The sequence below is a fragment of the Camellia sinensis genome, chromosome 13, assembly GCF_055761805.1.
Source record: "Camellia sinensis isolate YWXY chromosome 13, ASM5576180v1, whole genome shotgun sequence".
In the NCBI taxonomy this organism is placed as follows: Eukaryota; Viridiplantae; Streptophyta; class Magnoliopsida; order Ericales; family Theaceae; genus Camellia; species Camellia sinensis.
The window spans coordinates 111,911,475-111,983,563 of NC_138973.1; the positions used below are offsets into that span (position 1 = coordinate 111,911,475).

Below are 72,089 nucleotides of genomic sequence, written 5' to 3' on the forward strand. Positions count from 1 at the left end.
CGGCCAAACCGTATCTTGCCTAGGAAAGGCATGGTCACATACAGACCACGTTTAACATGGAAACGGTGCCGTCACCCTCAACACTAGGTGCGTACACATAATATCATAACCATGCTTCAACGCGAAGAGTATGGGCACATACCAGACCAAGCTCAACATGGAAAGGCGCAAGCCGTAGGTGGGTGTGATGCAATAGATGCACGCAAGCTACAATGCAATATATACAATATGCAATGGAATGTAATATTTACAATGAAATGCATGACAATGCATTATTTACAATGATGCATGACAATGCACGTTTGTTTTTTTGGTTTTTTGTTGATGTTTTTTTTTTTTTTTTGAAATGCAAATGATAATGCATTTTTTTGTTTTTGTCTTTTGAAATGCGAATGAAAAATGCATGATAATGACAATGCACATGAGACACGTATGACAATACAAATGAACTGCGCATGACAATGCGAGGTAAGGAAGATGCACGACAATGCATGTAAGGTGCGCATGACGACGCGTGATAAGGATCATGCATGACAATGCATGTAAGGTGCGCATGACGATGCGGCCTAAAGAAGATGCATAACAATGCAAGTATGGCGTGCGCTACAATGCACAAGGCGTGTGCATAACAATGCGAGTGCGGCGTGCATGACAATGCAACCTAAGATAAAACTCGCCAAGAGTCGTTCGGCCACGACAAACACCAAAGGACTTGCACCTTCAGAGGATTTAAGGTCTCCTAGACCGATATTAAAATGCATAACAATGCAAGTATGGCGTGCGCTACAATGCACAAGGTGTGTGCATAACAATGCGAGTGCGGCGTGCATGACAATGCAACCTAAGATAAAACTCGCCAAGAGTCGTTCGGGCACGACAAACACCAAAGAACTTGCACCTTCAGAGGATTTAAGGTCTCCTACACCGATATTAAAATGCATAACAATGCAAGTATGGCGTGCGCTACAGTGCACAATGTGTGTGCATAACAATGCGAGTGCGGCGTGCATGACAATGCAACCTAAGATAAAACCCGCCAAGAGTTGTTCGGGCACGACAAACACCAAAGGACTTGCACCTTCAGAGGATTTAAGGTCTCCTAGACCGATATTAAAATGCATAACAATGCAAGTATGGCGTGCGCTACAATGCACAAGGTGTGTGCATAACAATGCGAGTGCGGCGTGCATGACAATGCAACCTAAGATAAAACCTGCCAAGAGTCATTCAGGCATGACAAACACCAAAGGACTTGCACCTTCAAAGGATTTAAGGTCTCCTAGACCGATATTAAAATGCATAACAATGCAATTGAAAGTGCGTGACAACGCAAACCGAGTGGGAAGAATAACAATGCGCCTCGGGGCAAGCATAACAATGCTATGAAGGCACAAACACATGTAAGTAAAGAACACGTGACAACATGCGCAATGCGTGAAGATGTAGACACATGTAAGTAAAGCACACGCGACAACGTGCACAATGTGTGAAGAATGAGCTTTCCGCCTGGCTTGAATTGCCTTCGGTTGGAGTGGGGAAAGCATCATCCACAGTCTTAGCCGTGATTGCGAGTACTTGTTGCTTATTCATCCCCCCAGCTTTCAAAACCACGACTGCCCATAACAGTTGTTCAACGGGATCAGTATCTGTTCCCACGTTGTTCTTACCTCTAGCCTCAGCCTGATCGAGGGTTTGGGTTACTATATCAGAGTGAAACCCGGTTGTTGTTGGCACGTCACGGTCATAGCTTGGGGCAGCCTCTGGTTGGCAGAGCTCGATCACAATTCGCCCCAGTAACGAGGGCTCCTGCGGTACAAAATTCCCAGCATACGATGTGGTTGGTGGCGAAGCCGACATTTCGTAAGCGAGATCAGCCACAGACCTCTGAAGGTCACCAATCATTCCCATCAACTCAAACGTTGTGGGCTCACGAGCTTGAAACAACTGGGGGGTCCAGATCGGGCGCGCAACAGGCGACCTGGGCGGATGTGGTACATCGACATTAGTCTCATCCTGCAAGATGATTCCTTGGTCTAATGCGGCTGCCATAGCCACAATTTCCTCTGAACTTTGCGTCATCATAAGTCTGCTGAACTGAATGGGGACTGATGGATCAGACGTTTGTCTTGCCTCAGCAAAGAAGAACACCAAATCTCTGACTCCAAATCTCTGAACCCTGAAAGGAAAAAACAGGCAGCATTTCATCCCAAACGGAACAGACACAAGTGTAGCTGAATAACTGTACTCTACTACTGATCACTGTTCCCCAAAAATTACTGCAAAAAAAAAACTAAATCTAATACCCGCAGATATAACCGATTCCCCAAAACACTAATACTGATGCCGTCAGGCCCGGTACTAAACTTGCAAACTGATATGTGCGTTTCTGTAGAAATACACTCTAAAAGCACATAGCAAGTAAAGTAGAGCCAAAACACCCCTATATTGGGGTAGGGTTTCTCTGTCCTATTTTGTCAGGAGCTAGGGTTTCACTACGCACGTAGTAGTTTCAAACAACCTATAATCGGGTAGCCACTTGTCCTAGTTTGGAATGGTCACTATGGATTCCGAAAAGGCACTTGGTCAAATGGTCAAGAAGGGTGCCCCGGTAAAACCAGGGTTTGTGTTCCCATATTGGTAGAGCCCGTAACCGATCAACCTTATGGCACGCAGCCTCAGGCTAACCGCTCAGGAATAGCAGATGGCAAACACGGTATCCTAGGCGCACCAATGCACATGCAATGCAAAGAAACACATAAGTGTAATTAAAACAAGATATTACGAGTTCGAGTCAAGCTCTCTAACTCCCCAGCAGAGTCGCCAGAAACTGTAGACGTCCCCGAACGCCCTGGGAGGATGAGTCCCTTTCTGTTCATTTGTGGGTCACTACTGTTCGGACTCAAATTGTCACGGTTCTAAATCTGAACCAAAGAGTCCAAATCCGGCAAATCGTTTGTGAAAACAAATTTTTGTAAAGAAGTGCCAAACATGGACTGCTTTGCCAGATACAGAGTCGCCACCTAAATATTTTTTTAATGAGGGAAATTTAGGAAACCCTGACTCGTTTGCCTAAGGCCACGTGTCCATCATCACCAAAGCTGCCTCGGCTCGGGAACTTGGGTACGATTGGGGAAGGTCATCTATGAGCACCCCCGCTCGCCCGATCCGATGATCGGCCTCTACTAACCATGATATCTAGTTTTGAAAACATTATGCGTTCTTATTCCGGTTATTAACCTAGATTTACTATGTAATGCGCATAGCAAACAAGTATAGACTAAGTCACTGTAGATGTCCCCGAACGTCCCGGGGAGGAACGAGTCCCCCGTTCCGTTCGATATTGGGCTCACTACAGTTCAGGACTCAAATGTCACGGTTCTTAATCTAAACCAAAGAGTCCAAATCTGGCAAATCGTTTTGAGAAAACAGATTTTGAAAGAAGTGCCAAACATGGACAGCTTTGCCAGTTACAGAGTCGCCACCTAAATATTTTATTTTGGGAAATTTAGGAAACCTTGACTCGTTGCCTAAGGCCACGTGTCCGTCATCACCAAAGTTGCCTCGGCTCGGGAACTTGGGTACGATTGGGAAAGGTCACTTCGTGAGCACCCCCGCTCGCTCGATCAAAGATCGGCCTCTACTAACCATGATATCAATTTTTAAAAATATTGTGCGTTCTTATTCCGGTTATTAGCCTAGATTACTATGTGATGCGCGCAGCATACAAGTATAGACTGGGTCGCCTGAATTGGAACAAAACATTTCATGTTTGTTTATTTGAAAATGGTTTGATGGTGCTACTCGCAAGTAGGCTAAGACGTGGATTTGCCACCCTCGGGTGGGCTTAGAAAATATGATTTTGCCACTATCTAGTGGGCTTAAAACACACATTTGATGAATTGTTCCAATCCAAATAACCCAACCTTCACCCACAGGCATTCAGGCAGTTATATCATATAAGCACATAGCCTCATGGTAAGCATGCTATTCATGGCAGTCACTCACACGCATGCAAGGATGCTAAAGCATAAAACTTACCGAGTACTCCAAGCCAAAACAGAAGCTAATTAGAAATCCATGCATGATCCTAATTATACAGAAATGCCTAACGCAACACATGCAAAAATGCAACTATAGCAGGCTCGGCTATTCTAAACATGGCATATGAAATGCTACACCTAACATGTATTCAACTTGGAATTGAAAATACAATGCAGTTAGTATGATATGCCGAGCCCGGTGCACGTAAGACAAATGTATGGATGCACGCATGCATAGCATAAGGTATGCTAAATTAAACATGTCCTAATACTAACCATCAAAGCAGGTAAGTAAAAGGGAGAAAGAAGTGGGGATTGGAAGACATGCACACACGCACCCACACTTATTACAAATACGCCCTCACTCGGAGGGACCAGATAAATATTACAGTCCGAATAAATAACTTACTACTTAATTAATTATTACAGAATTCCTATTTAATTAACAAATTAAATGCAAAGGGAAGGTGGCCACGGCCCCCGTCTCGGGATGCGCGAATGATGCATGCTTGACCCATGTCGCCCGGAAACTCGCTGCCATAGCACTGTTGCCTCTGTTTTTCATTGCCCTGCTCCCCTGAGGACTTCCAAAGTCTAAGGGCATGCTCTCTGGATGTTGGGAAATACCACCGGCTGGGAGGGATGGCCACCGGCCATGGGAAATGGTCACCGGCCGCTGATGAAGTTATCGGTCATTGATGGATTGCCAGTCGGCACTGTATTTAACCGACCGGCCAAAGCTTCCTGCAGAACCTGCAATTGGCAGCAGCAGAGGGCAAGCAGTGTATGGCATGGAATTTTTAGGCAAATGTATGCATAGACACACTCCCTATCATGTAATGGACTCAAGGGAGCATGGCCCTCGACCCTCGGGCCACCAATCACGCATTTCGATGCATGATGGCCAAAGAGTCAAGTATGCATTTCAATGTCAAATGCAATGCACACAAAACATGCAAGGGACCCAACCTCAATCATGGTTGGTCAAGAGGCGAGGCAATGCACAACAATGCACATGCGACCTAAGCATGCAAGCAAACATACAAACACGCAATACAACTACATGGCACACACAATGCTAACAACATAACATGCACAACGCATTGAAACATGGCATACACAATGCAAGATGGACTTACACCAATGTGAATGGACCTCAGCCGCACACACATCAGTGGCCATTAGATGAAAATGAGACACTCGAAATGCGTGCACACGAGCACGCAAACCGAGGACCGACCCTAAGGCACCAAATGCCACTCTAACAAGACATGGAAAAACATGGAATATGGCATATGATCATGCAATTTTCAGAGGCAAAATGAGATGCAAAACAGCTCCGAATCATGGCAAAATGATACCCGATGCATGGAACGAGTCCCGAAACATGAATTTTGGTGCATGAAATGGCCTATAGCTATGCAATGCATGCATAATTTGAACATGAAGTATGAAGACAGAAGATAGGAAGCCCCAAAAAAAGCATGTTTACAGTTTAAAGCATGGCCAAAAAGGGAACACAAATGAGGCTAGATTAGCATACAAAAATGGGGCCAAGAGAGGGGTAATGAAGCAACTCACAAATTCTGGCCCCAAACAGAGAATGGGACTTCTACAATATTGAAGAGGGGCCAAAAATATGATGTATTACAGTTTATGACAAACCCCAAAAATAGATACAAGTATGCTCAAAATGCTATGCAAAATAATGGCACCAAGAGAGCTATAACATGAAGTATAAAAAGGATGTCCCAAACAGCCATAGACCCTTAATGAAACATGAAGAGAGGGTCAAAATAGGTCCATTTTCAGTTCGGACCAAGGTCCAAAAACAGAAGCTCAATAGGCTAATAAATCATGCAAAAATGGGGACCAAAGAGGGGGATAATGACAAGTGGCACATGGAGGTCCCAAACAGTGATGAGCCCTTCTTCAATGTTGAATAAGGGCTCAAAATAATCCTATCTACAGTTTACATCATGCTCCGAAACAGATTACACATAGGCCAAAAATACTATGCAAGATTATGGCATACAAAGGGGTAATGAAGCAAGTGCAAAATGGGGGTCCCAAACAGGGTAAGACCCTTAATGAAAGATGAAATAGAGCTCAAAAAAATGCCACTTTCAGTTTTGGTCGGAGCTCAAAGCAGCAAGTAAAAGGGGCTAAGAAAACTTGCAAAAATGAGCTAGAAAGAGGGAGAAATCAACTCACCCTTGAAGACCAATCCTTTGCTGCCTCTTGGACCAAGAAAAGCTGCCTCCTAGCCTCTGAGAAGACCTCCAAGTTGCTGGAATGGAAGTGGTAGTGTGGTGCTAGGTGGTGATGTAGAAAAGGGTGTAGGACTTGGTGTTTTGAGGCTTAGAGTAGAGAGAGAGGGAGAATTGATGCAAGGCTCTCAAAAAAAATTTTGTAACCCTAAAATCTGAAGGGGAGGGGCTGTATATATAAGTAAAAGGGGTGGAAAAGAGGGGGAAAAAATGGAGGGAAATGAAGCCAAGTTTCCCTCCAAAAGTTGGCCCCCCCCGGATACACAATCTGGGGGGAAATAAAATGCACAGCTGGCATCCATTCAATCTGTAGAATACTCCGGAAGGTCATCGACTAGCAAAAATGGTCGGTCGGCTAAAATAAATGGCCGGTCGGCACAATAAATTTCCGGTCGGATAAATAGAGTGTCGATGGGTGGCCGATGAGGTCAAAAAGTGCCGGTGGATGTCCATATTAAAGCCCCGGAAGTTAGCTTTCCAATGGTGCAAACCTTGCATTAAAATTCCTCCTGTGGAAAAAGTTATGCCCATTTTGGTGAAGCCGCGTAGATTCGATCCAACCGGGATGATGCCCAACTTCAGCTGATCATATCTCCCCCACCCGGACTTGGGTTTAAGAGATTCTTAAGTGAAAAATGAAGCCCCGGAAGTAAGCTTTCCGACGGTGGTGGCCCCATAGCTAAAGTCTAAGTCTACAGATAGATAAGCTCGATTCAGCGAGGGCTGCTCGACTCGCTTCTACCCGGATTCATGCCGAACTTCTCCCAAACTAGTTTTCTCCTCTCCTTTCCTCTCTTCTTCAACTTCAAACCCCTAAGTAAGGTGTTTTGAAAGATTTTTTAAAGATTCCATCTCTCTTTCATTAATTTCCACTTTGTCCTTGCTCGGTTTATCGAAAAGCGCATCTTTTGACAAAATGTGAGCCCCGGAACATTGTAGAAACTTTATTTCAAAAATGTTTTGAAAGAGAGGGTTTTAAGGTCTAAAAACCATCCAAAATAACTTTGGTCCAAAATGGGGTGTGAAGTTGAGATTTGGCTCTCTCCGTGCCGAAGAAACTGAACTTTTGCCTTGCACACCTTTCTCCACCAAGTAAACCATCAGTAACACCCAAGTCTTAAGAGCGATCAAAAATGGGGTGTCTAATGTCACCTAAATTGGAACAAAACATTTCATGTTTGTTTTGAAAACAGTTTGCTACTCGCAAGTAGGCTAAAAGACAGATTTTGTCACCCTCGAGTGGGTTTAGAAAACATGGTTTTGCCACTCTCGAGGGGGCTTAAGACTCGCATTCAATGCATTGTTTCAATTTAAGTAACCCAACCTTCACCCACAGGCATTCAGGCAGTTATAACACGTAAGCACAGAGCCTCATGGTAAGCATGCTATCATGGCAACACTCACACTCATGCAAGGTTGCTAAAACATAAATGCTTACCGAGTACTCCAAGCCAAAACAGAAACTAGTTAGTAATCATATGCATGATCCTAGTTCATGTTAAGATGGCTAATGCAACACATGCAAGATGCAATTACAATGGGCTCGGCTATTCTAAGATGGCATGTGATGATGCTACAGCTAACACGTATTCAACTTGGAATTGAAATACAATGCAGTTAGTATGATGCGCCGAGCCCGGTGCATGCAAGACAAATGTATGGATGCACGCATGCATAGCATAAGGTATGCTAATTTAAACATGTCCTAGTACTAACCATTGAAAGCAGGTAAGTAAAAGGGAGAAAGAAGTGGGGGTTGGAAGACATACGCACACTCACACACACTTATTACACAATTGCCCTCGCTCAGAGGATCCGAAAGAATAATACAGGCCGAATAACAAATCAACTATCCTAGCCAATTAATTATTACAAACCCTCTAATTAATTAACAAATTATCTACAAAAACAGCCTAATTATGAAACTAAAGAGACCGCCGCAGCTCTGCCTCGGAATGTGTGGACGATGCATGCTCGATTTGCCTTGCTCGAAAACCCGATACCATGCCACTGTTGCCTCTGTTTACGCTGCCTTGCTCCTCTGAAAATTATGAAAATCCCGAGGTTGCTTCTAAACTGCTCCTTGAGCATTGTGGAATGCCACCGCCAAGGAATAAGATCACCGGCCATGGGAATATGCTCATCGACTAAATATTGAGCCATCGGCTGGACATTGATGGTCGGTCGGCACTACAAATGGCCGGCCGGCTATTTCTTCCTGCAGAATCCTGCAGTTGACAGCAACAGAGGGTAAGCAGTGTATGGCATGGAATTTTCAAGCAAATGTGAGCATGGCCACACTCCCTATCATGCAATGGACTCAAGGGAGCGTGGCTCTCGACCCTCGGGCCATCAATTATGCATTTTTGATGCATGATGGCGTAAGAGGCCAAGTTTGCCATTCAATGTAAATGCATGCACAAAAGAAATGAATGCCTCATGCCCTATCATGTTGAGGTCAAGGGCATTGGCGACCGAGGAGTGAGACGTGTTTCGTCACTTTAAGTACGAACACGCCTCATTCCTCAAGTTTGGTTTGACACCCCAAACCAAACAAGATGCAATGCATATATGCCATATACAATGCAAAGTGATGCAACTCATACAAGGCAATATGAGCATGCTAAGCTAATGCAACATGACACTACTTACTCATGCAAGATAAAGTAATGCAATACGAACATGTCAAGCATACAACAAGACTATGTGATGCACTCAGCTAAACAATATGCAAACATGCAAACAAGATATAATGCAAGCATGCAACTAATGTAATGCAACATGCATCATGCTAAGCATGCAACTATATACAAAGGTGGTCTTAAACTGAAATGGGAGGCCTCAGCCATGCCCCAAAACAGTGGCCAAAAGTGGTGGGAATGGTGGACAAATGCTCATGCATACAAATAGGCCTAAGACTAAGGCATAAAAAGGAGCATTCTACTACAACTATAATGACCACTCATGGCATGGACTAAGAAACCAAAAACAGAGTTTCTATGCATCAAAATATGCCCCAAAACCCACTGATATGGCAGCCCCAAAGACTTAAACACATAAGCATGCACAGTGGCTTATATATGGAGCATAGGATCATATCTCTTCAAAGCATTGAAAGGATAACAAAATGCAAACATGTAAGCATAAAACATAGACTGAAATGACCTAATAAATGATTCCAAATCACTAAAATAGCCAAGATAATGCATGCTAATGACTCACACACCCGATGCCAACATGCTAGAATGCAAAGAGACTATACAAAGCATGAAAGGCATGACCAAATCAACACCCAACAGACCTCAAGCATGATGAAACATGACCAAAAGCTTCACAAAGCTAGGCAAAAACATGCAAGCATGATGGTCTAATGGCAAGATGCACTTCTTGGCAAATGGGAAAATACAAGGCAAGTGTATAATGCATGAAATGGACCATTAATTCGACCAAAAACAGAGGCATATTATGACCTAACAACACCCAAAAACCTCTGAAATGGAGCCAAAGACAACTACTCACGCATGCTACCATTATGAACCAAAACCATGGACAAAAGAGACACAAAGGCAGAGGGGTGTCCCTCCCCTATGCAAGACCTCAAAACCTCTTCTTGACCACTGAAAATCCTTTGGATTTCAGTGGTGAGAAGACCAACACACGAAGGTATTCAAAGCTCAACCAAAGAAGGTACAAAAGGGCCAAACAAGGCCTAAGAGGGGGAGGTCGACCCCCAACACCAAAATGACCTTAATGAAACGTCTTAAGCATGCAAATACAAGACGTTTTTCAGTTATACACAAAGTTCAAAATAGCATGCAAAGGGGGTTAAAAGCTAGTGCAAGATTGAGGAAAATAAAGCAATAGTGTTACCCTTGAAGAACACTTCAAGAACAGCAAGTCCAGCCGCCTTCTTCTGATCAAAACCAGCTCAAAACTTCAAGAACAAACCCTCAACACCTCCAAAGTCGAAGTATGGTGTAATGCTAGGTGACTTAGTGCAAAACTAAGAACAAAACACACTTTTTGGTTCTCTAACACACACAAATGAAGAGAGAGAGGGAGATATAGAGAGAGAAAGTGTATATATCAGATATCTATGTATTAGGTCTCGTTTTGTTGAACCCCCTCAAAGGAGGAGGGAGGCCTCCTTATATAGACAAGGCAAAAGGCCTAAGCTTCCAAGAGAAGCTATCAAAAGGGGTCAAGGCTTCCTAAAGAAGCTAAGGCAAAGGGGCCAAGGCTTCCTTAGGAAGCTGAGACAGGTGTCCAAGCTTCTTGAGGAAGCTAAGGCAAAGGTCCAAGCTTCCCCAAGAAGCTAGACCAAAAGGGTGCAAAGGGGGCAAATTCCTCCATACATGTGTATGGAGGACAAGTCCGTGCACTCTAGCTGGCATGCATAATGCCTGAAAAAGGCGAAAATGAGGTGCCGGCCAAAAAAAGAGACCACCGGCCAAATACATGGTCGGCCGACCACACAAAATACCGATACACCTCAGATAAGTGCTGACCGACCAAACATTTGGTCGGTAGGAAAAAGGAAAGGCCGGTGGCTTCATGCCACGGTTGGTGGGTTTCAGGGATGGCTAACAAGCCTCTTCCCACCCTCAGAAGCACAAAACACAAGTCCCTGGTGCAAAACCAAGCACAGAACAGGCAAGTTAAGAGATCCTGAGGCAAGGTGCGCGGCCGAGGCCTCCGGGAACTCAAAACGAACACGAACATGGATGATTACCGAGTGTTCGAACGGTGACGTCCAAGTCTCGAGGACGGTCAAAAATGGGGTGTCTACATATGTATAATGGAAGGTCTAGACATTTTCATCGAAGACATAATTTCATACGACAACTACTCTCTAGTGTTGTCACTATAGACTATGTAAAGTCTAAGGATAATATTACGAATCTGCTAACCAAAGTGTTAAATCGAGAGTCAGTAAGAATTCGTTAAGAGGAATGGGGTTAAGGCCTTTAGTAAATATTACCAGAATAGAAAACCCAGCCTAATTGACTGGAGATTCCAAGATCTAGGTTCCAAAGGACAACCTAATTGCGTGCAATGAGTGAGTCATTGAAGAGGTAAATCCTCTTGCCCATTCCTTTATACAGTGATACCTAGTGGGATGGAAGGTTAAACTGACGCTTTTAATGATCTAAGTGCTGTGAATAGTCAACTATGGTATAACAAGATACCTTATGTAGGTCACTTATGTGAGTGTGAAGTGGGGTCGCTTCTTTAAGAATGAGGCTGAATTCTTTAAAAACACTCACTGAACCAAGTTAGTGATCCAGGGCCAAATTGGACACACTAGTGAGAACAAGAACAATGGTTGGAGTAACTCCTGTGTGAGGTTTATTATCTCGGTTTACACAAATGGCAAAACAATTTAAGACATCACGTTCACTGGTCAGCTAGTAAATCCAATAGGCTTTCACTACGAAAGGTTTAAGGCCAACAGTTACCTTTTCTGATGCAGGGTTATTCTGTGTGCTCTCTTTCTCCTAGTCTTACGTGTTGTCTGTTTTTCTTTATTTGGCCAATTTTATTCATAGGGAAATTGTTAGAAAATAATGACTTTTCAATAACTTTAATTCAAAATTAAAGTGGGATCTAACCGTCGGTTGAGTTGGGTTCGAGTGGTTTTGTATTCTCTTAGGTGAGAAGATTACAATATAAAAATGATGGGCCGAAACCATTAAGTTGTGAATGCGAATTGTCTCATAAAGTGGGCCTCAATAGAAGATGGGCTTGGGTTGTAACGTCCCGAAATAATAGGCAATAGACCATCCATTATATACATTAAATAACTATACTAACATAAATAATTATCTTTCATTGATTCCAATTGAGCTTACAAAAGAGTGACATAGGCAGCTATACATTCATAAGTCTATATCTGAATCTATAGCATATGTCACGACAAGAGATAAGATATGAAAATAAAACAGGTAATAAATGTCCTAAAGACTTACAACTTTCCGAGACAGTGCTTGGTTACAACAAAATTGGAATTTAAGTACAATACACTTAAAGCCCTTGGCTTATAAAAATTGAATATAACAAAATGAAGCTCTTGTTCCAAGTCCTCCCAAGCTATTTCCTTGGCGGAGACATATTATTAGCACCTGAAATGTTCTTCCTATATAGGGCGAGTCATTAACAAAGCTATAAGGTGAATGCATATGCAATGCTTGTATCAAAACAATTTATCTGTTTCCAAAAACCATGTAATGCCAAATGAATATCATAGTTCATAAAACATTCTCCTTTCAAGGGAAAAACAAGGCAGTGAATCATATTTCTGGAAATCTCTAAAATAGTATCACATTTCACGAAAATTTCGTCCGTGGGAAATTGTAAATAGGCACCTATGTAAGCGTAGGCTATACAAGCACTACTACTGCCATTTTACGAATATTTCATCTGCGGGATTGGCACCCAAGTATACGTGTGGTTTTCGGGAGTTTCACACTGGACACACAGGCTAACTTATTTGATGTAACAACAACTCATTTCCAGATTCACCTCTTAAAACAATATACGTTTGCAATGTATAAATATGAAATAATAACCGATGTGAATGAATGAGAAAAATAGCTTCAATTTTCCCTAATTCTCATGTAATTTCTACAACAATCATAGTTATCCTCCACCGATAGCCCAAAATAGATATTTCTAAACAGATAAATAATATTCCATAAAGATAAACTTTTTAAATTCCAAAGTGTGAGCGGTAATACATACCCGACTCCACCATCCTCATCAAAACTAATCCAATTTCATAATTTCAATATCGATCTCATTAATTATATAAAATCAACATTTATCATAATTAGGACAAATCCTCCCTCCTTTTTTTTTTTTCAAAATCAATTCTACATATCGAAACCAACTATTTCACTACAACTCAACCTCATTTCCAACCCCACAACCATTTTCACGAAACCATTAGAAAGCCCCTCTTTTATTCTTTAAGCCAAAACCCTAGATTTGTTCCAAATCTTCCAAAATCTTAATATTGTTTAGAAATAACAAATAGCTAAGTTAAATTTCATAAAAAGTGTGGAGATATCCCAACCTCAAGTTTTAGAAGACGAAAGAGAGAGCGTAGAAAACCCAAAGATGCAAAAAATCAACTTTGCTCCGATTAGAATGAAGCCCTCGCCGAGCTTTATTTTTTTAACAAAGGGACACAAGTGAAAAACTCGACGGATCTATGTGTATTTGTAAAGAGAAGTTGAGTTTTAGAGAGAGGGAGAGAGAGTCTCAACTTAGGGTTTTGAAATGTTTAGAGAGAGAGATGAAAAAGTGATATAAAAATTGACTTTTACAGACTGATATACGCGCAGATCGATTGAGCGCAAGAAATGTCGCTTGAGCATCTAGACACAAAAGATGTGACCGCTTGAGCACAAGAAGCTTCGCTCGATTGCAGAATATGAACTCCTAGAAGTTTTACAGACAAAAGACTATTGCTCGAGCTCAACAATGGCCTCTTGAGCCGACACCGCTCGAGCGCAAGAAGCATCGCTCCAGCGTAGAATACCACTTCCTAGTAGTTTTGTAGACCTGCAAAAGTATCGAGAGTTCACAAAGACCGCTCGAGCACAAGAAGTGACGCTTGAGCGAAGGAACAAAATTCTGAGCAACAAAAGTTTGAAAAACAAGCTACTAACTTGTTCCAAACTCAAATAGAGATAAGGGAAAGCAAGACATGAATAACTAACTATATATGACAACGAAACCCGGATCCAAAACATCAAATAGGTTAGGTCCAAACCAGAATCGCTATAATCTTCCCCCTTTTAGGAATTTCGTCCCCAAAATTTTAAACTAAACATTAAGACCATGTTTTAACCAACTATAACAATGATACTTATTCCAATTCATCATCATGACCCATTCACCAGTCATCCATTCCCATCAACATGATAAACGAGTTTTCAACACTGAATATACAATTCACATTTTCAAAACATATACAATGTTTATATTACATTAACATAACAAAGTTTCCAATACGTGCTCAAACACCAACAAATAGGTCCAGACACTTCTTACCGACTTTTGCTTCACGCTCCCAAGTGGCATCCTCAACCTCGTGGTGTCGTCACAACACTTTTACTAAAGGAATCGTCATGCCACACAAGACTTGGTCTCAAGTATCTAAGATTCTAACTAGTTTCTCCTCATACGAGGCATCCTTATCAACCTTTAACTCAGTCTAATCCAACACGTGTGAAGGATCTGGCTCATACTTTCGAAGCATAAAGATATAAAACACGTCATAAACCTTGGAAAGCTGTGGTGCAAGGCCAAATGATGATTTACCTCTTCAATCCGCTCTAGGATCTCAAACGGTCCAATAAACCTTGGAGACAATTTTTCGCTCTTCCCAAACCTCATCAAATCCCGTATAGGTGATATCTTCAAGAAAACTTGGTCTCCCACCTTAAGGGATAACGGTATTTTCCTACGGTCGGCATAGCTCCTCTGACGACTCTGAGACGTAACCAACCTCTTACGGATAAGTGCAACTTTCTTCGTCATTTTCTAGAACAACTCTGGACACAACATAGGTGCATCACCCATCTCGGTCCAACACATAGGAGATCTACACGGTCGACTATACAAGGCCTCAAACGGTGCCATGCCAATACTCGACTGGAAGCTATTGTTGTAGACAAACTTAACTAAGGATAAGTACCTCTCCCACGACCCCTTAAAGTTGAGGACACAACCGCAAAGCATATCCTCAAGGATTTGAATAGTACGCTCTGACTGCCCGTTAGTCTAAGGATGATAGGCAGTACTAAAAGTCAACCTAGTACCCAAGGCATTCTGCAGGCTCTACCACAACCGAGCCATAAAACACAAATCTCTATCCGAAATGATAGTCACAAGGACCCCATGAAGTCAGACTATGTCCCTGATGTAAAGGTCAGTTAGATAATCTACCAACTCACTCGTGTGCATAGGTACAAAGGTTGCTGACTTGGTCAATTGGTCGACTACCACCCAAATAGTGTCATTACCCCGTTAAGTCCTCAAAAGACCCATAACAAAATCCATTGTAACAGGCTCCCACTTCCACTCGGCTATAGACAAGGGTTGCAGGAAACCCGCTGGCCTCGGATGTTTGGCCTTCACATGTTGACAAGTAAGGCAGCTCGACACAAACACGGCTACATCATTCTTCACCCCTTCCACCAAAATTGGCGACTAAGGTCGTGATATATCTTTGTGCCTCCTAGGTGCACTGCAAGGCATGAATGGTGAAACTCTCGGAGTACATCCTCTCGACAAGACTCCGACACAAAAAGATGGTCAAGATATCTAACACTCGAGTCAGGATACATGTTCAAGCCTTTCTCTACCTTCCCACTAGATATCTTCTCCCTGCGGGTTTTTACCTCAAGATCACCCTTTTGTGCTTCTATGACTCGGCTCATAAGTGTAGGTTATGCTACCATCGAAAACAAAGTTGTCGACTCAACGGACTCGCCAAGATACAAGTTAAACTCACCAACAGTACCCAACATCTCTCATTTTCGAATGACAATACTCGTTACATTGCTAAACGACTTTTTACTCAATGCATAAGCCACTACATTGGCTTTCCCTGGGTGATAGTGCAACTTAAAATTGTAATCTTCCATAAACTCCATCAATCTTATTTGCCTCAAATTTAGGTCTTTCTGCGAGAATAGATATTTCAAACTCTTATGATCAGAAAACACCTCAAACTTCTCACCATAAAAGTAATGCCTCCAAATTTTCAAAGTGAAGATCACGGCTGCTAATTCTAAATCATGGGTAAGATAGTTCCTCTCACGTGTTTTCAACTGACGTGAGCCATAAGCTATTACCTTCTTTTCCTACATCAAAACACAACCCAAACCTTCCCGTGAAGCATCACAACACACAAAATAATCCAAACCCCTCTCTGGAATAATCAATAGTACTGGAGCAGTGGTAAGTCTAACATTAAGTTCTTGGAAAGACTTCTCACAAGTGTCATTCCACGTAAACTTGATTCCCTTTCTCGTTAGTCTAGTTAAATGTGAGGCTAACTTAGAGAAATCCTTCACAAACCGACAGTAATACCCAACCAATCCCAAGAAACTATGAATCTCAAAGGCATTCTTAGGTTGTTCCCAATCTTGTATTACTTCTATCTTAGAAGAGTCTACCATCACTCCTTCTCCAGATACCACATAGCCTAGGAATTTAATTTCTTTCAGCCATAATTTACATTTCCCGAACTTAGCATACAATTTGTGGACTCTAAGCAACTCAAGCACAACTCGCAGGTGTTTCACGTGTTTCTCCTTGGAAGGTGAGTAAATCAGAATGTCATCAACAAAGATGACAATGAAACGATCTAAGAACTCATGAAATATTCAATTCATTAGATCCATAAACATGGCTGGTGCAGTGGTTAGCCCAAAAGGCATCATTAGGTACTCATAATAGTCATACCGTGTACGGAATGCCGTTTTCTGAATATTTTCGTCCCTTACCCTCAATTGGTGATAACCCGATCTCAAGTCTATCTTAGAGAAACAACAAGACCCCTTTAACTGATCAAACAAATCATCTATGCGTGGCATTGGGTATTTGTTCTTAACAATTACCCGGTTCAACTTTCGGTAATCAATAAAAAGTCATAATGCACCATCTTTCTTCTTGGCAAAGAGAGCTGGTGCTCCCCAAACTGAAGTACTAGGGCGAATAAAACCCTTATCTAGCAATTCTTGGAGTTGAATCTTCAACTCACTCAGCTCGGCGGGTGTAAATCTATACGGTGCAACAGAAATCGGTGTCGTGCCAGGCATTAAGTCAATAGAAAACTGAATCTTATGATGGTGTGGCAAACTAGTGAGATCCTTAGGAAAAACGTCTGGGTATTCATAAACTACCCTTGGTAAATCAACTCGAATTTCATCACTCTCATTACCTAAGAAGGTTGTAAGAAGACAACTAAGCTCACTCCGACCACGCGGATCATACACATGCGATAAAACTCCATCAGCTCTGTCCCCCATGAAATAAAAACAATCAACACTCAAGGTACATACAGTAACTCTCTGACGCTAACAATCTATGACAGCCCGATACGATGACAACCAATCCATACCTAATATAGCATCAAAACTCGACATGTTAATTAACACAAATGCAAAAGGAACTCACCGACCGATAACTTCTAAGAAAGTACCTCCCAAGCTATTGCCTAGGCATAGGTATATCATAAGCACCTGAAATGTTTTTCCCACATAGGGTGTGCCAAAACCCAGTAGAAATAATTCAATACAGTATATAAATCTTAACAAAGCTATAAGGTGAATATATATGCAATGCTTGTATCAAAACTTTTTATCTTTTTGCAAAAACCATGGAATGCCAAATGAATATCATAGTTCATAAAACATTCTCATTTCAAGGGAAAAGCAAGACAGTGAATCATATTTCTGGAAATCTCTAAAATAGTATCACATTTCACAGAAATTCGTCCACCGAAAACCGTAAACTGGCACCTATGTAAATGTAGGCTATATAAGCGCTACTATTGCCATTTATGGATATTTTGCCCGCGGGATCGGCACCCATGTATACGCATGATTTTTGGGACTTTCACCCTGGACATACAGGCCAACTTATTTGATGTAACAACAACTTCTTTCCAAATTCACCCATTTTCTCAAAACAACATACGTTTGCAATGTATAAATATGAAATAATAACCGATCCAAATCAATGAGAAAAATAGTTTCAATTTTTCCTAATTCTCATGTAATTTCTACAGCAATCATAACTATCATCCACCGATGGCCTAAAATAGATATTTCTAAACAGATAAATAATATTCCATAAAGATAAACTTTCCAAATTCCAAAGTATGAATGGTAATACATACCCAACTCCACCATCTTCATCAAAAGCAATCTAATTTCATAATTTCAACATCAATCTCATTATTTATATAAAATCAACATTTATCATAATTACGAAAAATCCCCTATCTTCTTCTTCTTCTTCTTTTTTTTTTTTCTTCTCAAAATCAATTCTATATATCGAAACCGATTATTTCACCACAACTCAACTTCATTTCCAACCCCACAACCATTTTCACGTAACCATTAGAAACCCTCCTTTGGTCTAACCCAAAACCCTTTATTTGTTCTAAATCTTCCAAAATCTCAATATTGTTTAGAAAAAACAAATAGCTAAGTTAAATCTCATAAAAAGTGTGGAGATATCCCTACCTCAAGTTTTAGAAGATGAGAGAGAGAGTGTAGGAAATCCAAAGATGCCAAAAATCAACTTTGCTCATATTAGAATGAAGCCCTCGTTGAGCTCTACATTTTTAACAAAGGAACATAGGCAAAGAGCTCAATGGATCTAGGTGTATTTGTAGAGAGAATGTGAGTTTTAGAGAGAGAGAGAGAGAGATGAAAAAGTGATATAAAAAGTGACTTTTACGGACTGATATACGCGTAGACAGCTCGAGCCAAGAAGTGTCGTTCGAGCGTCCAGACACAAAAGATGTGACCGCTCGAGCGCAAGAAGCTTTGCTCAAGTGCAGAATACAAACTCTCAAAAGTTTTACAGATAAAATACTATCGCTCGAGCTCAACAATGGTTTCTTGAGCTGACACCGCTCAAGAGCAAGACGCATTGCTCAAGCGTAGAATACCGCTTTCCAGTAGTTTTGCAGGCCTGCAAAAGTACTAAGAGTTCACAAAGACCGCTCAAGCGCAAAATGTGATGCTCGAGTGAATGAACAAAATTCTGGGCAACAAAAGTTTAAAAAATAAGCTACCAACCTGTTCCAAACGCAATAAACACATCCCAAAAGCCAAACTCAAAGAGAGATAAGAAAAGCAAGACATGAATAACTATATATGACAACGAAATCCGGATCCAAAACATCAAATGAGTCGGGTCCAAATCATAATCGCTATATGGGTCTAGGCTTGGACTTGGACTTAGTTTTAGTCTTGGTCTAGACTGGCCTAGGCTTGTGCATGTGCATGTGTTGGACTTAGTTTTGGGCGTGAGCCAGATTATGCTATGTTGGATTGGACTTATCTTGTGCATATGTTTTAGATTGGGTTTGGATTGGGTTGTGGCCTAACACCCGTATCTATTTTTGCGATCCATTTAGTTAGATTATTTAAATAGTATTATATATATATATATATAATGCAAGGGAGGTTTTCAAATTTTGTAACTCTCATCTTTTGATGATGTAGTTGATGATCATATTATGCACATTGGAGTTTTGCACCTTTCTAATTTTAGTCCTAATGGGTAGAGTTGATGGCCATTGATGTTAGGTTTTATGGTTGCCTTCATGGCCAAGACCCTTTCTCTGCTAGTATAAAAAGGGTTTCCCCTCCAACTTAGTGGAATAATTTTATAGGGATTTTTTTTTTTAATGGAAAATGGAGATGATATTTTGAGATAAAAAGTTAGAGAATTTCTTTTACACCAAAGAAAATTTTCCCTAGGCCCCTTCTTTGGTTCTTGTTAGAGAGAGTGCATCCATTGTCAAGTTCGCCGAAACTATTCAGAATGTGCTTTTGCATTAGCTGGTTTCAACCGTTGTATCCTGGGAGATAGACGGCAGTGTAGTTCCAGCATCCATCGGGAGGCGGTGAATCTGTTTTAAGGAAACTGTTTAGTGTAGGTTTCGGTCTACTTCTTCTTATTATTTGTTCTTATTTTTTACAAAAATTTAGTTTACAAGATGAGTTTGAATTTTTTGTTATCTATGTTAACAATTTGTTCTATTAGTAATGTAATATAATTCATTTTTGTATTTTTAGTTGTGTAGTTTATTCTGTATTTCATTATTTAAATAAAAAAAATTGTTTTCTTATTTCTATTTAATTTATTTTATATATATTTCTTGTATTATTATGAAAAAATATTAACAATAACCGCTAGAGATTATCTACTAATAATCACGTTACTAGTTTCTAAAAGATGAACTAATTTTCACACGGGCTAGAAGAAGGCCTCCGCAAACGAGAGGGAGCGATAAAGTGAAATGTCCACCTCACTCTTGGAAAATGGTCATACATTGCACATATGACCGTTTTTCAGCAAAATTCATAGCAATTGTTATTAATAATTAGATTAAATTAAAAAAATAATTAAAATTGAGAGAATTGAAGTTGTTGGAACCAAAATGACACATAATAAATTACAAAGGCTGCCAATATAATTTTTTTCAAAAACAGAATAAACCATCAATCTCTGATCGTTGATTGTTTATTTGTATTTTTTGGGTTAGCGGGTCGTGTTTCTAGGTCGAGACCATGGTTTGGACTCTACACAATTAGGGCTTGATGTATGCAAGGTAGGACTGGGCCTGGCTTGACAATGATGCATGAGCCATAGTTCCTCTAAGAGGCAAAGATGGTCATAGCATTGCTCTTTTTAAATTTCTTGAAGACAAGCCCAAAAATGTGAAGTCCGGTCAAAAGTTCAGGAAAAACTGCAAATAAATATAAATATTTGTTGCAGAGTGACACTGTCTACATCTATACTAGATGACACACTTCAGAGAGAACCACTCATTTAAGGGGGTGAGCAGTTGTAGTGGTATACTATGACAAACAAGCATCAGTGCAAGCATACAAACTTAGATACTCTGCCAACTCAAAATTGGCCTAACAAGAGGTTAAAACTATAATTCTGCAAGAGAACACTATACATGTAAATTATATTATTATATATATACACACAAATGACAAATGTGTGATACGTGTCACTTGCAAGTGAAGTGTTATTTGCATGCCATTGAACAAGAAATTTGTCACTGAAATGGTTGTGTTATGCCATGCTTCTAGTTGGAGAAGTTGTGAAGGTGCCAATTGTACTAGTATACTTTTTTAACTCATTAAAATAAAAGCAGAAGTGCTTATTTTTTTTAATGCATAGTATTTAGGAAAAGCTAATCGGATAGTGGTTGATGTTAGTATTAGTGTAAAAAATGTATTGAAATATAAAAAAATTAAATAAAAATATAATCATGTTACCAAATATGTTTTACGTGCATGCAGTTGTCACATTGTCAATGTTACTAAATATATTTTAGGAAATTACTTATCAATTGGACAAAAACAAAAAAGAAGAAAGAAATTACATAAATATGGAGAGGTGCAAGTGAGACTTGCATTGTCACAACTTTTCACTTGCACTCTTCAAGTTTTTGTAATTTCTTTTCTGCTTCACTATTAAGTAATTCCCCTTATATTTTAGGATAAATTATGTCAGTGATTCTGGATTTTGGCCATTATCTCATTTTGGTGTTTGTAATTCTAACTTGCTCGATTTGGATCATGAGTTTATAACTTTGTTTTAATTTAATCCAATAATTTATAACTGTAAACATTCCCTTCATAAAAAATATATACATAAATGGTACATTTCATGTAGGGGCAAAATTAAAAATTTGTTCTAATCAATAAATTAATCTCAACTAACTCAGTGTTATCAACTAATAAGTCAATTAAAAGTGAAAGGTCCAAAATGATACAATTGCCAAAATGTAGAGATTGCGAGTAATTTTACTCTATATTTTATAAGGAATAATATTAGAGATCTAAAAAAATTATCAAAATTTCAGAATTTTTGATAGCATTTGCGTTTCATTAGTGCACCAAAAAACCAATCACAAAAAAAAATAAAAAATAAAAAAATAAAAAAAAAATGTATACATATATATATATATATATATTTGGAGTTCTCATTCATTTTAGAGAGACTCTCAACACAGTAGAACAGATAAAAAAAAAATTACAAAAATATGTGAGGTGCAAGTGATTTGGTGATGGGGTTCAAGTGAAAAATTGTGGGGTGCAAGTGTGACTTACACCCCTTCATGTTTGTAGAATTTTTTTTTTTTACGCACTAAGATGTAATTTGCCCTTCATTTTATAAGAGCTACAATAGTCCATACATTTTTCTTTCTTCTTATTTTTTTGCGGTTGATTTCTTAGTAGGTAACATTACACATACATTATTAGGAAACACATAAATTAAATACAAAAATAATAAAATAAAATTTAGTAAATGAAAATGAATTGCACAGTACATCTTATTTTCTGTGGATTCACCTCCGGTCTACCACAATAATTTGAACATTTCATCTAATAGAATTTCTTGAATAGATTATTTATGTCAAAAGTATTAAATTGATAAAAAAAATTTGATAACTACATATTTTAAGATCACAAAGTCATTGAATAAAAAAAGTTTATTTTTAAAATCAAATTCATTGTTTAATTTTTCTTTCTCCTAATCTAATCATGTAAATACTAATATGTGATGAATTGATTTTTTTTTTATTTTTTATTTTTTGTATAAAAAAATTGATTCACAAGTCCTAACTTGTTTGGGAACAAATAAAAAAGTCACATATGTTTTTAAATTTGTTTGTCTGTAATATTTTTTTTAAAAATTATGTCAATTTCCCCCCCCCCCCCCCCCCTCTAATCATTTTTTTGAAACAATTAAAAAAATAAAGCAAAATTTGTTTAACTTATTTTTATCTTTTCTGGATTTAACTTTTTTTTTTTGGGCAAATTACAAACACCCTCTTCGAGGTTTGGTAAAAATACGGATTTTCCCATGAGGTTTAAGAAATTACAAATTGTCCCCTGAGGATCAAATTTTCATAACAAATTAGGAGAAATTAGGGGAGAATCTGTATGAAAATAAAAACCTCATGGGGTAATTTGTTATGAAAATATAAACCTCCGGGGGTGGGATGTAATTTCTCAAACCTCAGGAGAGAATCTATATTTTCACCAAATCTCGAGGGGTGCTTATAATTTGCCCTTTTTTTTTTGTTTGCAAAATCCAAAAACCTATTTCTTTTTAAATTAAAAAAAATAATCCACTAAATACGAAAATAAAGTTAAAAAAATAAGCAGCAAAACGCCACCAAATAAACCGCACTGACGGTGCGGCATCGTGCAATTCAAAAATCTGAACTGAGTATTTTTGCATTGTTGTCTGACGCTGTTAGCAAAAATGTTTGTCTTGTTTATCTGATACATCGCGACACGTTTTGGTTACGGTGGAGCCGCGCCATTTGGTGAGGCATTCAGGGTCAGGGGTACGTTTGGTAATTTGACACGTGGCGGTCATCGGGTGGGGTTCAAGGTTTTTTTTTTGTTTTAAAAAAATAGTGCAATGGTAGTACGGTGCTGCGTCGTCCTTCTCACATGTCAGCATGGTCCACTGACAATGAACGGTTGAAAAATGTCACATCTCCTAATATTATTAAATTAAAACATTATAACAAATTACACTTTCCACTACTAACATTTTGATCGTAAAAAATATAATATTTAGTTGCTAAAATCTTTTCGCGATCAAAATGCGTTGGTTCCGAGTTGGTCGCTAAAATCTTTTCGCAATCAAAATGTGTTGGTCCCACCTTAACTTTCCGCAACCAAAATTTGTCGGTCCCACCATAATTTTTCGCAACCAACTTATTTTTTGATCACCAAAAGGTGATCTTTCGCGAACAAATTTGTAGTTGGTCACCAATAGTTAAGTCATTCGCGACTAACTTATTTTTTGGTCGCCAAAATGTGATATTCCGCGATCACATTTGTAGTTGGTCGCTAATAGTTAAGTCATTTGCGACCAACTTCTTTTTTGGTCTCCAAAAGACGACCTTCTGTGACCAAATTTGTATTTGATCGCAAAAAATTAGCTATTAGCCACAAAAAAATTGTGGATTGCGAAAACATACTCATCAGCGACTAAAAAAATTTTAGTCGTAGAAAATGGACTATTTGCGACCAACTCAAAATAAGTGGTTGCCAAAGTGTTTTTTCTTATAGTGAATTAAGGATAAATTTTTGGATAAATTACACTGACACCCTTAAGATTTGATTCAATTACATTTCATTCTTAACGTTTTAAACATTAGATTTTCACCTCTGTAGTTAATACTCTCATTTCATAAAACTCTTATACTTATATAAAAAGCAACAATTCCTAATAGAAAAATAGAAAAAATTACATTAAAAAAAAAAGAAAGTAAAATAAAGGAAAAGAAAAAAAAAAAGGAAGTAAAGTAAAACAAGAAAAGAGAGAGTGCATGAGTTCAACGTTTTCATTCCGTCTAAATAATTACAATGACAAGGAAGTTAGTGTAATTTCTCAAATGTCAAGTGGTGATATGTATAAAATCCAAACTACAAGGGGTGTAAGTTTATTTATCCTAAATTTTAAAACTCAATAATTAATCCTCTCAAATTATTTTCTTGTTATAATTAATCATTTTTGTTAGAATTCTGTTGATAATTTAAAGAAAATCAGATCATGTATTGAATTGTTACGACAATAATATATTTATTTGGTGATTCTGTTTGCATTTTACCATCAAAATAAGAAAGACAAAATATAAATAAAATCACTATATAAGAGCATTATCTTAAAATAACCGTTTACACTTTGCCATTAAGATAAGGGAGATAAAGTGTAAATAAAATCCCGAGATAAAAGTATTGTTATTTTAAAGTGCAAATGAAAAAGTTAACTAATAAGATAATACTTTGAAAGAATTAATTGTTGAGTTTTGAAGCTCAAGAGAGCAAAATGTAAATGAGTTATAATTTAAAGAGATTTATAATAATTTACCCTTAAATTAATTTTCAATAATAATAGAGATGAAGAATTCACACTTAAAAATATATCATAAAAAATAGTATGTTGTCTAAGGCTTCATTTGGCAACTTTCAGTTTTAATCAAAAAGTTACTATAAGTTGTCATATTACTTTATCTACTTTTATGCACATCTTTTCGTAAAAAATTTAAAAGTTACTAAAATAAATTGTTCCAAAAATTTTAGGCTAAATTATATTTTTTATCCTTACAAATTTTACTTTCGTTCTTTTTGTTTAATAAATAATTTGATTTTCATATTTTAAATACAGTTTTAATTTGGTCATTTGATTTAAATTTTCATTAATTTTTTTGCATGTATATCTTAAGAGAGTAACAAGTGTCCTAAAATTATTAATTTTAACTTTTAATTTGTATGAAATAACCGAATTAAAAATAGACTTAAAATGTAACCAAATTATTTGATTTGAAACAATATGAATGAAATAAAATTTGAACCACACTATAAGAGAAAGATACAATTTACCTTTTTACTTTAATATCTAAGTCTTAGTCACTTTTTTTTTAACAGATAAGTCTTAGTCACTAATATTACAGTTATATATATATATATATATATATATTTAAAACTCTTAAAAAAAGTTTTATAATTTATTCACAATAAAATAAAAATTACATATTAATTTTTAATTTGTTGCAAATTCAATTACTATATAAAATTCAATTCTCTTATCATATGGATAAATTATGAGTTCTAAATCATGAGTTTCGTAGTATTCATTTTTCCTATTATAACGTGTGAACATTAGGTATCTCCAAAGTTTGGTAAAACATGTAACATTTTATGATCCAAGGTTGTCACATTATTTTGAAGAAAAATGATATATAAAAAAATTTAATTTGGAGAAATGTTATTTATTGCATTTACTTTATGTTCTACATATATTCATGCAATAAATATCATGTGAATGATAAAACTCATCGTGTTACTTGAAAAATCATATCTCAAAATTAAAAGATTTAAATAATATATAAATATTACTCATCATAAAAGGTTCTACATTCGCCGGTCTGAGCCTTTCACTTGTTAAGAATTGTTGAGTAGAATATTTATGCAAAAAAATAATATAATCAGATATCAATAGTTATATGTTTTAATTATATTTGTTTAAAAAAATGGACGAAATTACAATTTCAAGAGTAGCCATTCATTTTGGTAATACAAATGTGATTCAAACATATAGGTATCGATATCCGGTTATCTTAAATTTTTGCATGAATATTCTACTCAATGAGTACTAAAAAGTGAACGGTTCGGATCACTAAAGTTGGCCTCAAAATGGGCCCAGCAAACCAAGAACGGACCCTTGATTTTCAAATAGAGGGGCAAACATATATATACTAGCAAAACTTTTAAATAAAAAGTATGAACTATAATATTAATTTTCTACTGACATATAAAAAGTAAAAATAAGATAAAAACATATACAAATAAGCATAATTTTTTTATCCACATTTTTTTTTAATCTGCAAATAGGGCTTATGATCAAATGTAGTTATAAGAAATTAATTTCTTTTATTATATTCTGTCTATTTTTTTTTTTGTTTTTTTTTTGTTTTTAATTTTATACTTTGATCCATTGTTTTATAGATATAGAGGAGTAACCACATAAATTTTTTAAATCTTTTTAGAGAGGATGACGAAAAAAATTTATAAAAAAAATATCTAGAAGGGGGCGAGCCTCTGTAATTTGGAGATAATTATAATTAATACTACTATAATAAAGGGGTTTTTTGAAATCATAAGGGGTGATCGCCCTCACTTACCCTCTTCTAAGTTTATGCTTGTACCAAACTCAAACACTCTCTCAAATTGATATGGCTAACTTTTTTTTTTTGATCAGCCAAAGAAAATTCCATTGATAAATAAGAGTACAACCATGAGTATTACATCAACAGATAAGAGGGTATGCAAAAAGCATCACAATAGTCTTGCACCATCCTAACTAGGTTGGCACAGTGAGGACTATCCGATCATATGCTAGCACAGCCCAAAGTTGGTGAGGAACCAACAAACTAATAGAGGACCACACAACAAAACACCTAAAGCTACACAACCACAACATCATAAGGCTGCTGCTACACCAATGCTACATATTTCCTCCCAAGCACACCCTAATCTGACTCAAATTAAAAATAAAATTATTGATTGAGAAATGAAAGTCCTTCAGATGTGGACTTAGCCACAAAGCTACCTTAGTCTTAATCAGCTCACACAATTCAGCCCTGCTTGGAGTAGATGATTTGAAGATGCATTCATTTCTAAGCTTCTAGATTAACCATAATACAGCTAATGGGATAGCACTCTAGATTTTCCTTTCCATTTTCTTTATTTTCCCACCTGCCCACCACAACAATAATTAATCCACAGATCCTGGTAATGCCCCTTGGATCCCCCACCAATTCAACATATTAGACCAGACACTCCACACAAAAGGGCAGCAGACTAAGACATGATCCACAAATTCAACATCAATCATACAGAATACACATAGATTAGACCCATTTACATTTAAGACCCCCAGTCTTTGTAAAAACTCCTTTGTCTTGATTCTCTTTTTCCAAGCCATCCACCCAAATACTTGCACCTGAAGATGAATAAACTTTAACCACACCAACTTACTGATTCTGAGGGTTGGACCAAGGTTGTCAACCACAAACTTATACAATGATGTTACAGAAAACTCACCAGAATTAGCTGCTGACCAAACAAGCCTATCCACCTGATCAGGCCTTAGCATAGGACTTGCTGGTAATTGGTTAAGAAGATTCTGCAGATGAACCATCTCCCATTCATACAACTCTCTTCTGAATGCTGGGTTCCATTCACCTAAAGCATCTTTCTTGTCAAAGATATCCTTCAGTGTAGCACTTTTCTTTGAGGATAACCTATAAAGGCCAAGAAACTTATCTTTAAAGGAGAGTTGATTACACCATATATCAGTCCAAAAAATAATTCTTCTTCCATCTCCAACCTTTAACTGATAATTATTTAAATAGATCTTTTGTAAGCTGGTGTTTTGTTCTTGAATTGCTATGATCCCTTTCCATACAGTTGAATAATTATTACTAGCAGCAAATGATGGCAACCAGCTACCACCCTTCAATTTCTATTTGCTGCAGATAACCTTCTTCCACAGAGCACTAGTGTCACAACCAAACCTCTACAACCATTTTATCAGTAAGCATTTATTAACGTCTCTCACCTTTCTAATTCCTAGCCCTCCCTGCTCCACACTTTTACATAATTCCTCCCATCGAACAATGTGAATCTTTCTCTTTAATGTTGAGCCACCCCACAGAAATGAAGCTTGAAGCCTTTCAAATTCTTTTGCAACTCCTTCAGGCATCCTAAACAGAGACAGATAATACATTGGTAATGAAGATGTCACAGCTGTAACAAGTGTCAACCTCCCAGCAAAAGACATCGGCTTTCTTTTCCACCCAACCAACCTACCTCTAACTTTATCCAACACAGGTTTCCATGTGGATTTCTTCCTTGGATTAGCCCCAAGAGGAAGCCCAAGGTAAATGAGTGGCAGTGATTTCATCTTACAATTCAAAACTGAGGCACAATTGAGCATTGTATCTTCTGAGACCCCCACCCCACACACAACACTTTTGTGGTAATTAATTCTTAACCCTGACATTAATTCAAAGCATCTAAGTACTCTTTTCACATGCCTCACATCTTCTACATCTGCTTCACAGAATAAAATTGCATCATCTACAAACTGAAGATGAGATAGAACTACCCCATTTGAGCCCACTTTCACTCCTTTAATCAGTCCAAAGTCCTGAGCTCTGGATAATAAAATATGCAGACCTTCAGCAGCTATGTTAAACAAGAATGGAGACAAGGGATCACCTTGCCTTAACCCCCTCTGTGGGCTGAACTCTTCTGTTGGAGGCCCATTGACAAGCACTGATACCCTAGCAGAGGTTACACACTCCTTAACCTAGCTAGACCATTTAGCACCAAATCCAAACTTATAGATCATAGAGAACAAAAATCCCCAATTGATGGAATCGTATGCCTTCTCAAAATCCAACTTTATGATTAGCCCCTTCTTCTTAGCCTTTTTCTACCCCTCCACCACCTCATTGGCAGTTAACACCCCATCTAAAATATTCCTTCCAGTTAAAAAGGCTGACTGTGTTTCACTAATTATCTGAGGCAGCACTAATTTTAACCTTTAGGCCAATAGCTTAGCTATGATCTTGTATATTGATCCCACCAAGCTTATAGGCCTATAATCTGCTAGCCCTTAGGGACTCTCCTTCTTGGGCATTAGGGTTATAAAAGAGTTGTTTATACCCTTTACCAACCTTCCATTCTTATGGAATTCATTCAAAAAATTTATGACTTCACTCCTCCTTATATTCCAGAATTTCTGGAAACACCCCATATTAAAGCCATCTGGCCCTGGTGTTTTGTTGCCATCACAATCCATCACTGTAGCTTTAATTTCGGCTTTTGAGAACAATGCCTCCAGTCTTTCAAACCCATAGCTGCCTTGCACTGATTTGAAAGAGCCTCTTAATTTAGGTCTCACTTCCCAGTCCTCAGAAAAATGAGTTTTGAAATACTCAAACACTCTTTTCTTCACATGATAGGGATCCTCATACATCACCTTCCCCTCTGTAATTGAATTGATTTCATTTCTTGTCTATCTACATTTAGTCATAACGTGAAAAAATCTTGTATTCTTGTCTCCTTTCAATGCCCAATTCAATCTTGACTTTTGAAGCCACATTCTCTCCACCATCTTGCTTAACCTCCATACCTCTCCTTTAACCTCCCTTCTTCTTATTTTTTTAGAGTCATCAAGATCTCTATTCTTAGCAACAACATCAAAATCATGCAGTTCACTCTCTGCTACTTTTAGATTATTGATTACATTCCCAAATACCTCTACATTCCATTTTTTTAGGTCTGCCTTCAAAGTCTTCAATTTATTTAACAGAATAAACCCAGCCCAGCCTTCTATTCTGGCCTCTTTCTAACTATTTTCCCAAAAGGATTGGAGGTTTTTATGTAAGAACCATGCATTTTGAACCCTGAAGGGTTTAGGGCCCCAGTCCCTTTCATCCTCCATTAGTAGTAGGGGACTGTGATCAGACATCAACCTTGGCAACCCCCATAATTTTAACTTGAAAGCCTCTAAGAACTCTGTCTATTCGACTCCACTTTTCACCTTCACCTGAATTGCACCAGGTATACTTCCTTCCTAGCAATGGTAAATCAGATACTTCACATTTATCAATGTACTCATTCAATTCCCTCATGCCCTTATCCCTTCTTGAACACCCTTTTCTTTCACTAATGTTTCTTACCTTATTGAAATCCCCACCCATGCACCAAGGCTTAGAAAACTCCTCCATCAGCTTTACTAAACACTCTCATAGCTTTCTTCTTAAGTCTACATCATTAGGTGCATAAATTTTTAAAATAACACACTCAAAAGAATGGAAGAGTGTACCTGATAGAAGGGGAAATCTCTTGTCGCTGTAGCTTTCTGAGATTTAGAATACATCTGGATCCCAAACACAAAGTAGTCCTCCAGCTGAGCCTTCAGAATCCACAGCCAAAAACTCCATTTTGTCTCTCACCCACATAGATCTTATTTTTACTTCAGAGATTTCTGTTTTTTTTTTGGTTTCTTGGAGGAGCACCATATCCACATTTCTTTCCTGAAAGAGCTTCATAAGCTTACCTTTCTTTCCTTTTTTTCCCCAGCCCTCCGATATTCCATGATAAGCAGCCCCCCCATAAGGTATGCTTCAAACCCCTGTTGTAGCTCTCCCTTCAATTCTTCCTTGATTCTTTACCTCGAGGTCAATAATCTTGTTTAGCACTACACCCTCTTTTCTATTGTACTTCATGCTTAGAATTTCCCCCATCTTCAAAGTTGCTTGGGCTTCCTCTAGTAAATGTCTCCCTTTATCAACCCCATTATTGTTAGAGGTTGATAAGGAAACTGCTGGTACTACTGCTCTATATACTATAGGTTTTGAGGTTGCCTTACTTGTTGAAACCCCTCTTTGGCCATACTTCCTGAGCAAACTAAGCGAGCCCTTAGTTGGATATTGATAACAGTAAGCTGTTTTACTTCTTACCTTCTTTCCTCCATTCTTATTTTTGCCAGGTTGAGATCTATGCTCCAGCTCCTAGGCTTAAGACACACCTGATTGTCTTTCACTTGGCCCAAGAGCCCCACAACCTTCAATAGTGTTAGCAACCTAGCCTCTAGGCCTAGTTTGGACTTGGTTATCTTGGTTCTATCTATTTCCTTTACATAACCTATGATTCTGGCCCAAAACCACTTCAATTTCTACTCTAGGCCTATTCAGACTTGACCCACTTAAGCTTCTAACAGAGCCTGGTGTGAGGACATGATCATCAATGCTCTAACATTTGCTAGCGCCTTCTTCAAAGTCAATTTTTTGGTTCCCTATACCCATCATGACCTTGCATGCCTCTTTATTAGTCTCCTTCCTTACGCCACTACTAGACTCTGTAACTTCTGTATCACTTTTCCCACCCAACACCTGCTCTACCTCTTCACTCTGATTCTCTCCACGTGCCTTACAACCTTCAGCCACTTCATCTCTGAAGTCCATTGCATAGTCTGAGTCATCCTCCACATTGTTGCTCCTTCCCAGCCCCTGTGTCTCTGGATCATTTGAGTTACACTTCTCTTCCACCACTTGGTCCTTCTGGCACTTGCACACCATACTCATGGTTTTTGCCATCACCACTTGTTCTTCACACACTCTTACTGGATACAGTGGACCTTTGCAATCCAATTTAATTACCTTATTGATTGGTTCCATGCATTTGGTGGAGATAATAAGCTTGGCACATGCAAAGAACTTAGGGTGGTCACTATCACCATCAAAGCATAGAAAATTTCCCTACAAACCACCAATTCTCCTCAGATTTTTACTATTCCATAAGTTTAGTAGAATACCATAACAGCTGATCTACACACACCTTTCATGTTCCAAAACCAGTCCATCTTTTCCTTCAAAAATAGCCTCGCACTAATCCAAAATCAGCTCCATAATAGGCTTTATTTTTTATACCATCTCCTCCTTTGTCTTAAATGTTAGCACCACATCACGGCCTCCACTCTCTCTGATCAGAACATCTTCCGTGCCTATTTCTTCAAGTTCATTCTTCAGATTAATATTAGTGTGCTTATCCTTCAAGCAAACCACCACACTTTCATACAGCCACCCATTCCCTATTTCCTCAACCTTCAAGGTAATGTTGTCTTTCCCAGCACTACTTTGTCCTATCACTGCTTCTGCATATGACCTCTGGTTTGTAGATACTCCTACCCTGCTTCTTCCTTCCCTTTGGTTGCCATTGTATCTTGTTGCTTGAAGACGCATTGGGCCTGTTACTCCCTGTCCCTTTACCTTTTCCTTGCCAAAAGCTGCATGCTTTACCTCTATTGCCGTATCATCCACCCATAATCCATTTGCTTTTTGGACTACTACTTTTACAACTATAGAGCAGTCAAACCTTACAAACCCAAATCTTGTGTTAGTGAGCTTTCTTCTCTTTTGCGGAATGAACACATCCTTCACCACACCAAACTTAGAGAAGAGATTGTACAGCCCCTTCGAATTTACTGATTTTGGTATATTATCCACAAATATAGTGAAAATGCTTGTACGTCCTTTAATCATTCCTTTTCCTTGTACTTCCCTTTGCCTGACAACAAGAATCCACCCTCCGAGATCAGAAGTAGCCATATATTGAAGTAAATTGATATGGTTAACTTGAGATAATCAAAATGCTATTAACAATGTAGAAATCAACTCAAACAATCTAATTTAGTTAACAAAATGGTAAATATGAAGACCCATAAGTTTATTTGGTTGTAGGTTTGTTTTGTTTATTTTTTTTTTAGTATATGATTTCGTCCCTTGTAACTGATCTAAAAAGATGTAGAATTTCATAAAAGACATAGTAAAATTCTTTTTATATCAATTAATTTTAGGAGAGATGGCAAAACTGATGCTAACATTTTTTTTCTTCGTATTTTAGTAAATAAGAACAACAAAAAGTTTACAAACACAATTATTTTGATATCGTTTCATTTTTATGTGAAAACCATTTGATGTTTCTTAAAATGTTGGTTGTTTTAAGGGCTCAAAACTAGTACAGTTGAATTGAGTAATAAGTTGTTCAAGTTTAGTTTAAATATTAACGAGTTTTAAATATGTTCATCCTTGACTTATTTAGCATTCGAAACAATTTAAAATGCACTTTGATCGAGTTGAGTTTGAGTAATTTAGTTTTTTAATAGTTTATATAATAAGTCAAATCATGTAATAAGTTATTCAAGCTTAGCATGAAAAATATAACATGATTTAAAGTGTATTTAAGTTTTACTTATTTATTTAATAAACCAATCTTAAATGAGTTTTTAACAAGTTGAATACGAGTAGTTTGATTTGTTTTACAAGTTTAGTTTTTTAAAATACTTTCTTAAAATAATTTTTGAAAACACTTAGCCAAATAAATTATGTGTTTAAAAAAAAAAACATAAAACAAAAACACACCTAAAAAAAACAAAACAAAACTTTATTGTAAGAATGAGCTAGTAGTTGTTTCTTGAAGTTATGTAATTGAAGACTACCAAAGGGAGATGCAGGCATTGTTCGAGAAAATAATGGGCTTGATGGTGACGTCTTTGGGCTTAATGCGTGAATATGTGAAATGGTTCAAGCCCAACAACAGATCCGAATCTCCACAGGCCCTGCTCCAATTGAACTCATACCCGGTTTGCCTGGACCCAAGCCGGGCTATGGGCTTAGCCCCGGATACAGACTTATCACTCCTCACCTTGTTCTACCAAAGCAACACAAGCGGCCTCAAAGTCCTCCATGGAAACAATGCTTAGGTTACCGTGCCGCCCCTCACCGGTGCACTCACCGTCAACGTTGGTGACCTAATGCACATCCTCTCCAATGGTCGGTTCAAGGCCACGTTGCACCAAGCAGTCGCCAACAAGGCTGAACATCACATCTCGGTTGCTTATTTCTTTGGCCCGTCAAGAGATGCCAAAGTCTCACCATTGATCAAGTTGACTGACCATGATCATCCCCCTCTTTATCTCCTGGTGACATGGAAGGAGTACCTAGGTGTAAAGGCAACTTACTTCAACAAGGCACTTGATTTGACTCATTTTGACACATTTAGTACCATGTAGATTTGTCGATTGTGACGCCCTGAAATAAATACAATAACCAGTCTACAATATTAATCGAACAACAACACAAGATGAAATAATTATCTTTCATTAACTCCTAGTTTCTTGTACAAAAGTGCAATATATGCAGCTATACATTCAAAAGTCTAACCCTGAATCTATTGCATATGTTACATGATGAAGAATATAAAATGAAAGATAAACAATTAAGAGAATGCCCTAAAGGCTTACAATTTTTCAAGTCAGTACTTGGTTACAACAAAATGGATTTAAATCCAGTACATTTGACGACCCTTGGCTTGTACAAAAAAAAAATACACAATTAAACAAAAATGAAGCTCTTGCTCCAAGTCCTCTCTAGCTATTGCCTTGGCAGAGGCATAGCACCAGCACCTAAAAATGTTTTTCCCATATCGGGTGAGCCAAAACCCAGTAGAAATAATCCAACACAACATGTAAATTTTAATAAAGGTATAAGGTGAATGCATATGCAATGCCCGTGCCAAAGTGTTTCGTTTCTTTTTTCTCATGATCATACGATACTCGATTAATATCACAATTATCAATTATGTCCTTTACAATAGAAAAAAAAGCAGTGAATCATACTTAGGAAATTCCAAAACAAACGGGACCCATGTAAACATAGGCTATACAAGCACTACTATTGCCATTTCACGAAAATTTCGTCCGCAAGATCATCACCCATGTACACACGCAGCTTTCGGGACTTTCACCCTGGACACTCCGACCAACTTATTTCAATGTACAACATTCAATTCTCAGATTCACCCATTTTTCTCAAAATGATACACATTTCCAAAATATAAATATAAAACAATGCTCAATACAAATGAATGAGAAAATAGTTTCAATTCTCTTAATCTTTATGCAATTTCTACAATAATCATAGTTATCCTCCACTGATAGCCCAAAACAGATATCTCTAATAAATAGAAAATTTCAATAACAATATACATTATTATCATTTCCAAGATGTGAGTGATATAACATATCCAACTCCACTATCATCATCAATATCCTCCATCACCATCATCAAGACATGAGTGATATTACAAAACCAACATCATTCTTTAATATTCTTCTAACACATGTCAAACCATGGTTTTAGAGTAAAACCTCATTTTCTTTCAAAATCATTTTTGAGTAGAGATAAATATTATTTCATTTACCTAGCATCATTCCCATTATCTTTACACGATCAACATTTGATATTTCTAGGATAAAATCCCCTTTTTCTTTGCAAATAATTTCCAAAGGTGAAATCCTATCACTTCATCATAGATCAACACTAAACACTTTTCTACAAGCATTTCCAGCAAACCATTTGAAAACCCTACCATTTGATTTCCAACCAAAATGCTTCCAAGTGAGTAGATCTGAAGATCTTTGAGCAAAAAAGTGAGTTTAAAGAGAGAAAAGAAGGACTCACGGTTTAGAGAGGGAAAAGAGAAGAAAAAGTGAAGAAAATGGTAAGTGAGGGCCCTATTTATAGTGCTAAGTTAAAGTGGAATAAGGTCCCAAAGTCAACTTAAGAGGACAAGTCAAAATCCCCAAAAAGTAAGGCCCAAAACCGAACTAAAATCTGGAAAAAAACTCACAGGGGATCGACCCTTGTGTAGGCGGTGTCGACCCTTTAGGAAGAAATGATAATGTTGGCAGTAGACAAGGTTTCGACCCTTCCAACAGAGGTGTCAACACTAAAATTCAGCAACCAAACCCAAATTTTGCTGTATAGAAGGGTCGACCTTTCCTAAACTGGTGTTGACCCTTGAGGCCAACAACAAAAGACAAGTGTCGACACCACCAAGGCTGGTGTCGACCCTAAGGTTCAATAGCTTGTCCAAGAACATAGCAGCAAGATGGTGTCGACCTTTCCAACACTGGGGTTGACCCTTGGAGCTTAACAAAATAAAGATAAGAGGGCAGTGTCGACCCCAACAAGGGCGGTGTCGACCCCCAAAGCCAAAACTGAGCATAAAGGGAGAAGAACGACTATCACGAATATGGTTTTCCGGATTCAAAAGTAATAAATGGATTGGGTCTAAGCCCGGATCGCTATAACCTCTCCCCTTAAGGAATTTCATCACCGAAATAATAGTTTAAACTTTAAAACCATGTTTCAACCAATGGTAATAAATCAATTCCATTACCATGACCCACTCTTCGGTCATCAATTCTCATCAACTCGATACACAAGTTCCAACATTGAAAGTACAATTCACATTTTCCAAAGCATATACAATGTTTCCATATTTTCAAACATATACAATGTTTTCATATTTTATTAACATAACATAATCTCAATACAAGCTCAAACATTATCAAATAAGTTCGGATACTTCTCACGGACCTCCAACTTATGTTCCCAAGTTGCTTTCTCAACCCCGTGATGTTTCCATAACACTTTTACCAAAGGAATTGTCTTGCCTTGCAAGAATTGGTCTCAAGTATCTAAGACCCTTATTGGTCTCTCCTCATATGAGGCATCTTCATCAAGCTCTAAGTCGGTCTAATCCAACATGTGCGATAGATCCGGCTCATACTTCTGAAGCATACTAATATGAAACACATCATGAACCCTGAAAAGTTGTGGTGGCAAGGCCAAGCGATAAGCTACTTCCCAATCCACTCAAGGATCTCAAAAGGATCAATAAATCTAGGAGACAACTTCCTACTCTTCCCAAACCTCATCAAACCCCTCCTAGTGATATCTTTAAGAAGACATGATCTCCAACCTCAAAATATAAAGGTCTCCTCCTATGGTCGGCATAATTTTTCTGTCGACTCTGGCCCATAACCAACCTCTTACGGATAAGTGTGACTTTTTTCATTGTTTCCCAAACTAACTCTGGACCCAACATTGGTGCATCACCCACCTTGGCCCAATACACAGGGGATTTACATGGTTGGCCATACAAGATCTCAAATGGTGCTATGCCAATGCTCGGCTAGAAGCTATTATTGTAGGCAAACTCCACAAAATGTAAGTGCCTCTCCCATGACCTCTTAAAGTCAAGAACACAACCCCAAAACATATCCTCTAGAATTTGAATGGTGCGCTTTGACTGCCCGTCTGTCTGAGGGTGATACGCTATGCCAAAAGTCAACCTTGTGCCTAAGGCACTCTGTAGGTTCTACCAGAATCAAGCCGTAAAACGTGGATCTCTATCCGAGACAATTGTCACTGGGACCCCTTGCAACCTTACCATGTCTCTAATATAAAGGTCGGTGTAGACACCACATTTTTGACCGACCTCAAGACTTAGACATCATCGTTTGTTCTCTCAATGATTGTGCTTGGTTATGCTTGTTTTGAGCGCTCGAAGTTCTCGGCGGAACGCCTTGTCTTTGAGCCTCTAAACCTTTTTGTTTTGTGCTTGTTTTTGGGCCAAACCTTGGTGTCTCTTGCTTGGAAGGGGGGGAGCCTTGTTGGCCACTTTTTGGCCTTGTCGGCCACTTTTCCCTCTTGTCGACCACTTGAAGTGGCCAACAACCATTTTTCTCATTTTTTAGATATTTATTTGCCACATGCGCCAGCTGTTGTTCACTGAAGGCCATCTCCATACACGTGTATGAAGGGATGAATACAAGCCTTTGGCTTGAATTTCTATATATAGGGGGGTCTCTCAACCATTTTGACGAGTTACATAATTTTGAGCAAAATTTCTCCCTCTCTCTCTAGAATTCTCTCTCTCTCTCCTCTTGTTTTATGCTTGAAAGTTAGAATTCTCTACACATTTGCACACTAGCCCTTAACCAAACATCCTCATCTTGGAGCTGAGGTTCTTTGAGGATTAGTTTGAGTTCCTAAGACTAGTTTTAGCTCAGAATTGTGGTTGTTTAGTGTTGTGCTTCAAAGATATAAGACTTACCTCATTTAAGCTCTTTGTACATACTTGTTTTGCTATCTCTTTATGTTGTTTTGGGCTTAGTTTCCAACTACAAAAAGTTCTGATTTTCGAGCCTTAAAATGTTTGTTTGAAGCCATTTTGTGCTAAGGGGTTGTCTACCCTTCTTGTTGCTTGTTTGCATGAGCCTTTGCACCATCCCTTAGCATGTTAAAGTCACACTTTTTGGGCCTTTAAACCATTGAAATTCAGAGTTATTTCAGTGGTAAAAATCATGTTTTGAAGTCCAAAAATAGAGGGGTTGGCCTCCCCTCCTTGTGTCTCACTTGCATGCCTAGTTAGCATTACATTGTAGTTTGATTTTGTAGCTTGTGTTAGCTTAGTTCAAGCATGTTTTAGGCTCTGTTTTTGCATGTTTCAACTCTTTTTTGGGTTGGTTGGAGCATTAATTGCTTGCTTTTTGTACTTGTAGTGCAATTGTGCTTACTAGTCTAGTATGCCTAATGGTTTAGCCTATTATTCTAGCTTGTGTTAGCTTAACTTAAACTTGTTTTAGCTACTATTTTGGCATGTTTTAACTCTGTCCAGAGTTGGTTTGGCCCTTTGAGCCTTATATTGCGTGCCTATAGTGTTGTGATCTTCACTAGCTTAATGTTTTAGGCTCTTAAGCATGTATTGCATGTGTTACTTGCATGATTTAGTGTCATTTTGCATGCCATTTCAGCACTAAAATATCTACAACCTCCCTCTATTCTTCAATTTTTACTTTGTTTTGAAAGTGGCCTTGAGCCCCTTGTTGGCTTGAGTGTGGAATTGAGGCTCTCATGCCTAATGGTTTTAATCCTTTCTTGAGGGTTTCTACTAACCAATAGCATGAGGCCTCTTTCATGCTCAAGGCACTTGTGGTTCAAGCCCTCTTTCCATTAGAGGACTCCAATCACCTTGGACTTAATCAATTAAAGGACTAATCGGTAATGTAAAATGAGTAAATAAAACATGAACAAAGTAAAAGAGGCAATATAAGCATGTTGTGTTGCATTGCATGTGTTTGGATCAGACGTTAATCCAAACACAAGAAAAATGGAACGTTTCATACTCAAAGTGATGAAACGTGCCATTTTTCTTGGTCACCGACACCCTTGATCATGCATGATTGGGTGTTGGTTGTTTTGGTCTTGTTTGTGCATTCATTGAGCTTGTACAAACTTGGCTCTTTGGCCATCATGCATTGAAAATGCTTGATTGATGGCTTGAGAGCCAAGAACTATACTCCTTTGAGCTTGAGAGATGATAAGGAGGGTAGTAGTACACACATTTCTTGAAAATGCATTGCTTGCCTCTGTTTGCTCTCTGTTGCAGCAAAAGCAGAAGTCCAAAAAAGGGGGTGGCCGACCGGCCAGTTAAGGTGGTCGACAGCCACTTTTTGTGGCCAATCGGCCACTAGTGAATTTTTGTGTAAATGTGTTCCTGTGTTGGAGCAGAGGCAATCTGGAAGTTGGTACAGTTTTCAAAGATCAAATGAGTGCAAACAGAGCCATCCGATGGCAAGGCAAGGGCATTTTCGGGTGGAGTAACCAAGCATGATTCATTCCTCATCCCTCGAGGCCGTTTAAATCGCTTTACTAGTTAGTTAGCGTAGCTAATTCAATTCAAGTGTTGTACTTTAATTAGCTTAGCATAGCTAGTTATTCAATTGTGCTATAATAACTAGCTAACTAGATTAGTTAATTAATTTCGTTTTGTAATAATTAGCTTAGCTTAGTGTAGCTTAGCTTACTTATTCAGACCCTCCTTCGAGAGAGCGTAATGTTGTAATAAACGTGTGTGCGTGTGTGCATTTTTTCTCCCTTTTATTTATTCTTTTTCGATGGTTAGATTAGGGACATGTTTCAATTAGCATACCTTATGCTTGCATGTTTGCATCATTCATTTGTCTTGCATGCACCGAGGTTCAGCGTATCATTCAAATTGCATTGTTATTTCAATACACTTCTTTGAATACGTGTTTGAAAACATGCTATCAAAGTGTTGCAAATACCATGATTAGGTAGCCGAGCCTATTTAGTTTCATTATTGCATGTGTTGCATTAGGCATCTTGCATAATTAGGATCATGCATTGTTTTCTAACTAGCTTTTGTTTTGGCTTAGAGTACTTGGTAAGCTTTTACGCTTTAGCATACTTGCATGAGTGTGAGTGATGCCATGTTTCGCATGCTTGTCATGAGACTATGTGCTTACTTGATAAACTGCATGAATGCCTGTGGATCAAGGCTTTGTTGCTTGAATTGGAACAGTTCAACGAATGTATGTTTTAAGTCCACTTTGCAAAGTGGCAAATCATGTTTTAAGCCCATCATGTTTGATGGCAAATCCGTGTTTTAGCCCACTTGAGGGTGGCAACTTCAAACCATTTTCGAAAACAAACATGAGTTGAATTCGTTCCAGGTCTTGTGACTTAGTCTATACTTGCCTGTGTGCGTCATATAGTAAAGTTAGCTAATAACCGGATAAGAACACACGAGGTTCATAAAACAACATATCATGCTTAGTAGAGGTCGATCTTTTGATCGGGCGAGTGGGGGTGCTCATTTCAAGACCTTCCCCTCTCGTACCCAAGTTTTCGAGCTAAGGCAACTTTGGTGATGATAGACACATGGCCTTGGCACGAGTCAGGGTTTCCTAAATTTCCTAAAAACAAAATATTTAGGTGGCGATTCTGTAATCTGGCAAAGCAGTCCAGTTTTGGCATTATTTGATTCAAAATTGATTTTCCAAAATGATTTGCTAGATTGGACTCTTTGGTGTTTATCAGTTTCATATTGCACTTCGTGAGATTAGATTCAGAACCGTGACAAGAGTCTGAACTGTAGGACAAATTCGAGCTCTCCGAAAGGGGGTGCGAAGAAAGTCGAGCTACTTTTTCTGGCGACTCTGCTAGGGATTTAGAGAACTTGACTCGAACTCATGATATGTTGTTTTATTTACATTTATGTGTTTCTTTGCATTGCATTTGCATTGGTGCACCTAAGTCACAGTGTTTGTCATCTGCTATTCCTAAACGGTTTGCCGAAGGCTCACTAGGAAAACTGGGCCATAAGGCTGACCGGTTGCGGGCTCTGCCACGATGGGAACACAAACCTTGGATCTGGACTACCACTGTACCGTTTGATCCAAACTATGACAGGTTGCTCACCCGAATGCAGGATTGTTTAAAACCACATGTTTGCGTAGTGAATCCCTAGTTCCTAACGAAAGTAGGACAGGAAAACCCTACCCCATCATAGGGGTGTTTTGGCTATCACTTGCTTGATATGTGCTTTTAGAGTGTGACTCTGCAGGAATGTATGTATCAGTTGTAAGTCTGGGTATCAGTTTTGAGGTAAAAATTTGGGACAGAAATCAGTGTTTAAGTACAGATTGTCCAGCCTATGATTTCAACTGTGTGTTGTCCTTGTCTAAGCTGAGATGCTGTGAGTTTGTTGATTGTTGTTTCTTTTTTGCTTTATTTTCTTTTTGCAAGGTAGTATTTCACAATTGCTTCCGACGAGGCAATTACCCCCCGAGCACTCTGGACTCGAGTCAGGAGGATTTACCGATCTGAGGATCTTATTGGAGGACAACCAGTGTTTGCTTCGCTAGCCCCAGTTACGAGACGGAGGATAGTCAAGCATAGATCACCGGTTCAGAAGTCGCCAATTCAGCGGTCACTATCTACGTCACCTGTGCGCAGTCGGGCCCATTTTTTTGCTTCCACCTTAGAAATAGAGTATACACCGATTCTGATAGATCAGCACCCCTCACACAATATGGAGGATATGATGCGTCAACTTCAACAAACCATCGAGGCCATGCAGCTAGACGTTGCTCGCTAAGCAAAAGTTACCGCTTGCCAAATAGAGATTGCAGCCCAGCAGGCTGAACTGATTGCTAGGCTTCAACAGCAATAGCAACCACAACAAACAGCAGCTTCTGTTTTGCATCCACCCCCAGTCAGGGTTCCAATACCTGGGGATACAACTAATGTCCAGGAGAATGCAGACATTCTAGCAGGACCGATCCCACCTCAGACTTCCAAAGCACCAGTCTGCCCAACCGAGGCACCGTTTGAGTTTGAGGTTGATCTTACCGCTCTGAAAGTGAGCAAGCTTGAGAAGCTTTTCAAACGAGCTCAGGGTGTCAACTCGATCCCAGATATAGAGGACGACTATACAGATTCGACAGTGACATTGCCAGATAGATTTAAAATGCCTCACACAGACCGCTTTGACGGTTCGGGTGATCCCATGGTCCACTTGCGGCTATTTTCAGATATTCTGCGGCCGATGGGCCTGACTAGATTGCAGAAGTTATCCCGCTTTGGCCGGACCTTGTCGGGTATTGCGGCTATTTGGTATGCTAAACTGGAAGATTCTATGAAGAGGAGCTGGGAAGAGATGGTTGAGGCCTTTATCGCCCAATATTCCTATAACACTCAAATCAAGGTCATAACTCGTGATCTCGAGGCTACTAGACAAAAGCCGAATGAGGTCTTTTTCGATTTCGTCACTCGGTGGAGGGCCAAGGCCTCTATGATGATAACCTGACCAACTGAAAAGGACCAGATAAGAATGGTCGTTCATAATCTGCAACCGAAACTGCTGCAAAAGATGATTGTCTTACCCCTATCTACATTTGCTGACCTTCATGAGATAAGGGTACAAATAGAGGATGCGATAAAACAGGGTCTGATTGACCATGAAAAAAAGCAGCCCAAGAGGGCTTTTACACGTAGTTCAAATGCGGCTATGAGTAATAACGAGGCTGCAAGGACTTCTGATGTTGGTATGGTCACCACCACACCGAAAATAGCCACCCCTTTTACCGGTACATCCGGGACTACCCCACAACCTACAAAGTACCCACCTACACAGTACCCACCCTAAGGCCTGAGGGTTTTCACCCCACTCTACATATCTCTATCTACGGCCTTGAAGATCCTGGTTAGAAAGGGGCATTTGAAGCCCCTGGAGTCGTGCCCATTGCCGAATCCCTTCTCTCATACACATAACCCAGCCAAGTATTGCGCCTTCCACCAGCAGCATGGTCTTGACACTAACCTATGCTTTAGACTCCGTCATGAGATTCAGGATCTCATTGACAACAAAGTGATAGCACCTCCTGAGAAGCCTAACGTCACTACAAATCCCCTCCCACCAGATAACCAACCCCCACCACCCACGCAAGTAAACCTTATCCAAACAATGGTCGTCCCATATGACCCCAGCATATACATCACCCCCTCCCACCTGCCTAAGCCGGCATTGTTTATCCCAGAAAGCACAGACTTGTGCATGATGAGCGCATCCATATCCCAACCTGAACCCGTGGTGGTGGCTGTGGTAGAAGAAGGCATGCCTGAGGGCCATGTGAGCTTAACTGAGGAAGCATATAACCCCTGTCGCTATATTGCGCCAGCTGATCAGGCTAAGCTAGAGGTGGAATTGCCGAAGGGAATAGAGGTTAATGTAGTCAGGGAGGATGGGCCAAGCCAGGAACTGGATGACTTAGTTGAGCTTGAGGAGCACATCAGTAATTTGTAGTTCTTTGATGAACAGGATCTAGGGAATGCACAGATTGGATGGTTTGATATGAGCGGATCAACGGATATTACGGGGTGGCTTAGTGATGAGCCGGATGTTAATGAGGGGTCTTAACCAAAGCAGGAACAGTTGGAAACGGGGATTGCTGCAACGGCCGAAATGGTCAACAACAAGGGGAAATTGCCGGAGAGCACCGGTACTAAGAATTTTGCTCAAGAATTGGGTAGTATTTGTACAGACGATATAGAATAGGAGGCCGTGCTGAAGCGGTTCGAACAGGAAACAACTGAGACTGATCAGAAGGCTAGAAAAGCCAAAGGTCCTATGGGAACTGACTGTGTTGCGGATATAGGAGTGTTTACAATGGAACCGGATAGTTACTTGTCAGTTGTCGAGGGAATATGATGGGAAGATGAGGATTTGCATCTCGCCCACACGGATGAGGATTGGGGACAAAATCTGCCAGATGATACATGGTATGCCGAGGAAGTCGATCACATGACTCGGACTGGGCGGTGCTTTAAGTCCCCACACCTGGACTAACCAAAAGCATCATGGAAAGATAAGGAAGCTGAGAAACAGAAAGATAAACTATTGGAGAAGAAAGCTGTACTGAAGCAGCTGAAGAAAATTCAAACAGACATCTCCAACTGGGGTTTGCTCATGGCTTCATAGGTGCATAGACAAGCCGTCCTATCAGCAATGGATAAGGCTAAGCTCTTTATCGACACAACCCCTGAGCAGTTAGTGGGACTAGTGTTTCCAAGTGGCGCTTCACCGACTTTGACCTTTACAAATAAGAAATTACTGCCTGAGGGCTCCGAGCACAACAAACCACTATACATCTCTGTTGAATGTAAAGAGAAGTGGATACCAGTTGTCATGGTTCATACCGGGTCTGCAATTAATGTGTGTCCGTCGTGCACGGCCTATGCTATCGGTTTAAAACCCGCAGACTTTGTACGAACAGCCTAGGTGATTCGGGGTTTATGACAATACAAGTCAAGAAGTGATGGGGACAGTTCGGATCAGAACTCAAGTTGGCCCGGCACAACAGGACATCGAGTTCCACGTCCTAGATGTTCCAGCCACCTTTAATTTACTTCTTAGACGGCTGTGGCTGCACTAAGTAAGAGTTATCTCTTCCACTTTACATCAGATGCTAAAATACCCCCATGGGAAAGGGGTAGCTATTGTTTTTGGGAACTCTTCCATACATCCTCTGCCGGAAGTCACTACACCGGTACTAGAAATTGTACACGGCGAGGAGGATGTCTTTTTGTTTGGATTCACCTTGGCCAAGGCCCGGGTACTGCAAGATATTATGGCTATTGATGAGGGGTTATATGTAAGTGCTCAATCCGTCTATCTCATGAATAAGCTACAACATGTACCCGGAATGGGATTGGGAATGAGCGGCCGGAAGGGCGTCGCTACGTTGGCCGAAGTGCCACACAACCCTTATACCTTTGGTCTAGGTTACACGTCTACCAAAGAGGATTGGGTAAGAAAAGGACACAAAATGGCAGGAAGGGCCAAGGCTAAACAAACTGGGAAGCACTATGAGTTAGTGCATAGACCTATTTAAGAAACCTTGAATGGCTGCTTTGTCCAGGAAGGGAAGGATTTCCCATTTTGTGGCTTTCCTGAGCCATGGCTAAATTCTGAAAAGCGGCGTTTGCCCAACTTTGAGATCTTTTTCGACTTACAGTTGCAAGGGGATGAAGTTGCAGAAGAGCAAACTGACCTACCAGCTAAGGTTGAGCAGTGTATAGACAATGAGTCCGATGGTATAGAACTCGAGACAGGAGCAGCGCTGGCTTGTCTCCTTTTAGATCCTCAGATCACACCACAGAGCTTGGGAATGACTTCTCTGTTTCCATGATTGGAGATCAATCGGTTGTGGGCTCTTCTTCCGGCATTCTAGATGCATCTATCACACCCTCCCTCGTTTGGCAGTTCGAGGAGGGCTTTTTGTCCAGCAGTTCTGAGTCAGATAGTGAACCAGAATCTGATTCCACAGAGTTTGTGGAGTCAGAATCAGATTCTAGTTCTTCTGAGTTAGAGCGTGGTATTCTTGGGGTTGATAACTCGGATGCCGCTGTTTTGTCTAGGTCGTCTTTTTCCTTTTCTTTTGAGTCGATTGTAACCGAGGAATTAGACGAATTGGAAATTGTGAATGAGAATGGTACCACTGCTGTTTTTGAGTACTTTTCTGTGCCATTTGTTTATTGCATTAATCAAGACTTTCAAAACGTTGATAAAAACGATGAGGAAGAAATTCCTCTGGTTTTGAAACATTTGATTGATTGAGAGGAGGAGAGGTTTGTAAAACCCCTGGTTGATGAAATCACTTCAATTAATGTTAGTATTGAGAAGGATCCGTGTCTGTCCAGATCGAGTCCACGTTGTCTTTGGAGGAACGCGAGCACTTAGTCGCTTTATTAAAAGATTTCAAAGATGTTTTCGTGTGGTCCTACGAAGACATGCCTGGAATTGATCTTAAGATTGTACAGCACCGGATCCCTCTTGACCTTGAGGCTCGACCCGTCAAGCAGAAACTTCGGAGAATACGCCCAGATTGGGCTCTGAAAATTAAGGAAGAGGTTACCAAGAAGATAAATGCAGGGTTCGTGCTAGTATCTGAGTATCCTACTTGGTTGGCCAACATCGTTCCGGTGCCGAAGAAAGATGGCAGAATTCGGGTGTGTGTGGATTTTAGAGATCTGAACAAAGCTAGTCCGAAGGATGACTTTCCTCTACCGCACATCGACGAATTGGTAGACTTCACCACAGGCCATGCGTTGCTCTCCTTTATGGATGGGTTTTCCGGGTATAACCAGATCTTGATGGCACCCGAGGATAGGGAAAAGACTACCTTCACCACGCCATGGGGAACTTACTGCTCCAGGATGATGCCGTTAGGTCTGAAAAATGCTAAGGCTACTTATCAACGGGTTGCAACCACTATCTTGCAAGATATGATCCACAAAGAGGTTGAGGTGTATGTGGATGACATGATTGTCAAGTCCAAGGAAAGAGAAGGCCACTACACCGCCTTAAAAATTTTTTTCCAATGGATCAGAGAATATCAGTTGCGACTGAATCCTCAAAAATGCACTTTTGGTGTCACAATAGGGAAAATACTGGGGTTCTTGATTACACAAAGGGGTATCGAAGTCAATCCTTCCAAAATCAAGGCCATCCTAGAAATGCCACCACCAAGGACTGAAAAGTAGGTGCGAGGCTTTCTGGGTAAAGTGCAATTCATAAGACGGTTTATTGCAAAATTAACCTTGACTTGTGAACCACTATTTGGTCTCCTGAAGAAAGGAAAAAAATTCCAGTGGGATGACCGATGCCAGGTTGCTTTTGAGCAGATCAAACAGTAACTTCAGAACCCACCTGTGTTGTCACCGCCAGAGCCGAGAAAACCGTTGATTTTGTATCTGTCAGTAATCGACACGGCAATGGGTTGCATGCTTGCGCAGGAATCTGAGGATAGAGTGGAGAAGGCCATCTATTACCTGAGCAAGAAGATGCTGGAATATGAGACCCGTTACACTCTGCTGGAGAAGGCTTGCTTGGCCTTGGTATGGGCTACCAGGAAGTTGAGGCACTACCTGTTAGCTCACTCCGTAATTCTAGTTTCGAGATTGGATCCCATCAAATATCTCTTTGAGAAACCAGCACTCATGGGTAGGCTAGCCCGTTGGTTGCTTCTTCTTTCCGAATTTGATTTAAAGTATATGACTCGCAAGTCTATGAAAGGGAGAGCGGTAGTGGAGTTCCTAGCCGATCACCTAGTGGAGGGAGACGAAGCAGTAGAATATTTGTTCCTAGATGAGGCTATTCTGCAGGCTGAAGAAGAGATCTGGACTATGTACTTTGACGGAGCGTCTAATCAGTACGGTTATAAGATAAAGGTGTTGCTGATAGCACTTGACAATTCCCACATACCTTTAGCTTTCAAACTCTGGTTCAAGGTATCAAACAACGAAGCAGAATATGAGGCATGTATCGCTGGCTTAGAAGCCGCCCTAGAACTAGGGGCAAAACGGTTAGATGTCATTGGGGACTCGAGCCTTGTTGTGTCTCAAGCAAAAGGAGACTGGAAGGTTAAAGAAGAAAGGATGAAAATCTATCACCAAACCCTGGACGTTATGATTCCCGGGTTTGAGAAGCTAACCTTTACGCATCTGTTAAGAGAAAGCAACAGGTTCGCTGACATTTTATCAACTCTATCTTCCATGATAGACATCCATTTGGGAGTTCGAATGCGTCCAATCATTATTGAACAAAGGTATGTGTCGGCTTACGAGCTGATCGCCGCAATAGATGAAGTACAAGATCAGAACCCCTAGTATCATGACATCTGGAACTTCTTGGAAAAGAAGGCTTATCTACTAGGGGCAAATGCCAAAGATAAAAGGGCCATACAGCGAATGGCTGCTCAGTTTATCATCTGCAAGGGTAAATTGTACAAACGAGGCCATCTGGGAATGCATAAATTGTGTGTTGGTGAAAAAGAGTCAAAGCACCTAATGGAGGCCATCTACGGAGGAGACTGCGGAAGGCACATGAGCGGAGTAATGCTAGCTCGAAAAATTCTCAGACAAGGTTACTACTGGTCAACCATAGAGTAGGATTGTATTGGTTTTGTTCAGTGATGCCACAAATGCCAGATCCATGCAAATCACATGAATATCCCGCCGTCGAAGCTGTATAACATGACTTCACCATGGCCATTTTCAGTCTAGGAAATTGATGTTATTGGGGCAGTTACTCCGAAAGGGTCAAACGGGCATGAGTATATCCTGGTGGCAATAGACTATTTTACAAAGTAGGTTGAGGCCCAATCTTACGCAGCGCTGAAAGCGTCGTACGTAGCCAAGTTCATCAGGAATAATATCATCTGTCGTTATGGGGTCCCGAATAAGATCAGCTCGGACAATGATTCCTCCTTCAAGAAAGAAGTGATCGACTTATTGAAAAAATACAATGTGGCTTTTCATAAGTCATCCACATATCGGCCGCAAACCAACGGAGCTGTTGAGGCCGCCAATAAGAACATCAAACACATTCTACAGAAGATGGTGGAAACCTACAGGGACTGGCCAGATAAACTGACATTTGCTCTTTGGGGCTATAGAACATCAATCCGAACTTCTACTGGGGCAACTCTGTATTCTCTGGTTTATGGGATGGAAACTGTTTTGCCGATTAAAGTTGAGGTTCCGTCACTGTGGGTTATGGCTGAGTGCTAGATAGCAGAAGCGGATTGGCAGCATAGCAGGTTTGAGGAACTAATGTCGTTCGACGAGAGGAGGCTAAAAGCACTGTACCACATTCAAGGTTATCAACGCAGGATTGCTAGGGCTTTCAACAAGAAAGTTAAGTCCAGGAATCTGAAAGAAGGGGATTTAGTGCTCAAAGACAACCGAGCTTCTATCCATGACCCTAGGGGCAAGTTCAGACCTAATTGGACTGGTCCTTATATCATCAAATCTATTTGGTCAGGTGGAGCTGTCATTCTCATGGACCTAGATGGCCTTGAATTCTCCCAACCAATCAACATGGATAAGTTGAAGAAATGCTACCTTTGAGAGGCTCGCTAGGCCGAAAACCCGAAAGGGCGACCTAGGCAAAAGTTAGAGCATAGAAAATTAAAAAAAAGGAAAAACTGAGCTCGCTAGGTTAAAAACCCAAAAGAGGTGGCCTTAGCAAAAGTTAGAGCGCAAAAGGAGAGTGTTAATACTCGAGTGAACCCGAATCGAACTACGTAAGGCTTGATTTCCATCTTTAGGATACGTAGGCAACTTCATTTTGAAGTCCAGCCATAAACACTTCCGAATCAACTATGTCCATGAGATTGTTTTGGTCATTTTTGTTTTTTCTACATCCAAGAGTTCGGTTGTAATCTTCACTATTAGAGCTGGTTACAGTATAGTGCAGTGCTCTTCAGACAAGAGGCAACTTTCCTGTTATTGGATTCGGGGTTGTACATCTCAAGGATAGATTCTGGGTGTGTCCAGTTGTGATCCTTATCGAAAATGGTTTTGAAGAGTTTTAATAAAAGTTGATTTTGTTCAAATTAATCCCTTTACAACTTAGACCATTTTTTTGGACCAAAAGGAAAATTTTCAATTTTATTGATTTCAATACAGAGTTCTCCGACTCTTGATACAAATCGAAGTTAATTTTTTATTACATTCAAAAGGAAAATTTGAAAGTACAGATTAAAGCAATAAACTTGGGGCATAGTTAAGTCAAGTGTTCCTGCGTCGCCTTCCAGAGCTTGTGGAACCTTCAGATGCCAAATTAGGCCCAGTTTGTGCCTCATTTTCAAGCCAAGCTATGCATTGGCCAGAAAGGGCGCAACTGAAATTGGTAGCGGGAGCCAGAAGTTCTCTTGCCCTCTATGCAGTGGAATATCGAGCTAGTTATGAACCTCGGATCGGAAATGAAGCTACGTATTCTATTCCATCTTCCGGGCAAGTTTGGTCATGTCCGAACTAACACCTGAATTAGAATGGAAAATAGAAGACACAGTGTGTCAAACCTACCAACTGAATGCTAGGTTGGCGAGACATGATGTAGCTCATCTCAGGAAGATCAAACTAGGAGCAACGCCAAGCAATGTCAACAGCGGATCTGTAGCACATCAAGTGGCACCACCACCCCTCGTTTGGGAAATCAACTAGCTGTTGACGGAAGAAATAGCCACGTGCTGAATACACAGGGCAAGAGTCCACTGCTTTTAACCTGTCCATGAGCCATACCTAGAGAGGGATGAAAAATAGGAGAGATTAAATAATAGAGAGGTGTACATGGAGAGAAAAAGTGAGAAATAGGATTTGAGAGAAAAACAGAGCTTGAGGGCCGAGTGATGTGAGAAGGGTGGGAAACATTACCTACAAGAGTAGTGGACTTCCTGCGAACTTGGTTGTCTCATGGCGATGGAAAGCATCCAAGCCCATCAAAGTCTCGGCTAGTGTCAAGCCAATACAGCTCTTGCCCTCTTTCAAGCCCTGGGAAACTTCGATCAAGCGGATGCTAGACCCTCCGAAGCCAGGGGTAAGCAGAAAATGAGCCAACATACACAAGCAGAGGGCATGCTGCCAAAAACTTTGCCAAAGATGGCTGCCGCGGTCGCCTGCGTTAGAAAATTGATGGATGAGGCTGGGGATATCCAATTCTCCATCGCGAACTAAAGATCGAACATTGTAAAGTGAGCCCACACATCCGTCCTAAAGCTTGGATATGGCCAAAACGGGACTGGGGCAAGATTTCCTCGTTACGGCCAGATTCCATCAAAGCCTGGAGCTCTTCAATTGTGGGGCACATCTCTTGCCCCCCGAAGCTAAACACATGTGTAACCGGGTTCCAACATCTAGCTGCGGCATGAAGGAATGAAAAACACAGTGGAGTACGACTTAATGGGAATAATGCATTTATCTCGAAACCCTGAAAATTCACTTTTTCCGAGCCATCTAAAGTTGCAATCCAATATGAGAGTTTTTCGGTGAAGAATGGCTCCATTGTGGCAAAAACAGAGCGGGAATGAAGAAACTACGAAGTCCTAACTTTTGTAGAAGATAAGGCACTGAGTGGAAGACAAGTGGCAGCAATCTGGAGACTCCCTGCATCACTGGCCGACCGGCCAGTTAAGGTAGCCGACCGGCCACTTTAGTGGCCGACAATCACCACCAAGTGGCCGACAGCCATTGTTTGTGTCCAGCAGAATGTCTTTGGTCTTCCTGTGTGTTGAGAATGTTGAGAACCTGTGTTTTGTTCTACTCTGGATGCATTCTGCTGTTTTGTTTTAGTAGTTTTGTTGAGTCGTTCTCAAGTTTGTTTCAATTTGTTTATCGAGTTGTTGCAATTTGTTTATCGAGTTGTTTTGTCGAGTTGCATTTGTTTCATTTATCGAGTTGTTGTTTTGTTTGTCAAATTATTGTATTAGTTTTTTTTTTTTATTTGAGTTGTTTTATTCTGTTTGTTATGTTTGGTCAGTTCACTGCCTGACTAAGCAATTGTCAAGATAATGTACAATATTCAATTTCCATCAATCCCGTTTTTGTGTAAAATGGCGCGATGCGATGCGATGCTCAGAATATAAAATGTAACACGTTTTCATCAAAAAAGCTGTTTTATTCCAATCATGGTTTCTTTTTACAAAGAGTACAAGTTTTTAAGAAAATAAAACTGCCTAAGGCTGTACAATGTGCTAACACTACAAGTAAAAAGAAACAAAGCAAAAACACATGAATCAACGCTGGATATCTCAAGCTTTAGAGGCCCTTTTTGTCCTCTTCCTCAGCGGAGGGGACTCTACAGAGCTATCTCCATCTGTGCCACTGTCTGAATCCGATGCAGAACCGGAACCGGAGTCATCATCTCTGCATCTGAACCTGGCTCAGCCTCGTTTCCACTAGCGGAACCTGAGCCGGCATCATCATCTTCACTCTCAGATGACTCAGTGTGCTGATCCCCAGCCTCCTCGGACTCGGCCTCGCTGGTCTCATCATCGTCATCGCTCATGATGGGCTCCCGACGCCTCCCCCGGCTACGTCCCAGAACCTCTCTCTCTCTCTCTGCTGCTGAAGGGGGCGTTGACAGTCCTGTCTGTAGAGGTGTGACTTGAAAAGGCAGTTTGAATGTATCAGCCATAGTACATGTATCAGATGCAAGTATGGTGTATAGAATGAGTACATACAGAAGTCAGATACGGTATGTGAATGCAATGTATCAGGTGTGATCTATATATGCAGTGTATCAGTGTAGTGTGTGTGAAAAGTGTGTGGTTGAGATGTCAGTTTCAGTATATCAGCAGAAATATGATGACCAAAAAGCAAGAAAGCTAAAAAATTACCTGAATACCGTGGGAGCCAATGATCAACTCCCTCTCCAAGATCATGTCCTCGAATGAGGCCAACATCTCGAGTAACCCCTCAACGTACCCTATGGAGGGCTGCAAATGCAAGTTGAAATGATCAGTGAATGAATGAATGTCTGAGCATCTGAGCGAGAATGGAAAAAATAAAAGCTGTAATGCATACCGGTGGTGAGTCAGGTGTCCTGACATATTGATGACCAGGCAATGGAGGCTCAATCGAGATCTGATAAGGCTCTCCAGAGTACCGCCAACCTGTCAGCTTGGTCAGAAGATCTGGCTATCCAAAACTTTGCCTACCAAGGGGCATCCTACTAGCCCTGTCCCTCAGTGCTCGGGCCTTGCTTATCGAAGGGGTATCTGCTGTTCGGGCCCTGCTTGACGAAGGGACATCAGCTCCCCTCCCTCTATGAGCACAAATACATGTCAAAGAAAGCATGAGGGACGTCTGGATGTAAGTCGTATAGTTCCCCTCCCCAATGAAGAGGTCTGCATCTGCACCCCGCATGAAGTCAATGATCTCCTGAGGAGAGAGACTCTCTATGGCTCACATGGAAGGCGGAGGTGGCAAGGGAACTGATTGTAATGGCAAACCCAGTGTCTGATGCATGAAGTGCTCGCCTAGGAACCAGGCTCGTCCTACTGGTCCCTCGAGCATGAGCCGATACCAGGAAGCGCCCCAAGCTTCGGCGAACTAAAATCTGGTACCCTCTGGCATCATCGCCCAGGGCTGCCACGTGATCTGTAGACAACAAGTACATAAATTGATTAGTTGCCATTAGATATGTAAAATGAATTGGAGCTAAAAGCAGAAAGAACTGTGAATTTTGAGTTACCTCTACTGCCCTCACTGTATCAAAATACTAGCGAAGGAATGAGAGGGTCTCCCGGGTCCTTGGCTGACACCTCCCATCGTATCGATGAGAATATGGCGCCCCAGAGGCATCTCGACCTCCGGCTCTGGGGCAAGCGTCGGGAAATAGGCGTACATCCATAGCTGTGAAAAACAAGAGAGCGATAGTGAGAATACAGATAAGCATAGATAATGCGGAGAGCAAAGTATGTGTGCAATGTCCAGAAAATGCAGAAGGTAAAAAATACAGAATACACAGAGAACACAGAAAGCAAGGTGTATAGTACAGTGTACAGAAAGTACAAATGTAAAGATTAGACAATGTGTGTGCACCGTGCGGTGGGTGCAATGTACAGAAAGTGCATATCAGAAAGCACGATACAAAATGTAAAGCAGGAAAGTAAAGTATACCTCCCAGGCTCTCCAATAGCTGCCAACTCTGTTCCCGCTCCTTCGGGAGGTCGAGCTCATGTAGCAGTATAGGGTAGCGAGGCCGGCACCGCCCTAATCATAATGTCGAACCTGAGATAAGTCCACCAAGGCACTCAAAAGATATAGCCCGACTGTGTTCGCCCTGTCGGCCAACAAGGTAGTACCGAAGAGGAACATGAGGAACATCAGTAGACAAGGTGTCGACCATTTCAACAGAGGTGTTAACACTAAAATTCAGCAACCAAACCCAGATTTTGCTGTATAGAAGGGTCGACCCTTCCTAGACTAGTGTTGACCCTTGAGGCCAACAACAAAAGACAAGTGTCGACACCACCAAGGCAGGTGTCGACCCTAAGTTTCAGTAGTTATTCCAAGAACATAGTAGCAAGATGGTGTCGACCTTTCCAACACTGGTGTCGACCCTTGGAGCTTAACAAAATAAAGATAAGAGGGCAGTGTCGACCCTAACAAGGGCGATGTCAACCCCCGAAGCCAAAATTGAACATGAAGAGAGAAGAACGACCATCACGAATATGGTTTTCCGGATTCAAAAGTAATAAATGGATTGGGTCTAAGCCCGGATCACTATAACCTCTCCCCTTAAGGAATTTCATCCCTGAAATAATAGTTTAAACTTTAAAACCATGTTTTAACCAATGGTAATCAATCGATTCCATTGCCATGATCCACTTTCCAGTCATCCATTCTCATCAACTCAATGCACAAGTTCCAACATTGAAAGTACAATTCACATTTTCCAAAGCATATACAATGTTTTCATATTTTCAAACATATACAATGTTTTCATATTTTATTAACATAACATAATCTCAATACAAGCTCAAACATCAAAAAATAAGTTCGGATACTTCTCATGGACCTCCAACTCATGTTCCCAAGTTGCTTTCTCAACCCCGTGATGTTTCTATAACACTTTTACCAAAAGATTGTCTTGCCTCGCAAGACTTGGTCTCGAGTATCTAAGACCCTTATTGGTCTCTCCTCATATGAGGCATCTTCATCTAACTCTAAGTTAGTCCAATCCAACATGTGCGATAGATCAGACTCATACTTCTAAAGCATACTAATATGAAACACATTATGAACCCCGAAAAGTTGTGGTGGCAAGGCCAAGCGATAAGCTACTTCCCAATCCGCTCAAGGATCTCAAAAGAATCAATAAATCTAGGGGACAACTTCCTACTCTTCCCAAACCTCATCAAACCCCTCATAGTGATATCTTCAAGAAGACATGATCTCCAACCTCAAAATACAAAGGTCTCCTCCTATGGTCGGCATAATTTTTCTGTTGACTCTAGGCCGTAACCAACCTCTTACGAATAAGTGCGACTTTCTCCATTGTTTCCCAAACTAACTCCGGACCCAACATTGGTGCATCACCCACCTTGGCCCAACACACAGGGGATCTTCATGGTTGGCCATACAAGATCTCAAATGGTGCCATGCCAATGCTCGACTAGAAGCTATTATTGTAGGCAAACTCCACTAAGGGTAAGTGCCTCTCCCACGACCTCTTAAAGTCAAGAACACAATCCCAAAGCATATCCTCTAGAATCTGAATAATGCGCTCTGACTGCCCGTCAGTTTGAGAGTGATACGCGCTGCCAAAAGTCAACCTTGTACCTAAGGCACTATGTAGGCTCTACCAGAATGAAGACGTAAAACGTGGATCTCTATCCGAAACAATCGTCACTGGGACCCCTTGCAACCTTACCATGTCTCTAATATAAAGGTCGATGTAGACACCCTATTTTTGACCGACCTCAAGACTTATACGTCATCGTTTCTGCTCTCGATGATTGTGCTTGTTTGTTCTTGTTTTGAGTGCTTGAAGTTCTCGGTGGAACGCGTTATCTTTGAGCCTCTAAACCCTTTTTGTTTTGTGCTTGTTTTTGGGCCAAACCTTGGTGCCTCTTGCCTGGAAGGGGGGGAGCCTTGTTGGCCACTTTTTGGCCTTATCGGCCACTTTTCCCTCTGGTCGACCACTTGAAGTGGCCGACGATCATTTTTCTCCTTTTTCAGATATTCTTTGCCAGCTGTGCCAGCTGTTGTTTACTGAAGGCCATCTCCATACACGTGTATGGAGGGATGAATACAGGCCTTTGGCTTGAATTTCTATATAAAGGGGGGTCTCTCCCATTTTGAGGGGTTACACAATTTTGAGCAAAATTTCTCCCTCTCTCTCTAGAATTTTCTCTCTCTCCTCTTGTTTTATGCTTGAAAGTTAGAATTCTCTACACATTTGCACACTAGCCCTAAACCAAACATCCTCATCTTGGAGCTGAGGTTCTTTGAGGCTTAGTTTGAGCTCCTAAGGCTGGTTTTAGCTTAGAATTGTAGCTGTTTAATGTTGTGCTTTAAAGGTATAAGACTTACCTCATTTAAGCTCTTTGTAGATACTTGCTTTGCCATCTCTTCATGTTGTTTTGGGCTCAATTTCCAACTATAAAAGTTCTGATTTTTTAGCCTTAAAATGTTGGTTTGAAGCCATTTTGTGCTAAGGGGTTGTCTACCCTTCTTATTGCTTGTTTGCATAAGCCTTTGCACCATCTTTTAACATGTTAAAGTCAAACTTTTTGGGCCTTTAAACCACTGAAATTCAGATTTATTTTAGTGGTAAAAATCATGTTTTGAAGTCCAAAAATAGAGGGGTTGGCCTCCCCTTCTTGTCTCTTACTTGCATGCCTAGTTAGCATTACATGGTAGCTTGATTTTGTAGCTTGTGTTAGCCTAGTTCAAGCATGTTTTAGGCTCTGTTTTTGCATGTTTCAACTCTCTTTTGGGTTGGTTGGAGCATTTGTTGCTTGCTTTTTGTACTTATAATGCAATTGTGCTTACTAGTCTAGCATGCCTAATAGTTTAGCCTATTATTCTAGCTTGTGTTAGCTTAACTTCAACTTGTTTTATCTACTATTTTGGCATGTTTTAACTCTATCCAGATTTGGTTTGGCCCTTTGAGGCTTGTATTGCATGCTTATAGTGTTGTGATCTTCACTAGCTTAATGCTTTAGGCTCTTAAGCATGTATTTCATGTGTTGCTTGCAAGATTTAGTGTCATTTTACATGCCATTTCATCACTAAAATATCTACAACCTTGCTCTATTATTCACTTTTTACTTTTTTTTGAAAGTGGCCTTGAGCCCTTTGTTGGCTTGAGTGTGGAGTTGAGGCTCTCATGCCTAATGATTTTAATCCTCTCTTGAGGGTTTCTACTAACCAACAACATGAGGCCTCTTTCATGCTCAAGACACTTGTGGTTCAAGCCCTCTTTCCATTAGAGGACTCCAATCACCTTGGACTTAATCGATTAAAAGACTAATCGGTAATGTAAAATGAGTAAATAAAACATGAACAAAGTAAAATAGTCAAGATAAGCATGTTGTGTTGCATTGCATGTGTTTGGATCAGGCGTTAATCCAAACACAAGAAAAATGAAACGTTTCATACTCAAAGTGATGAAACGTGTCATTTTTCTTGGTCACCGACACCCTTGATCATGCATGATTGGGTGTTGGTTGTTTTGGTCATGTTTGTGCATTCATTGAGCATGCACAAACTTGGCTCTTTGGCCATCATACATTGAAAATGCTTGATTGATGGCTTGAGAGCCAAAAACTACACTCCTTTGAGCTTGAGAGATGATAAGGAGGGTAGCAGTACACACATTTCTTGAAAATGCATTGCTTTGCCTCTGTTTGCTCTCTGTTGCAACAAAAACAGAAGTCCAAAAAAGGGGGTGGCCGACCGGCCACTTAAACTAGCCAACTGGCCAGTTAAGGTGGCCGACAGCCACTTTTTGTGGCCGACCGGCCACCAGTGAATTTTTGTGCAAAGGTGTTCCTATGTTGGAGTAGAGGCAATCTGGAAATTGGTATAGTTTTCAAAGATCAAATGAGTGCAAATAGAGCCATCCGATGGCAAGGCAAGGGCATTTTCGGGTAGAACAACCAAGCATGCATGCATCCCTCGTCCCTCGAGGCCGTTTAAATCGCTTTACTAGTTAGTTAGCGTAGCTAATTTAATTCAAGTGTTGTATTTTAATTAGCTTAGCATAGCTAGTTATTCAATTGTGCTGTAATAATTAGTTAACTAGATTAGTTAATTAATTTTGTTTTGTAATAATTAGCTTAGCTTAGTGTAGCTTAGCTTAGCTTACTTATTCGGACCCTCCTTCGAGAGGGCGTAATGTTGTAACAAGTGTGCATGCGTGTGTGCATGTCTTCTAACCCCACTTTTGTCTCCCTTTTATTTATCCGCTTTCGATGTTTAGATTAGGGGCATGTTTCAATTAGTATACCTTATGCTTGCATGTTTGCATCATTCATTTGTCTTGCATGCACCGAGGCTCGGGGCATCATTCAAATTGCATCGTTATTTCAATACACTTCTTTGAATACGTGTTTCAAAGCATGCTATCAAAGTGTTACAAATACCATGATTAGGTAGCCGAACCTATTTAGTTGCATTATTGCATGTGTTACATTAGGCATCTTGCATAATTAGGATTATACATTGTTTTCTAACTAGCTTTTGTTTTGGCTTGGAGTACTCGGTAAGCTTTTATGCTTTAGCATACTTGCATGAGTGTGAGTGATGCCATGTTTCATATGCTTGCCATGAGGCTATGTGCTTACTTAATAAACTGCATGAATGCCTGTGGATGAAGGCTTTGTTGCTTGAATTGGAACAGTTCAACGAATGTATGTTTTAAGCCCATTTTGCGAAGTGGCAAATCATGTTTTCAGCCCATCATGTTCGATGGCAAATCCGTGTTTTAGCCCACTTGAGGGTGGCAACTTCAAACCATTTTCGAAACAAACATGAGTTGAATTCATTCCAGGTCTTGCAACTTAGTTTATGCTTGCTTATGTGCGTCACATAGTAAAATTAGCTAATAACCAGATAAGAACACACGAGGTTTATAAAACAACATATCATGCTTAGATCTTTTGATCGGGCGAGCGGGGGTGCTCATTTCAAGACCTTCCCCTCTCGTACCCAAGTTCCTGGGCCAAGGCAATTTTGGTGATGACGGACACGTGGCCTTTGGCACGAGTTAGGGTTTCCTAAATTTTCCAAAAATAAAATATTTAGGTGGCGACTCTGTAATCTGGCAAAGCAGTCCAGTTTTGACATTATTTGATTCAAAATCGATTTTCCAAAATGATTTGCCGGATTTGACTCTTTGGTGTTTATCAGTTTCACATTGTACTTTGTGAGATTAGATTCAGAATTGTGACAGGAGTCCGAATTGTAGGACTAATTCGAGCTCTCTGAAAGGGGGCGCAAACAAAGTCGAGCTACAGTCGGCAAGATAATCCACCAAGTCACTCATGCGCATAGGTATAAAGTGCGCCAACTTGGTCTGCTGGTCAACTACCACCCAAATCGAATCACTACCCCGTTAAGTCCTAGGAAGACCTATAACGAAATCCATTGTCACATGCTCCCACTTCCACTCCGCTATAGGCAAGGGTTGCAACAAACCCGCTGCACTCTGATGTTCTGCATTCACTTGTTGACAAGTAAGGCACCTCGATACAACACGACCACATCCTTCTTCATTTCCCTTCACCAAAACTACCAACTAAGGTTGTGATACATCTTTGTGCCTCCTAGATGCACCGCAAGGCCTGAATGGTAAAACTCTCGGAGTATTTCCTCTCGATAAGACTCTAACACGAAAAGACAGTCACGGTATCTAATACTCTAGTCGGGATACACATTCAAGCCTTTCTCTACCTTTTCACTAGATATCTTTTCCTGGAGGGTTTCTACCTCAAGATCACCCTTCTACGCTTCTATCACTCGTTTCACAAGTGTAGGTTGTGCCACAACCAAAAATAAGACTGTAAACTCCATAGACTCGCCAAGATACAAGTCAAACTCACTAATAGCACCCAACATCTCCCATTCCCCGAATGGCAATACTAGCCATACTACTAATGGATTTCCTACTCAAGGCATCAGCCACAACATTGACCTTCCCCAGATGATAATGTAACTCAAAATAATAATCTTCTGTAATCTCCATCCACCTTCTCTGTCTCAGATTCAGGTCTTTCTATGTAAACAAATATTTTAGACTCTTGTGATCAAAAAACACCTCAAACTTCTCACCATACAAGTAATCCCTCCAAATCTTTAAGGCAAAAATCATCGCTGCTAACTCTAAGTCATGATTAGGGTAGTTCCTCTCATGTATTTTCAACTACCGCGAGCCATAAGCTATTACCTTCACCTCTTGCATCAATACACAACCCAAACCTTCTCATGAAGCATCACAATACACCGAATAGCCCAAAACCCTCTTCGGAATAATCAATACTAGAGCAGTGGTAAGTCTAACCTTAAGCTCTTGAAAAAACTTCTCACAAGTCTCGCTCCACACGAACTTAGGTCCTTTTCTCGCTAGTTTAGTTAATGGTGAAGCCAATCTAGAGAAATTTTTCACAAACTGATGATATTGCTTGGCCAACCCCAAGAAACTACAGATCTCAAAAGCATTCTTAAGTTGTTTCCAATCTTGCATTGCCTCTATCTTGGATGAATCTACAGTCACCCCTTTCCCAGATACCACATGGCCTAAGAACTTAACCCCTTTCAACCAAAATTCACATTTTCCAAGCTTAACATACAATTTGTGGGTTCTAAGCAATTCAAGCACCACTCGCAAAGAAACTATAGATTACCCGAACTCCGCTTCGCGCGCGAGGGCACGAATTGTAGTTCTAGCTACTACAGTTTGAACTCTCGTCACGGTTCTGAATCTAATCTCACAAAGTGCAATGTAAGTCTGATAAATCACCAAAGAGTCCAAATCCGACAAATTGTTTTGGATAATCGATTTTAATCAAAAAGCGCCAAACATGGACTGCTTTGCCAGATTTCAGAGTCGTCAACTAAATATTTTGTTTTGGAAAATTTAGGAAACCCTGACTTGTGCCTAAGGCCACGTGTCCGTCATCACCAAAGTTGTCTCGGCTCGGGAACTTAGGTACGAGAGGGAAAGGTCCTGAAATGAGAACCCTCGCTCGCCCGATCAAAGATCGGCCTCTACTAACATGATATGTTGTTTTTGAAAACACATGCGTTCTTTTTTCGGTTATTAGCTAGCTTACTATGTGATGCGCGCATCATATAAGTATAGACTAAATCACTCAATTTGGAACAAAACATCTCATGTTTGTTTTTTGAAAATAGTTTGAAGTTGCTACTCGCGAGTAGGCTAAGTCGCGGATTTGCAACCCTCAAGTGGGCTTAAAACGTATATTTTGATGAATTATTCCAATTCAAGCAATTAAGCCTTCATCCACAAGCATTCATGCAGTTAAACACTTAAGCAGTTAGCCTCATGGCAAGCATGCTATCATGGCAGCACGCTATCATGGCAGCACTCACACTCATGCAAGGATGCTAAAGCATAAACACTCACAGTGTACTCCGAGCCAAAACAAAAGCTAGTTAGAAAATCATGCATGATCCTAGCTATGTTAAAAAAAATGCCTAATACAACACATGTAAAAAATGAAACTAAGATAGGCTTGGCTATCTAGAATGGCATATGAATACAATACTTGATAACATGCTTTGAAACATGTATTCAAGAAAGTGTATTGAAATACAATGCAGTTTGAATGATGCGCCGAGCCCGGTGCATGCAGGACAGATGAATAAATGCAAACATGCGAAGCATAAGTATGCTAATCGAAATATACCCTAAACTAACCATCGAAAGCCAATAAGTAAAAGGGAGAAAGAAATGGGGTTGGAAGACACGTATCACACACGCGCACACTTATTACAACAGTTGTGCCCTCTCGACAGAGGATCCGAATAATAAGCTAACTAGCTAATCTAAGCTAATTAAACTAATTATTACAAAACGAAACTAATTAACTAATCCTAGTTAACTAATTAGTTATTACAACATAAATTGATTAGTTAAGCACATTAACTAATTAAGTATAGAACCAAATAGCTAACTAGCTAAGTAAAGCAGTAAGAAGAGGTCCTCGGGGCGAGGGTGCATGCATGCTTGGTCGTCTCGTTCGGAAATCCATCGCTATGCCCCAACTTGCCTCTGTTTGCATTTGGTTTCAGAACACTGCATAAACCTCCAGAATGCTTCTAATCCAACATGGAGACCTCCAGGAGGATTGCCGACCACCTAGTGGTGTTGTAGACCACCTAAGCTTGCTGCAGACCAGAAAAAGTGGTCGACCAGTTATTTTTCTGGTCTGTCGACCAGAAAATTCTGCCACTCTAGTTTGCTGCAACAGAGAACAAGAAGGGGCACAGTAGTGTATTTGCAAGATATGTGTGCACAACCACCCTCCCTGTCATTTCTTAAGCTCAAGGGAGTGCAGTTCTCGACTCTCGGGCCACCAACCGAGCATCGCAATGCACGATGGCCGAGAAGCCGAGTTTGCACAATTCAATGTTAATGAATGCACAAATAACACATAAGGGGCTTAAACTCTTATCATGCATGATCAAGAGCGTCGGCGATCGAGAAATGAAGCACGTTTCATCACTTCAAGTATGAAACATCCCTCGTTTCTCGTGTTTGGATTAACATCCTATCCAAACACAATGCAACACAACATAAGCATGATCAACCTATCAATGCTAATGGCATGCAAACACAATGCAATGCATGCACATGCAAACAACATGCAATGCAACAAAATGCAAACCTAATGCAATGTAACAACATGCAAACAACATGCTCTTCTACCAATGTTAGAATGGCATGCACAAGATTCTATCATGCAAACAATGCATGCATGGCAAGTTTAGAAGCTTAAGGCATCAAAACTAGGAAAGAGCATCTCACAAGAGGCATGCAAAACAATGCTCAATGGACTTAAACCGAATATGGACAGACCTAAGTCATGCCAAAACAGTGGCCAAAATGCTATGAAATGATGGAATGAAAGGCAAAATAGTGATGCTCATGCAAAGGCCTATCAACTAAGCATAAGAGCACAACCCTCAAACATGATTAAGAAGTGACAAACATGGAAGTGTGACAACACTATATGCACTGAAATATCATGTGAAATGATGTCATGGCAAGCAAACATCTCAAGTATGTCATACTATGGTGCTCAAAACTCAAGGCTAGCAAGGCCAATTGCACTACAGCTATGCGATACATGAACCACACGGCCAAGACAACTCAAAAAAGTCCTAGAGAATGTCAAATCAAGGATAAAACATGCATGGAGTATAACCAAAACAAGATAGCATGAAGGGCATGAAGCATGGAGTATGCAAGGCCAATAAGGAGGATTACACTACACCTACCAAAACCAAGCATGAGATGACTTCACCAACAAAAAACAAAGTTGTATCATAGAAAAATAGGACCAAATACAAACTGAAATGGTGGCCCCAAAAGCTAGGCAAGATGGCATACATATTGGCTCATACTTAAGGCATAAAGCACCAACCCTCCAAAGCATTGAACGAGTGAAAGATGAGAGAGTATGACCACAATACATGCACTGAAATCACATATCAAATGATGCTAAATCATGCAAATAGCCCAAGCAATGCATGCTAGTGACTTGGGAATTCAAGGCTAATGAGCTAGAATGTACTATGACTATACAAAGCAAGGCATGCATGACTAAAACAACATAAAACAGAGCTTAAGCATGGTAAGTCATGAGTAAAGCTTGCTGGAGTTGAGCCAAAAACATGCTAGAATGATCGTCCAAAGCATGATGTATGTTAAGCTAGTTTAGTGGAATTGCACTACAAGTGCAATGAGCATGCAAGAGGCTATCAAACCAACCCAAAATAGAGTTATACCATGGCAAAACAACATCAAAAATATGTTGAGATAGAACCAAAACATGCTAGAAAGGCATGCTACTTTGAAAAGCTTCAAGTAAGATTACAACACATCTACAAGAAGTATGCAAGGGGTGACCAAGACAACCAAAAAAAGAGTCATGGCAGGTCTAAAAGGTCACAAAAAGGTGCTCAAACAAAGCTTCAAGAAGATAGAGCTACATGCTCCTTTGATGAACCATCAACACAAACAAACAAGAGAAGAGGGGGGAGGGACAACCCCCTCCTATTTAAGACCTCAAAACACACTTTCCACCACTGAAATTCCTCTGGAATTCAGTGGTAGAAAGGCCATGCAAAGATGATCACAAAGGCATAAAGTGATGGCCCAAAACAAGGCAAAACAAGGCACCAAAGGGGGTAGATCACCCCCAATACCAAAGAAGCCTCAAACAAACATTTTCAATACTAAAAAATGAAGCTTTTTATAGTTGAAAGCTAAGCTAAAAGAAGCATGCAAGGGTGTCCTAATAAGAAACTACAACAAGGCTTTAAGAGGATTAGAGACTCACCCTTGAAGAATAAAAGCAAGACAGCAACTTCTGAGGCAAAAACCAAACCTTGAGCTCCAAACAAACCTCCAAGAACCTCAGTCCAAGATTGAAGGTGTTTCACTTTGTATTTGTGAGCAAAAGTGTGAAGAAAAGGCACTTTCAAGCACAAATATGAAGCAAATGAGCAATATAGAGATAGATGATATATGTATATGCCCTAAGCAATTTTCTGAACCTGAGACCAGAGGGATGAGGTTCCCTTTTATAGAAAAACATGCATCAAGCTTGTTGAGCAAGCTTGAAGCTTGAATCAATCCCTCTATACACGTGTATGGAGGATGTTTTCTGTGCCCAACAGCTGGCACAACTGACATGGAAAATATCTGCAGAAAGTGCAGGAAAGCTGCCGACCAGTTGAAGTGGTCGGCCAGCTACTTCCACTGGTCGGCTGACCAGAAAAAGTGGTCTGCAAGGAGACCAACTAGTCGATAAGGGGGGGAGGTGGTCTGCACACAGAAAGCAAGGTGGTGGCATGGCTGCCAACCACTTTTGGTGGTCCAAAGACCACCAAGACCAGTTGGCCGACCAGAAAACTGGCTGCCGGGAAAGAAAAGTGGTCTTCAGGGAGAGAAACTGGTCTACAACCCTTATTCCACCCTCCAAGCAAGGAAAACAAGGTTTGTGCCAAAAACAAACCAAAAAAGATGAAAGACAAGAGTCCGCGGGACAAGGCGCGCAGCCGGAAGCCTCGAAAACTAGTCTACGGGTGTAGAAAGTGGTCTACGAGAGGGAAAGGTGGTCTATGGCCACAAAAAGTGGTCTACAGACCTCTATTTCCCTCTAGGCAAAGGCAGCAAGGCATGGTCTAAAAACCAGGCCAAGAGGAGAACGTTAAGAGGTCCCGAGACAAGGCGCTCGACCGAAGGTTTCGGAAATCGAAAACCAGCCTACAAGAGAGAAAAGTAGTCTACGACCACCAAAAGTGGTCTACAAACCTCTCTCTCCCTCTAGGCAAGGTCAACAAGGCATGGTTTACAAACCAAGCCAAAACACAAAGAGTTCAGAGGCCTGGAGGCAAGGCACTCAGCCGAAAACTCCGGAAACTCGAAACGAGCACAAACATGCGCAATCATCGAGCGCTCAGTTGATGACGTCTGAGTCTTAAGGTCGGTCAAAAATGGGGTGTCTACAGTTCCTTGTGCTCCTCCTCAGAGGGTAAGTAAATCAAGATGTCATCAACAAAGACAACCATAAAACGGTGTAGGAACTCACGGAAAATCCAATTTATCAAATCCATAAACACGGTTGGTGCATTGGTTACCCAAAGGGCATCACTAGAAACTCGTAATGACCATATTGCGTATGGAATCCTATTTTTTGGATATCCTCCTCCCTTAATCTCAACTAGTGATAACCTGATCTCAGGTCTATCTTAGAAAAGCAACAAGACCCCTTTAACTGATCAAACAAATCATCTATACAAGGCAATGGGTACATGTTCTTAACAGTTACCCGGTTCAACTTCCAGTAATTGATACAAAGTCGCAACGCGCCATCTTTCTTTTTGGCAAAGAGAGCTGGTGTTCCCCAAAGTGAAGTACTAGGGTGGATAAAATCCTTATCTAATAATTCTTGGTGTTGAATCTTCAACCCACTCAACTCGGCAGGTGCAAATCTGTATGGTGCCATAAAAATCAGTGTCGTGCCAGACACTAAATCAATAGAAAATTCGATCTCTTAGTGAGGTGGTAAACTAGAGAGATCCTTAGAGAAAACATTCGGGTATTCACAAACTACCCTTAGCAACTTAATTCAGACGTCATCACACTCACTACCCAAGAAGTTTACAAGAAGACAACTAAGTTCACTCTCCCTACGCGAATCATACACCGGTGAAAAGGCTCTATTAACCCGATCCCCCAATAAATAAAAGCAATCACCACTCAACGTACATATAGCAACTCTTTGACGGTAACAATCTATGATAGCCCAATACGATGACAACCAGTCCATACCTAAAATAGCATTAAACTAGACATGTCAATCAATACAAATTCAAAAGGAAGTCGAAAACCGACAACCTCTATGTTACAGCCCTGACACTCCTGTTCAAAAAACAATCTCACCACTAATAGGTGACTCTACACGGAGAAGAGATGCTAACCAAGCCAACTCTAAACCCAAAGCCGATGCAAATACAGCCAAGATAAGTGAATGGCATGCACCCGTATCAATCAACACATTAGTAATGGAATTGCATAACAAGAAAGTACCTCTCACTACTGAAGGCGCTGGTACTAGGTCTGGCGTGTTAACAGCATACACAATGCCCTGTAGGTCTCTGCTCTACCTGCTAACCCCTTGGAGCATAAGTCTGATGCACTGACTAAGCTGAAGAGGCTCCCTGATTGGCCCTCGAAGCCTGTGCTGACTGTGTAGGATGGTGGCTCTGTGTCTGCCTCAAACCAGATGCACCAGGTGTGCCACCCAACTGAGGAAAAATCTCTTCATGTGCCCTATTTGTCCACACTGATAACATGTAGGCGGCTTCCCTCTCCCCTGACTCTAGCTCTGAGAGCGAGCCGAAGATGATATAGTTTGCTGCCCTCCTCTCTGCAGACAAGTTGGCAATTTATAACCCAACTGACCACATTTGTAACAAAAGAAACTCCCTTGATTACCTCTCCCCGAACCCGAACTCTACACAGGAAAGGTGGATCGAGATTATGCTTTGACCCAACCTCAAAGCATATCCTCAAGGATTTGATTAATACGCTTTGATTGCCCGTTAGTTTGAGAATGATTAGCGGTACTAAAAGTCAACCTAGTGCCTAAGACATTTTGTAGGCTCTGCCATAACCGAGTCGTAAAACGGGGATCTCTATCTGAAATGATAGTCACAGGGACCCCATGAAGTCGGACTGTGTCCCTAATGTAAAGGTTAGCTAGATAATCTACCAAGTCACTCGTGTGCATAGGTACAAAGTGTGCTGACTTGGTCAATTGGTCAACTACCACCCAAATGACGTCATTACCCCGTTGAGTCCTTGGAAGACCCACAACGAAATCCATTGTGACATGCTCCCACTTCCACTCTGCTATAGGCAAGGGTTGCAGCAAACCCGCTGGCCTCTGATATTTGGCCTTTACTTGTTGACAAGTAAGGTACTTCAACACAAACACGGCTACATCCTTTTTCATCCCCTTCCACCAAAACTGGGGACTAAGGTCTTGATACATCTTTGTGCCTCCCGGGTGCACCCCAAGGAGTGAATGGTAAAACTCTCGGAGTACCTCCTCTCGACAAGACTCCGACACAAAAAGATAGTCAAGATGTCTAACACTCGAGTTAAGATACACGTTCGAGCCTTTCTCTACCTTCCCACTAGATATCTTCTCTCGGAGGGTTTTTACCTCAAGATCACCATTTTGTGCTTTTATAACTCGGCTCATAAGTGTAGGTTGTGCTACCACTGAAAACAAAGTTGCCGACTCAACGAACTCGCCAAGATACAAGTCAAACTCACCAATAGTACCTAGCATCTTCCATCCTCGGATGGCAATACTCGCTACATTGCTAAAGGATTTTTTACTCAATGCATCAACCACTACGTTGGCTTTCCTCGAGTGATAGTGCAACTCAAAATTGTAATCCTCCATAAACTCCATCCACATCCTTTGCCTCAAATTTAGATCTTTCTGTGAGAATAGATATTTCAAACTCTAATGATCAAAAAACACCTCAAACTTCTCACCATAAAGGTAATGCCTCCAAATTTTCAAAGCGAAGATCACGACTGCTAATTCTAAATCATGGGTAAGATAGTTCCTCTCATGTGTTTTCAACTGACGTGAGCCATAAGTTACTACCTTCATTTCCTACATCAAAACACAACCCAAACCTTCCCGTGAATCATCACAATACATAGAATAGCCCAAACCCCTCTCCAGAATGATCAATACTGGAGCAGTGGTAAGTTTTACCTTAAGTTCTTGGAAAGACTTCTCACAAGTGTCATTCCATGTAAACTTGATTCCCTTTCTCATTAGTCTAGTCAATGGTGAGGCTAACTTAGAGAAATCCTTCACAAACCGACGGTAATACACAGCCAACCCCAATAAACTACGAATCTCAAAGGCATTCTTAGGTTGTTCCCAATCTTGTACTATTTCTATCTTAGAAGAGTCTACCATCACTCCTTTTCTGGATACGATATAGCCTAGGAATTTAATTTCTCTCAACCATAATTCACACTTCCCAAACTTAGCATACAGTTTGTGGACTCTAAGCAACTCAAGCACAACTCGCAAGTGTTTCACATGTTCCTCCTTGGAGGGTAAGTAAATCAGAATGTCATCAACATAAACGACAATGAAACAATCTAATAACTCACAGAATATTCAATTCATTAGATCCATAAACACGATTGATGCATTGGTTAGCCCAAAAGGCATCACTAGGAACTCATAATGGTCATACCGTGTGCGAAATGTTGTTTTCTGGATATATTCCTCCATTACCCTTAACTGGTGATAACCCGATCTCAAGTCTATCTTAGATAAACAACAAGACCCCTTCAATTGGTCAAACAAATCATCTATGAATGGCATTGGGTACTTGTTCTTAACAGTTACCTGGTTCAACTTCCGGCAATCAATACAAAGTCGTAATGCACTATCTTTCTTCGTAGCAAAGAGAGTTGGTGCTCCCCAAGGCGAAGTACTAGGGTGAGTAAAACCCATATCTAGCAATTCTTGGAGTTCTTCAACTCACTCAGTTTGGCGGGTGTAAATCTATATGGTGCCATAGAAATCAGTGTCATGCCAGGCACTAAGTCAATAGAGAACTCAATCTTACGATGGGGTGGCAAATCAATGAGATTCTCAGGAAAAACATTTGGGTATTCACAAACTACCCTTGGCAAATCAACTCAGATTTCAATACACTCACTACCTAAGAAGGTTGCAAGAAGACAACTAAGCTCACTCCGACTACGCGGGTCATACACTGGCGATAAAACTCCTTCAGCTCTGTCCCCTATGAAATAAAAACAATCAACACTCAAGGTACATATAGTAACCCTCTAATGGTAACAATCTAAGATAGCCTGATACGATAAAAACTAGTTGTAGACACCCTATTTTTTACCGCCTTTAAGACTTGAGCGGTACTGATTGATCACTCGATGATGAAAGTTACGTTGTCCAAATGCTCAATTTCTTTAGCAAAAAAAGCTCTAAATCCCAACCTTACATCCCATTTTGTACCAAAACTATTTTAGACCTTAAAACCCTATTTTTCAAAATATTTTTGAAAATGTTTCTACGATGTTCCGAGGCTTGCATTTCATTCAAAAAGTTGTGCTTTGCGGTAAACCGAGCAAGGTCAAAGTGGAAATAAATGGAAGAGAGGTGAACTCTTTGAAAAATCTTTTTTAACCTCTTATTTATAGGTTTAGAGTTAAAGAAAATAAGAGGGGAGGAAAGAAACCTAGTTAGGGAAATGGTTGAGCATGAAACCGTTAAGAGAGAACAGAGCAGCCTTCACTAAATCAGGCCCATCTCTTTGTACACTTAGAATTTAGTTCTGAGTCCACCACCACTGGAAAGTGGACTTCTGGGGCTTCATTTTAGACTCAAGAATCTCCTAAAGCTGAGTTTAGATGAGGGTGATATGACCGTTTGAAGTTAGGCATCAACCTTAACTAAAATAGACATATCTCTTTGCATACTTAGAATTTAGATATAAGGATGCTACCGTTGGAAAGTAGAATTATGGGACTTCGATTTAGACTCAAGAATGACCTAAAATCGAGTTCGGATAAGGGAGATATGCCCGTTTGAAGTCGGGCTTGAAAGCAGGTTTTTGGTGGCCAACCAGTGGCCGGCAGATGGTCGGCTGACCACCACTGGTGACCGGCAATTCTCACTTCTGGCCTACCGGTCGCTAGTGAAAAACCTAGATATTTTTGGCTAGCTGTCCCCCAAAAGCTCCAGCTATTCCAGGATTGATATTTTCGACCTAGAGGGCTATTTTTCTATATATAGGGGACCTTCATTCATGGTTTAAGGTTGAAAAAAAATTCCAAAAGTTTCAAAACTTGAAATTCTCTCTCTATCTCTATCTTGTAACCTATACACCCTCTTTTTACACTTCCTAAACCAATATTGGAGCTCTCTTTGTTGAGATTATTGAGTTCAAATTTCAGCCATTGAGAGTGAGAACTTGTTGGTTTGTGAACGAAAGTGTTATTATTCTTCAAGAGGTATAATTTTAGCATCTTTTCACTACTTCTTTTCTATCTTTTCTTGCTGATTTTGAACTATTTTTCAACTGTTTTTATGGGCTGAAGCTTGTGGTTTAAGGCTATTAAAGGTAGAGGGGTTAATCACTCTTCTTTGAACCTTGTTCACTAAGCCTTTACACTTGTGTTCCCCATCTCTTCATTAACTTTTTTTTAGCCTTTTACCATTGATTGCCAGAGATTTTCAGAGGCTAAAAAAGTGGTTTTGAAGTCCCAAAAATAGAGGGGTTAGCCACCCCTCCTTAGGCTTGTTTACTAGCTTAAATTGCTCTATGCTTTAGCTTATTGTTTTAGCTACTTTGGTTTTCATTCCAGCACATTTTTGTACTATTTTTGGGCTATTTTTGGACTGTCTAAACTCTGAAATTTTGGACTGAAACTTATGGTTTAAGGTCAATAAAGGTGGAGGGGTGGCTCACCATTCCTTCTACCTAGCTTCCAAGGCCTTTACCCTTGTGTTTCCCACCTTGTTGTCACTTTTTTTTTTTGAGCTTTTAAATACTAAATTTCAGAGTTATTTCAGTGGCTAAAAACACTTTTTGAAGTCCAAAATTAGAGGGGTTAGGCTCCCCTCCTTATGTCTTGTTCACTAGCTTACACAGCTCTATGTTTTAGCTTATTGTTCTAGCTAGTCTTGTCTTAATTCCAGCATGTCTTAGGAGTTATTTTAAATTGTTTTAGCACTGTTTTTGGTTGATAGTTGCATTTGAGCTTTGTTTTTCATGCTTGTAGTCTAATAGTCCTCATGAGTTTGGTGTTCTAGGCTTTAGACACCATCTTATTTGAGTTGATTGCATTTATTTATGACTTTCCATAATTGTGATCATTCTTAATCACTTCTGTAACCTCCCTCCTTTCTTAGTTTTTTTTTTTTTTTTGCTTTAAAAGTGGTTTCAAACAACTTGTTTGTTTAAGCATGAGATTGAGATGTCATGCTTAATAGTTTAATCCCTTTGGGGTTCATTACCAGCGGTGTGATGTCTCTTTCATGCCTTAGACAACTCTTGGTTTGAGCCCTCTTTCCATTAGAGGACTTAAATTCACCATTGGATTCAATGAATTAAAGAATGGATGGTAATCTAAAATGGAGTAATAAAATTGAGGCTAAAAAGGTGCAAGATAATAAAAAGTGTTGTGTTCAATCGGACGTTAATTGAACACATGGAAACTTGAGGCATTTCATACTCATTAGTGATAAAATGGTTCAAATTTTCAAGGTCACCACTTCCCTTGATCAATTCATGAAAGAGAGGAGGTTTGAGTCTTATTTTGTTGCATTTATTGAAATTGCACACTTTGGTTCATAAGCCATCATGCAATGAAATTGCTTGAGTTGATGGTTTGTGGACCAAGTTTACTACTCCTTAGATTTGTTCATGAAAATGAGGAGTGCGTTGTGCAGACAAACCCTTGAAAATACCTTGCGCATGCTCTGTTTGTTCTCTATTGCAGTAAGATGAACTGGGCAGCAGTGGTTGGCAGGCCACCTTTGATGGCCGGTCGGCCACAGTGATAGC

The 72,089-nt window shown here is 40.2% G+C and overlaps 1 pseudogene; it reads left to right on the forward strand.

Annotated features, from left to right (window-relative positions):
* The first annotated feature begins 32,888 nt into the window (after positions 1-32,888).
* LOC114264147 (gibberellin 3-beta-dioxygenase 1 pseudogene) lies at positions 32,889-34,258 on the forward strand (annotated as a pseudogene).
* The last annotated feature ends 37,831 nt before the right edge of the window (positions 34,259-72,089 follow it).